Source organism: Papaver somniferum, chromosome 6 (genome assembly GCF_003573695.1).
Source record: "Papaver somniferum cultivar HN1 chromosome 6, ASM357369v1, whole genome shotgun sequence".
Classification (NCBI taxonomy): Eukaryota; Viridiplantae; Streptophyta; class Magnoliopsida; order Ranunculales; family Papaveraceae; genus Papaver; species Papaver somniferum.
Window position 1 is genome coordinate 68,188,500 of NC_039363.1, and position 72,089 is coordinate 68,260,588.

The window sequence follows — 72,089 nt, forward strand, 5'->3', positions numbered from 1 at the left end:
AGAGTCAACTTTATTTGGTTAGACTATAAAACATAAAAATAAAAATATAGAGACCTTCTCTTGTTACTCAAGAATAACTTGAAGACGTATCGACATAAAAAAGCACATCATCCTTCAGTTTGAGGTTAGTAAAAATGGACTTGACTTATTTCATTTTTATCTTGTTTTATTTTAGTAAGAAAAAGTCAATGTTTACTGAAAACATAGTATACGAAGTAAAGCTTGTTTACTTGTCTCTAGTATTGGTGACTTGGCCATTATACTATGATCAAAGTATCAATGAATGATATACTATACAGCTTGAGTATATGGATTGACGAAGTGTAAGTGTAGTTTATATATGAACTTCGTGAATCGATATTACACTAATTGATAGCTTTTTATTATTTAGTGTATTGAATTTACGGATGAATCCAACCCTTGGTGAAAACGTGGGGGTACAAAAATACACCACCAACTTTTTCGTAGGCAACATGTATTGACTAAACTCAAATACAATTCCGAGAGTTACAACTTAATGAATCTCAATCATGAATTATACGAATAATTTATATCTCTTTCTCCCACAATCAATAAGTAAACGGAAACAAGTCCTTGAACCTGATTATATCGTAAGAGTACTTGGACGATACCCAAGATCAATATCCAAGATCAATCAAGTCGTATCCAACAATTAAGATGGACGTATCTACTTTAATTGATTTTACGTAAAACTTGTGATGTTTTAATTATATGAATAAACAATATAATACGGAAAAGAAATAACACAGACACCAGAAACTTTGTTAACGAGGAAACCGCAAGTGTAGAAAAATCTCGGGACCTAGTCCAGACTTGAAAACCAAACTGTATTAAACCGCTACAGACTCTAGCCTACTATAAATACTTCAGAATAGAATTTAGTTAAGACCGAATCCAACGTCATGATGATTCATTTACATTCAGGATCCTTACGCTTCTTGTATCTCACAAGACTCTGCACAATTTATTCCCTTAGTTGAGTTCTTTTATAGCGTAAGAGTTTCTTCAACCTAAGTGAAGACTTTAAACCAATATGCCTCCCACAGAAAAGCCTATATGTGTTTTTCATTCTAATCGTTAGATCAAAGTGAGATAGGAAATCATTTGCAGTAGACTAGGTTTGGCAAACCTCAAAATCCGGAATTATGACTCCTGAAGAGCAGCCTAGATTATTATTCACTTCACAAGTAAAACCTACTCTGATTTCAACAAAGAACCGTTATAGAGGAATTAACTTCTATCAATCTTAACTGACCGGGATGAGACTCAAAAATCAGTAGCAAGATCAGGATACACGAACTATCAGGATAAAGATAGTCAGACCTAGATTCACGAATCCCTAAGCGAAGTCTTAGTCGCTAAACCTAAAAAGGTTTAAAGGAAAGGACGGCTCTACTTTACAACTAGGACACACAAGAAGAGTGTCAGGGATTCAAAAATATAAATTGCTTGAGCTTCTCTTTTGATAGACTTTCAAGATCGAAGGTTGGTTTAGATTTAAGCTAAGGTAGCTTTGGAATCAAGCAATCTTTTTCCGACGTTAGATGAAAAACCGACTTGAAATAAACACAAAAAATGATACACTCTGGCTAGGATGAATCGTAATCGAACCGTGTATAGTGACTTGTTCATGAATGGTTAGTCGAAACTAGCCAGATGATCCATAAGCTTAACCATTTTCACGTAACACTTTTAGACTTTAATCTTGAGTCACAACCATAGGTCATAATGTGATCAAATATATCTAGCGGTGTTTTTAGAGAGTTGTTCAAATGGTGATTATCTCATGAAATAATTCTGATGCATCTGAAAATATTCGACTTGGTAAGTACGTGTACTTACTTCCAGTTCGTGAGTTATTTTTGTCATAGTATGTATACCGGGTATATGTATCCTTAAGATAAAAACAGTTAAGGAAATTTTGGTATCCATACTACGTATGTGTACCTTCCTGAGTTCACGAGTCAACATAACATTTTGGTATCCATACCGGGTATGTGTACTAAAGGTCGTTGCCGAACTATAGCTACGTCGGTACGTGTACTACGGCTCCAGACCTAAAATAGTTACGCCAGTAAGTGAACTGGTGTGTGTATTGTCATGTTTCCAGATTTACTGTAGTTTTATATCTCTCTAGTAATCGATTTGAAACATTTCCAAATAACATCAATGACACATATCACTATTCCGGGCAATTTTCAAATGATTAACTTGAATCATAATTTAGGGAATAAACAATAAATTGTTTTTAACCAAATTCATCAAGTTTTGAATAAATGTTTTTAAGCTTAGTCATTCATATTTCGAGAATAATTAACAAGATAAACTTGACTTGAAATTTCTATTGTGCAATACTTTAAAGTCCACTTAGTCATGCGACTTAGTCCCATAGATAGAAAGGTGAAAACTTGAGTAATAGGTTGGTTCAGTCTTCACATAACTTTTATCGATGAAGTTCTCCAACTGTCTTCAGTTGATCTTCGCCTTCAAACGGTAGAACGCAGTGATGTCTGATACTCAACTACATACTTCTAATCCTAATCCAAGATTTGACTAAATGTACACTAGATATCAAGATATAGTTTTGATCAACTAAATTTGACAACAATCTTGAGATAGCAACACTTTTGAGTTCAACCGAGAAATACTCTAACACTTGGGATTATGTTTGAAAGCAGTCTCATAAACATATTTTAAGGAAGTAAACTTGCGAAACACGATTTCCTACGTAATTGAAAGAAAGTTCTCGGTCGATCCCTAAACCGATCATAGGAACGATCTTGACAGTTGAATCTATTTTATAAATTTTCGATACATTTGTTATCTTAGGGTTTCTGCAAACATCGATACATACACGGATTGAACTTAGTTAGTTAATAAGATATCGATATAGTAATTTGAACATGTGTTAAGTTCTTAAATCTTAATGTTCAAGTATTTTTCTTTGATACTCAAGACAAGATCCTAAAACCGAGATTTCAATATCTTTTAGATATTCAAAAATATATACTTACCATATCCCATAGGTTTGCATATCTCTAGTTACTATATCAGTAAAGTATATGAATATATGCTAGTTAATATTAGTTGTCAACTAAAGAGTGATTTCAGTTTATGAGTTGGAATACAATTGGTATTTGTTAATTTCAGAAATAATATTCTTTGCATATATTTGAGAATTTTCGGAATTGATAATACCTTGTCTCCTTCTCAAGCCTTAGTCATAACGCTATAAATAGTGGACCTTGTATTCTTATAAACTCATCCCTTGGCACACTTCCTAACCGTTTTTGTGGGAAGATTTTTTTTCTTCCTGCGATTTTAGGATTTTTCCAAAACCAAATCCTTTTTTTGTGTCTGAATTATCATCTCCTTCCAAGATGGTGAATCCAACTCATATCACCTGATAAACAAGATAAGACTAATGGCATGAATCAAGTTAACCCAAATTAAGTAAAATTTCTTGTGATTCCTTCATTTAAACTATTGATGTGATTTGTAGATAGTGGTAAAAACTGATTCGATTCTCGAACTTGTGAAGGATAACTTTAGACTTAAATTCAAAACTAAATAGAAAACTCACTAATAATTATAACAAACACTGGCAAAGTTGGTATCAATATTAAAAGAACACTGAGGCTAAGATTCCACTATTTTCCAAGTTCAAAGTGATTTGGTCCAAATATTTATATTCATGCAATTTTCTCGTTTAATTTGATTCTAAAATATTGCAACTAATAGATTTTCAAAAGTAATAATTGTAAATACCAAGTATGAAGCATCAAGAGTCTATAAACTAAGCATACTCTATCAAAATAGATCACAATCACTCAAATAAAAATCATATTCAATAATAGTTCAAGGCAAATAATCATAATAATGATTTCAATAAATTAAATAAAATAGATTGTACCGCTTTTTGTTGGAAAAATAGCTTCCTCTATCGCCTCAGCAATAGGGTTTAGCTCCTCATATTAATCATGATCTCAAAATAATTGTTTATGGCTCAAAAGATGATTAAAAAGAAGAGAAGGTAATAACACAGAGATTTGCAACGCCGTAAGTGTGTTACAAACGTCACTGTTACAGGATTTTAAGACTGTTAAACAACGATAATGATCTGCTGTAGTAATATAACGACTGTTATTGGGTGTAATATGTTCTTCGTGTTCTTCCTCTTCAGCAGCAGCAGCAGAATAAGGTATTTTCCTGCAAATCAATCTCTGGAGCTTTGTGGTGTTCTAAACTTCTCTGAAAGGCTTGATATCCTGTTTAGGTCCCATCATCCTATTTATATACACAACAACCAAAAATACCGATTAAATCTCTGGTTTTCTTTTCCAAAAAGGTCACGGATTTTCTTATTTTCTTTCTTCTTTACGCGCCAATCACAGAGTCTGAATTCTTCCAAACCCTTCTAAGGACATAGTGAAATATCAAGGAAGATATCCTGCCTGTTTTTACACATAACTTCCTCAAATAAAACCAACACAATCCGTGTATCTCTCCAAGACTCTGTTTTGTCTAAACTCGACGGAAACTCCTTCTTTTTCGAATCTGGCCGCCATACATTCCCTATTTTGGACTAACAGGATTATATCCATCATATTCCACGTCCAACTCCAACAAATTTGCTCCAAAGACACGATCTAAGTCGTGTTTATCTAAAACAGGGCCGACACCTTCTCCGAGAAGATATCTTCCATTTTTATCGGCCTGAAGCTCTACTCTGACGTGTATAAACACGTATTGATCCTCCCTTCAAGTTGGCATATCGAAGTCCCCCTTCTTATCCCATAAAACTCGGCTTCCAACTACTCAGATAATCTTCACGCGAAAAGAATTATTTTCCCGCCATTTCTGGTTTTTAAATGATGAAGAAAGGTTGCCCCTTATCCAGTACAGGAATGCGAATATCCATGAGGTGTAAATAGAAATTAGGGTACCCCTTAGTAATTGAGATGCCCCTTATCCAAACTGAGAGTCTGCATAGTAAGTATCCCCCGGGTGCTTTCTGACAACTTTTCGAGCCAATTTTTTCCAAAAATGTTTATTGGCCAAAATACCTACAAATAAATAAAATACCATAATAAGTACAGAAATGAGCCCTAACAATATATAGAATCGAGACAAATCGGACATAAAAATGTGTCTATCAAATACCCCCAAACCTATTATTTGCTAGTCCTCAAGCAAAAATAAAATAGAAATAAAATCCTAACTCACTGTCGCAGGCATCGTCGATTGCATTTAGCGTATGCAATAACCCTTTAAACCCCTAGGTGTCTCTAATGGCGGAGTATTGTCTCAGGAGGGCTTACCAGAGGTATACCCATAAAACCTTTATACTCCAGACCCTATTTATCTACACATAACCTTGGAAGTCACTAAAGAATCTCCTTGGTTGGCATACTTATTGACTACAGGAGGAAGTACCCTGATGCGAAATTCCAATTGTTGTACACGAGTTCGCACTCAAGCATACTAAAATTCATATAAAGAGACAGAGCTCTACTCAGATAGTCGCATCCAAACTTAGAATCAAACAAATCACTTGGATAGATTGAGAAGATGGATATAGAAAAACATAGATGGTTTTGATGTTGACTAAGGTGAACGGTGTTTCTCATATCTGTCTGAAGGCCACTGCCATAATGAACCTATCCTAATGGACTGAGATACCGGTCTGACTAATATCAACACACTGGCATATACAAGGGTACCAGTGGTCGATAATCCTAACTCTAGGTCAACAAAACTGGCATATACAAGGGTTCCAGTGGTCGACTTTATTGAATTTATTCCAATTGGTCTGATGGTCTGGTCTCAATTTTTCTTTTTTTTTTGGCCATCTCAATCACTCTATTTCACCCTAGTAATGGTAACAACTTGAATCGTGAGACCCACCTAATCACTTAGAGAAACATATTTTAAAAAGAAAAAAAATAGAAGTGAAAAGGACTCAATGAGATATGGTGAAACTACCATGTTATTTCTAACACCTGAGCTCTGTGCTTTTATGAATAGACTCTTTAGATGTTTCCATCTAATCAGATTGGTCCCTCAACTCCTACAACCAAAATGCTTCCACCCACTTAGATTGGGTTGTTCCATCCTTAATAAGGATAAATTTCTAGGCTCTGGAGTTTATTTATTGCAACGAAAAGGTAACAAAAAGTTCTACGCCACCCCCAAACTTCTAGATAAGTCCATATTAATTGTAATCAATTACGAGACCCGTACTTGTGGAATTCATATCTTGAAAGATAGATAACAAGTTTCATACTTTTCCGAATTCAGATTCGATTTTTTGGATACGACTAGATTGATCTTGGATATTGATTTTTGAGATCATCCAAGTAATTTTTTATACAATCAGGTTCACAGACTTTGTTTTCTTCACTTTATGATTGTGAAAAGAAAGAGATATAAATATATATACATATTATTCAAGGATCTTTAAGTAGGTTTTCTTGCTATCGTATTAGGTTTTGTCCATGCAGGTTGTCGAACGAAAAATTTGTAGGTGTACTTGGTATCCTCTTCATTTCAATTGGTATCAGAGCATGAAAACACCTTTAGACCTAACAAGCATACGTGTTTGTCGTAATCTGAATCTGTGGACAAGAATTAAATCTCTATTAATCACCATCCTTTAATTGCACAAATTACTTATGGTAGAAAACAACAATACGTTCTTCTTACAAATTAGTGATTTTCAAAGTTAGGTACGAGTGATCAAGGAATATGATCTGTCAACAGTTACTGAAAATAGTAGAACTTTTTTTAAGCATATAGATGATTACACCGCATTGAAATCAATGTTGTAAAATATAATTCTGATGGATTTAATGATATTATCCATGCAATTAGCCAAGATATTGAACATCATGTGTCTACGTGAACTATATAGAAGGATGTTTGAGATATCCTTAAGACCATATTCGAAGGGAATACCTCAGAAAAGGAGGCAAGGATTCAAACCTAACTTATGACCGGGAACACCTTCATATGGATGACGAAGATGCGTTTGAGGAATTCAACCACAAGTTATCTGAAATAGTGAATACCTCTTATTTTGTTAGGTAAGACTATTTCTGAAAAGGATATTATGATGAAAATTCTGGGATCTTTGCCAGCTCGATATGACTCAAAGAAACATGACATCACTGAAGGAAACGATCTTGTAAGTCTTTCCAGAAGCAGCCTTATTGGATAGTTAAAGATCTTTGATCATTAACAACACACTAAGGACAGAAAAGACATTCCCTTCAAAGCCTTAAAGAACACTGAAGTACTTGATAAAAGTGAAAATGTTAGTACTTTTGAGAAAAGTCATGTTGATGACTGTGAATTGACAAATAAAGATCTTGAAAATTTAATATCTCTATCACAAGACAGTTTAGAAATATTTTTATGAGCATAAATAAACGTTTCTCAATAAACGTTTCTCAAGGGAACTTGATCTAAATGATCAAGAAATATGGAAGTTGACAAATCCGTATAGGAATCTACTAGTGAGCTTACTGATGATCATCTCAACACAACCTGGTCCTATTAATTTGTATACGACTAGATTTACCTTGGATATTGATTTTTGAGATCGTCCAAGAACTCATCTACACAATCTAGTTCACGAAACCCTTTGGTCTATACATATTTATTGTGGAATATAAAAAGAGAAACTCCATATACAATCTTATTCAAGGGTCTTTGCTTTTCCTACTTGTGATTGTATTAGGTTTTTTCCATACATGTTGTTGAACAAAAAAGTTGATGGTGTACTTGATACCTTCTCCTTTTCAAAACTATCTAGTTGCTTCTTTTCGTAGTCTTGCTTAGATAGATCTTGTTCATTGAGATATATTATTTCCATAATCTCTTCCTTAATTTGATCTTTGACTAAATGAGTTTATATTATGTAACGGAAGAACCTTTTGAAAAAGACAGGGTACCAAGTAAACCACTTACTTTTTTGTTTGGCAACCTATATCGACAAAATCTAAGACATCACAAGTTGGTCAAGGAAAATATCTTTAAAGAAGATTTTATGTAGATTTTTTCTTATTCTCTTCCATATATATAGATATGTACGTGTACCTGATTGTGTAGAAGTGTTCTTGGATGGTTTGAAAAATAAATATCCAAGATCAATCTATTCATATCCGACTTAAAAGGATCCAAATTCTAACAAGTATGAAAGTTACAATTGAAAATGTCGGGGGTACAACAACCACACCCAACAATTTGTTTGGAAATCTGAGAGGACTTACTCCAATATACTTTCTAGAGAATCAACTAAACAGCAGACTAAATCAAGAGAAAAGTATATACAATAGTTTAATATCTCTATCTCTCAATTGAATCTGCAATAAGAAAATAGGAATTTGCGAGCCCGGTTGAATATAAGGGGAGTAAACTTGAACGGTACCAAAGACCAATGTTCAAGGATCAATCAATCTCAATCAACAACCAAAGATTGGATTTCCTAATTGATCGATACAACGCACAACCTGTGATATTTCAATTATATAACAAAATATAATGCCGAAAAGAAATAACACAGACACCAGAATTTTGTTAACGAGGAAAACCGCAAATGCAGAAAAACTCTGGGACCTAGTCCAGCTTTGAACACCACACAATATTAAGTCGCTACAGACACTAGCCTACTACCAATGAACTTCGCACTAGACTGTAGTTGAACCAAAATCAATCTCACACTGATTCAAGGTACAGTTGTGTTCCTTACGTCTCTGATCCCAGCAGGATACTACGCACTTGATTCTCTTAGCTGATGTCACCCACAACTAAGAGTTGCTACGACCCAAAGTCGAAGACTTGATAAACAAATCTGTCTCACACAGAAAAGTCTATAAAATGAATAAATATGTCACCCACAGAAATACCCAAGAGTTTTTGTTCCGTCTTTTGATAAAGCAAGGTGAACATGAACCAATTGATAAACCGGTCTTATATTCCCAAAGAATAACCTAGTATTATCAATAACCTCACAATAATCTTAATCGACTAGCGAAACAAAATATTGTGGAATCACAAACGATGAGACGAAGGTGTTTGTGATTACTTTTTATCTTGCCTATCGGAGATATTAATCTCGAGCCAATTATTTCAATTGTACTCAAGACGGTAGAAACAGCAAGATCCGATCACACAACTACAGAGAAAATTGTTGGGTCTGGATTCACAATCCCAATGAAGTCTTCAATTCGTTAACCTACAGGGTCTCGAGGAAAACCTAAGGTTAAAGGAGAATCGAATCTAGTTATGCAACTAGTAACACACAGAACTGTAAGGATTAGGTTTCCAAGTTGCTAGAGTTCTCCTTTATATTGTTTTCAAATCAGGGTTTGCAATCCAAGTGACCTTAGTAACAAAGTATTCCATATTCACCGTTAGATGAAAAACCTAATTCAACCAAGCTAATATCTTTCAACCGTTAAATCGAACTTAGCTTGTTGCACACGAATGAAATGTACCCTCATTTAGGTTTATGTAATCGTACCTAAACGTGTACACCATGTTGGCTCAACAATAGTTAACCGGAGTTATCCATATGATTACTCTCATATCAACCTTGTTCATCTTAACCATAACTAGTTCAAATGAATCAAATAAACTAGTTAAAGATTTGTTCAATTGCTATATTCTCATAGAATTATACAAGAACACAATTGAAGAAAAATCGGTTTGATTCACTCGAATCAATTCATGAACATTATAGCCATGGTTTTCAAAGATTGTATTCCTTATTATATAAATGTTTATGTTCATGAACATAACCGATTTTAGAACTTTAACCTTCAAGTATACAAACGGGTACACATACTTGAAATACCCGGACCAAGATTGGGTTTCACCAGTGCGCAAATGGGTACGCGTACTTCAAATCCCAGCAAAAATATTCGGACATGAACCTTATGCCAGTACGCGAACGGGTGCGCATACTTAGGTTCCCGGATTTCTCAAGCCAACAGGTATGCGTACGGGTACGCATACTATGGTTCCCGTACATGGATTACATATGTGCAAGAGTACACAACATGACATATCTAATAATGGTTAAGTGTTCTAAACTCTTATTTCAATCATTGAAAATTTCTTAGAGGATGACAATAGCCGTTTTCACACATTATTAGCATCAAAGCAATTTTCAAGTTATTGAAATAATGATAACGAAACATTCCAAGTCTCCGCCAAATGATTGTATCACACAAACCATGTAAGATGTTGCTCGGAAATTTTCACATGATCATCTTTTGACTTGCGTCAAGAATATAAGATGAGCTTGGTCGAAGCGAAATCTTTGCCAACACATATTCTGAGAAATATGTAAGCGAGTTAAACTCAGCTCGAAATCTCAAATGTGTATAATAGAAAACTATATCGTAATACGACTTATGTCTCAATATAGGAGATAAAGTAGAAATAGACTTTCCAAGTGATAGATGAGTTTCATTCTCCACATACCTTTTGTTGATGAAGTTCCACAAGCTCTCCTTAGTAGTTCTTCGTCTTCAAATGATGAACGTCGTGAAGTCTAAGGCTCAACTACACAATATATGTCCTAGTCCGAGACATTTATAAGTAGACTAGAAATCAAGAATTATAGTTTGGATCACTAACATTGACAAACATGCTTGAGATAACAACACATGCGAGTTCGACCGAGCAGTGCTCTAACAACAATCTATCTTTCAAAATATGAATTCGACAAGAACAAGTTTTGTTTTTGATCTCAGATAATAAAGACTTAAACTATCTAAATTAATTACACACTACATGTATTATTTTTATTATAATAGTAAACAATATAATATGAAAAGGGAAAAACACAAGACACCAGAAATTTTGTTGACGAGGAAAACTGCACCTGCATAAAAACCCCGAGACCTTGTCCAGCTTGAACAACACACTATATCAAACCACTACTGACACTAGCCTACTACCAGACTTCGTATTGGAATGTAGTTGAGACCGAAATAACCCTCCAATTAATACAGTTGCATTCGTGTTCCTTATGTATCTTGAACCTCACAAGATTCTACGCGCTTGATTCCCTTAGCTGACGTCCTTTACATCCTAAGAGTTATTTCAACCTAAGTGAATACTTTTGATACCTATAATCCTCTAACAAACAACCTATTTGGTTTTCATTTCGATATTTCAATCTAGGTTTGGATTATTTTTTTGCAGAAAAAGTCCAATAAACCACACGAATCCAGAACTCTTACACTTAGTTAGATGAGAAGCCTGGATTACTAACTACCTTTTAAGAACAATACAAACAAATATACGAAAATAGTTTATATATCTATCATGAGGAATCACAAGGTCTGAGACGAAGAGAACTTTATGATTTCTATCTATCTTGTTCATGAACTTCAATAACCAGTAGAATAAGATCCGGATACAAAAAATAACAGGTAAAAATATAGTCTTGTTGGGATTCACGAATTCCTAAGTGAAGTATTCAAAGTCATAATCTAGAATACAGTTATATGAAGAACCTAGGTTATGGAGGACGACTCTAGCTTCGCAACTAGGACACAAAAGCGCCAGGAATTAAGAAATATGCTTGCAAGGTTTATCTATTTATAGATTTTTCAAGGCTTTAAGTAGCTTTGAATTCAAGCTAAGATAGATTAGATCCAAGCAAACTCTTTTCCATTTTAGATAAATTTTTATTAGAGTTCATGTAAGCATGTGAAAAGTCTGTCTTGAAATTACAAAATAAAAATAAAAATATGCGTCATGGTTAGGGCTGCACATGGGTCGGGTTGGGTCGGGTTTGGCCTCACCCACCACCCGACCCACTGCTGGTGGGTAATTGAACTTTTCACCCGCAACCGACCCACCATAACAATGGGTCGCTTTTCACCCGACCCACAATAAGGCGGGTTGGGTCGGGTCGGGTGGTGGGTTACCCGTCATATTTTATATCTTGCGGGAAATTGAAATCAATTTCAAATGAATCCCTAGATTTATTTAGAAAGTCAAGAACAATCAATAATACATAGAGTTCAACTAGTTGGGAACAAGTTTTAAGTTGATTCATACCTTCAGTTCACTAATCAAGATTCAAGAACAACGAATTGACGAAGGAAGAAGAGTCTCCGTGACTTTGTCTCTGAGAAGGAGAGAAGAAGAGGCCGAAGTGATAGGTGTGGGCTGCGAGTGCGATGCTTAGTTAGGGTTAGGTATTTTATTTTTTCAATCCAATGGCTGAGATTCATTCTAGGATAGAAAATCTAAGGGGTAGCATGCTAGGGAATATTGGGCGGGTTGGTGGGTCGGGTCGGGTGAAGGAAGTTCCTACCCGCAACCGACCCAACATACGGTGGGTTTTCACATGCCTCACCCATAGTCGACCCATACCTAGGTGGGTCGGTTCGGGTACGGGTATTTTTCGACGGGTGTGGGTCGGGTCGGCGGGTCGAGTCGGTTATGTGCAGCCCTAGTCATGGTCTAGAGTTCTGGACCATGCACAATGATTCTTCAATTTCTCAATGTATGACTTATTCAGGTTAATCATTTGGCCAGGGCATTTACTAAAATTTTTAGGATATTTATGGCTTCCTCCTCATTTGCTTTGTGAAATACTATGCAATCATCAACAAATAAGAGGCGGCTCACATTAGGGCCCTTTTTCACAATTTTATACCATTTATCGGGTCTTCCTCTTCAGCTTTCATCAGAGTTCTAGAAATAACTTTCATGTAAAGGATGAAATATAGGGGGATAATGGGTCCCCTTACCTCAACCCCTTAGATGGTTTGACGAATCCACATCGGACTCCGTTTAGCTACGTTAATGGTACATATGCATTGAACTATCATTTTACACTACTTATCAGAGAATCTCATTCAACTCTATCAAAATCTTTTGACATGTCACTCATGAGACCCATCCAATCATGTTTTTCATTTCTGGTTCTCATGTTATGGATAGTCTGATAAGGTACCATGGTATTGTCATTTATCTGTCTATCTTGGATGAAAGTAGATTGATAAGGGGATAATGATCGATTCGAAAGTGGTTTGATTTTTTTTGGCTATAATTTTATAAATGACTTCATATGTGGTGTTTCAGAGGGATATAGGTCTGTTGTCCACACGAGAAGGAGTGAATTGAACTTTAGTAATGGGGGACATAAAAGTGGAGTTCTACCATAAGAATGTAGCTTGTTTCGAAGAACTTTTACACCATCTTTGTGAGATTAGGTTCTACACAATGTAGTTGGTTTCGTCTTTTTTGGCCGAGATATCGACGATTTTTCCAGTTTAGGCCATAGAGCAGGCGATATCGACAATCTCGCCAAGACAAGATTCCATAGGAAAACTTGCTGGAGTCAATCAATCTCGGCTGAAATTTCGGCCGGAATCTTGTTTTTGGCTTTTACTGTTTCATGGTTTATGAATCAATTGAATCACTTCAATTTTCACCGTCCACATGAATCCGTTTTTTTTATTATTATTAAAATTCAGATAATACTAATTCTTGAGAGACAGACAAAAAAAAGAGAAGAGAAAATACGCAAGTCAGTATCATCACTACCTAATAGATCAATCTCATTAGAGACAGACCACAATCGACGATCAAAAATGTCACATGCTTGATTCTCTTATTAGTGAAGAAAATTTCTTCTGATCCAGCACCATCATCACCCTGTTAATATTAAAAACCTCTCACCAATCTAGTTTCTATTTTATTGATCTCCCTTTTCCTCTTTTTACTTTCTCTGAACTAATTATCCATTAAAAATGTTGTAGTTCGGAAGATTTCGTTTCTAATTAAATTATTTTTGTTCTGTTGTGTTCCTTACGTCTCTGATCCCAGCAGGATACTACGCACTTGATTCTCTTAGATGATGTCACCCACAACTAAGAGTTGCTACGACCCAAAGTCGAAGACTTGATAAACAAATCTGTCTCACACAGAAAAGTCTATAAAATGAATAAATATGTCACCCACAGAAATACCCAAGAGTTTTTGTTCCGTCTTTTGATAAAGCAAGGTGAACATGAACCAATTGATAAACCGGTCTTATATTCCCAAAGAATAACCTAGTATTATCAATAACCTCACAATAATCTTAATCGACTAGCGAAACAAAATATTGTGGAATCACAAACGATGAGACGAAGGTGTTTGTGATTACTTTTTATCTTGCCTATCGGAGATATTAATCTCGAGCCAATTATTTCAATTGTACTCAAGACGGTAGAAACAGCAAGATCCGATCACACAACTACAGAGAAAATTGTTGGGTCTGGATTCACAATCCCAATGAAGTCTTCAATTCGTTAACCTACAGGGTCTCGAGGAAAACCTAAGGTTAAAGGAGAATCGAATCTAGTTATGCAACTAGTAACCCACAGAACTGTAAGGATTAGGTTTCCAAGTTGCTAGAGTTCTCCTTTATATTGTTTTCAAATCAGGGTTTGCAATCCAAGTGACCTTAGTAACAAAGTATTCCATATTCACCGTTAGATGAAAACCTAATTCAACCAAGCTAATATCTTTCAACCGTTAAATCGAACTTAGCTTGTTGCACACGAATGAAATGTACCCTCATTTAGGTTTATGTAATCGTACCTAAACGTGTACACCATGTTGGCTCAACAATAGTTAACCGGAGTTATCCATATGATTACTCTCATATCAACCTTGTTCATCTTAACCATAACTAGTTCAAATGAATCAAATAAACTAGTTAAAGATTTGTTCAATTGCTATATTCTCATAGAATTATACAAGAACACAATGAAGAAAAATCGGTTTGATTCACTCGAATCAATTCATGAACATTATAGCCATGGTTTTCAAAGATTGTATTCCTTATTATATAAATGTTTATGTTCATGAACATAACCGATTTTAGAACTTTAACCTTCAAGTATACAAACGGGTACACATACTTGAAATACCCGGACCAAGATTGGGTTTCACCAGTGCGCAAATGGGTACGCGTACTTCAAATCCCAGCAAAAATATTCGGACATGAACCTTATGCCAGTACGCGAACGGGTGCGCATACTTAGGTTCCCGGATTTCTCAAGCCAACAGGTATGCGTACGGGTACGCATACTATGGTTCCCGTACATGGATTACATATGTGCAAGAGTACACAACATGACATATCTAATAATGGTTAAGTGTTCTAAACTCTTATTTCAATCATTGAAAATTTCTTAGAGGATGACAATAGCCGTTTTCACACATTATTAGCATCAAAGCAATTTTCAAGTTATTGAAATAATGATAACGAAACATTCCAAGTCTCCGCCAAATGATTGTATCACACAAACCATGTAAGATGTTGCTCGGAAATTTTCACATGATCATCTTTTGACTTGCGTCAAGAATATAAGATGAGCTTGGTCGAAGCGAAATCTTTGCCAACACATATTCTGAGAAATATGTAAGCGAGTTAAACTCAGCTCGAAATCTCAATGTGTATAATAGAAAACTATATCGTAATACGACTTATGTCTCAATATAGGAGATAAAGTAGAAATAGACTTTCCAAGTGATAGATGAGTTTCATTCTCCACATACCTTTTGTTGATGAAGTTCCACAAGCTCTCCTTAGTAGTTCTTCGTCTTCAAATGATGAACGTCGTGAAGTCTAAGGCTCAACTACACAATATGTCCTAGTCCGAGACATTTATAAGTAGACTAGAATCAAGAATTATAGTTTGGATCACTAACATTGACAAACATGCTTGAGATAACAACACATGCGAGTTCGACCGAGCAGTGCTCTAACAACAATCTATCTTTCAAAATATGAATTCGACAAGAACAAGTTTTGTTTTTGATCTCAGATAATAAAGACTTAAACTATCTAAATTAATTACACACTACATGTATTATTTTTATTATAATAGTAAACAATATAATATGAAAAGGGAAAAACACAAGACACCAGAAATTTTGTTGACGAGGAAAACTGCACCTGCATAAAAACCCCGAGACCTTGTCCAGCTTGAACAACACACTATATCAAACCACTACTGACACTAGCCTACTACCAGACTTCGTATTGGAATGTAGTTGAGACCGAAATAACCCTCCAATTAATACAGTTGCATTCGTGTTCCTTATGTATCTTGAACCTCACAAGATTCTACGCGCTTGATTCCCTTAGCTGACGTCCTTTACATCCTAAGAGTTATTTCAACCTAAGTGAATACTTTTGATACCTATAATCCTCTAACAAACAACCTATTTGGTTTTCATTTCGATATTTCAATCTAGGTTTGGATTATTTTTTTTGCAGTAGAAAAAGTCCAATAAACCACACGAATCCAGAACTCTTACACTTAGTTAGATGAGAAGCCTGGATTACTAACTACCTTTTAAGAACAATACAAACAAATATACGAAAATAGTTTATATATCTATCATGAGGAATCACAAGGTCTGAGACGAAGAGAACTTTATGATTTCTATCTATCTTGTTCATGAACTTCAATAACCAGTAGAATAAGATCCGGATACAAAAAATAACAGGTAAAAATATAGTCTTGTTGGGATTCACGAATTCCTAAGTGAAGTATTCAAAGTCATAATCTAGAATACAGTTATATGAAGAACCTAGGTTATGGAGGACGACTCTAGCTTCGCAACTAGGACACAAAAGCGCCAGGAATTAAGAAATATGCTTGCAAGGTTTATCTATTTATAGATTTTTCAAGGCTTTAAGTAGCTTTGAATTCAAGCTAAGATAGATTAGATCCAAGCAAACTCTTTTCCATTTTAGATAAATTTTTATTAGAGTTCATGTAAGCATGTGAAAAGTCTGTCTTGAAATTACAAAATAAAAATAAAAATATGCGTCATGGTTAGGGCTGCACATGGGTCGGGTTGGGTCGGGTTTGGCCTCACCCACCACCCGACCCACTGCTGGTGGGTAATTGAACTTTTCACCCGCAACCGACCCACCATAACAATGGGTCGCTTTTCACCCGACCCACAATAAGGCGGGTTGGGTCGGGTCGGGTGGTGGGTTACCCGTCATATTTTATATCTTGCGGGAAATTGAAATCAATTTCAAATGAATCCCTAGATTTATTTAGAAAGTCAAGAACAATCAATAATACATAGAGTTCAACTAGTTGGGAACAAGTTTTAAGTTGATTCATACCTTCAGTTCACTAATCAAGATTCAAGAACAACGAATTGACGAAGGAAGAAGAGTCTCCGTGACTTTGTCTCTGAGAAGGAGAGAAGAAGAGGCCGAAGTGATAGGTGTGGGCTGCGAGTGCGATGCTTAGTTAGGGTTAGGTATTTTATTTTTTCAATCCAATGGCTGAGATTCATTCTAGGATAGAAAATCTAAGGGGTAGCATGCTAGGGAATATTGGGCGGGTTGGTGGGTCGGGTCGGGTGAAGGAAGTTCCTACCCGCAACCGACCCAACATACGGTGGGTTTTCACATGCCTCACCCATAGTCGACCCATACCTAGGTGGGTCGGTTCGGGTACGGGTATTTTTCGACGGGTGTGGGTCGGGTCGGCGGGTCGAGTCGGTTATGTGCAGCCCTAGTCATGGTCTAGAGTTCTGGACCATGCACAATGATTCTTCAATTTCTCAATGTATGACTTATTCAGGTTAATCATTTGGCCAGGGCATTTACTAAAATTTTTAGGATATTTATGGCTTCCTCCTCATTTGCTTTGTGAAATACTATGCAATCATCAACAAATAAGAGGCGGCTCACATTAGGGCCCTTTTTCACAATTTTATACCATTTATCGGGTCTTCCTCTTCAGCTTTCATCAGAGTTCTAGAAATAACTTTCATGTAAAGGATGAAAATATAGGGGGATAATGGGTCCCCTTACCTCAACCCCTTAGATGGTTTGACGAATCCACATCGGACTCCGTTTAGCTACGTTAATGGTACATATGCATTGAACTATCATTTTACACTACTTATCAGAGAATCTCATTCAACTCTATCAAAATCTTTTGACATGTCACTCATGAGACCCATCCAATCATGTTTTTCATTTCTGGTTCTCATGTTATGGATAGTCTGATAAGGTACCATGGTATTGTCATTTATCTGTCTATCTTGGATGAAAGTAGATTGATAAGGGGATAATGATCGATTCGAAAGTGGTTTGATTTTTTTTGGCTATAATTTTATAAATGACTTCATATGTGGTGTTTCAGAGGGATATAGGTCTGTTGTCCACACGAGAAGGAGTGAATTGAACTTTAGTAATGGGGGACATAAAAGTGGAGTTCTACCATAAGAATGTAGCTTGTTTCGAAGAACTTTTACACCATCTTTGTGAGATTAGGTTCTACACAATGTAGTTGGTTTCGTCTTTTTTGGCCGAGATATCGACGATTTTTCCAGTTTAGGCCATAGAGCAGGCGATATCGACAATCTCGCCAAGACAAGATTCCATAGGAAAACTTGCTGGAGTCAATCAATCTCGGCTGAAATTTCGGCCGGAATCTTGTTTTTGGCTTTTACTGTTTCATGGTTTATGAATCAATTGAATCACTTCAATTTTCACCGTCCACATGAATCCGTTTTTTTTATTATTATTAAAATTCAGATAATACTAATTCTTGAGAGACAGACAAAAAAAAGAGAAGAGAAAATACGCAAGTCAGTATCATCACTACCTAATAGATCAATCTCATTAGAGACAGACCACAATCGACGATCAAAAATGTCACATGCTTGATTCTCTTATTAGTGAAGAAAATTTCTTCTGATCCAGCACCATCATCACCCTGTTAATATTAAAAACCTCTCACCAATCTAGTTTCTATTTTATTGATCTCCCTTTTCCTCTTTTTACTTTCTCTGAACTAATTATCCATTAAAAATGTTGTAGTTCGGAAGATTTCGTTTCTAATTAAATTATTTTTGTTCTGTTATGTGAGAGTTTGAGTTTGATAGAAAAAAAAAATTCAAATCTTCATAGTAAGAAAACATAAGAGAGTAATTCCCCAGAGGCTATACAGGTGTAACAGTACATGAGAGTTAAGTCCACAAGCTTGACACATGTAATTATACATGTATTCATATAACATTTACAAGTATAAAATATGTTAATGCATATGCGACTCTTGAAACTGGAGGTTTGTTAGCCTTCCCTGACAAGCAGTTGTAGAACTCAAAAGTGCCACTTAAGGTCTCATTCATGGTTTGGACTTTGTGTTTTAGTTGTGCATCTACTTTCGATTATTTATATAATGCAGAGCTGGTACAAGATCCTCAATGTGTTTTCTGTGGTGAATGCTTAGAGGCGAATGAGCGTCTCTTTTTGCATTGTAAATTTGTTTTTAAGATGTGGTCTTATTTCCTTGATAGTTTTGGAATCAACTGGCTGTTAGCTAAAAATGTTAGAACTAGCTTATGGGAGTGCGGTGATAAGAGAAACAGGAAGAAGAAAATTTGGAGTATTCTATCTTTTGCCATTTGGTGGTGTGTTTGGAATGAAAGAAATGCAAGAGTTCATAACAATGTGAGCAAGGATTTGGATCAGCTAGTTACAATTGTCAAGTGTCTGATGTTCAATTAGGGTTTGAAATCTGATTTATTCTCATGTTATACTTTGTCAACTTTGTTATATAATTGGAATGTAATGATGCATACATCCATGTAACTTCTGTTATCTTGTATCTTTTATAGTGATACAATGACATTTTTTATAAAATTTGTCCTTTTAGGTAAAAAGAAATAAAATGTGTTAAATGCTACCTCGATATTCCACCAATTATCTCAGCGAGATAGTTTTATCTTGGTGATACGACATTGATCACATTGGTCCTACGGTTTCCCAATAGATTAGGATACACAAATTATTACAAGAAGTGTGGTGTCAACTGTGAAATTTTGAATAATGTAATTTATTTGGAAAAGGCAATTGTTGAACTGGAATTCAGTTAAGGGCAACATGGTTCATAACCGAATTACAAAAAAAATTCCACTTAAAACACCTTGGCTCTCCAAATTTGTTGGTAATTTAGAGGAGGAGAATGAATCTGACCAAGTCTTCTCTAAATTTAACAATTTCTTCAAACAATCTCAAATGGAATTCTGCTTTGTTCTTCTCCACTTCCCAATCACCCACTCTGTTGCCGTGTTTTGTTACGCGGCCACAGCCACGGGTGTTCATTAGTTGGAGAAAGAAAACCAATTTACAGTGTCATCAAGACCCTACCTCTTTAGCTCTTCTTCACAAATCTCCAGCCATCTTCATCATCATCTCCATTAAAACTTCGAAACCCTCTAGAAAAGAAAAAGCAAGAAAGAAAAAAGAACCTTCAATGTCTGAAACTTAAAAAAAAAAATCAACAATGAGAGCCAAAAACTTAATGGGATGGCAAGCCTTGTTTATTGTCGTGCTTCTATCAGTCATATATCATTTCACCTTAACCGAAGGGCAGGATTATGATTTTGATGCTGATAAGAAAAAAGCCGCAGCTCCACCGCCTGAAGAAAACAACTGTAATGGGATCTTTCTATCATATGTTTTCATTTCAAGAGAGAAAGAATTTCCTCATCTTAAGAATGCCACGGCACAAGCTTGGGCATTTAAATCTGTTGCGACAATATTGAATGCAGGAGAGAAAGATCTCAAGGCATGGAAAATGTACATAGGGTTTCAACATAAAGAGATTTTAGTTTCAGCGGGTGGAGCAGTGATAATGGATGGTGATGATTTACCAGCTTTTGTTGGGAATGGGACGTACTTATCTGGTTATCCTCAGGCAGACTTAAAAACAGCGATTGAAACAGCAGGAGATTTAACCCAAATTCAGGCAGAGATTCAGCTGGAAGGAACACAGTTTGGACTAAAACCTCCAGCTGTTCCAATGCCTAAAACAATTCGTTTGGTTAACGATGGATTTAAGTGTCCTGCAGCAACCCGCAAAGGTCAGTACAATTTGCACATTCATTTGATTTATATTATCTTATTAGGTTAATAAAAGATAATTAATCTCTAACGAAACGGCATATACACGCATAAGGAAGGGGAAAAAAACAAATAAAAACATATATGCATATCCAAATGCTTCGTCACTATTCAAAAGGGAGAGACAGAATATCAAATTTGGTTCCCATACAAATAAGCATCCGAGAAAGAGCTAGAGCAACTTGATTTGAAAGATCAAAGAAGTGCTAAGTTTTTTGATTTGTTATGTTTATACTTCTGCCTGGTCTCTATGGACTTGGTGAAGGCAGCTAATTAAGCTTGTTCTTGGATTTTGCTTTCGCAGGAAGCTCAATGTATGTATGTTGTGTTACGGACCCGAAATTTAAAGCCAACATCACGAAAACAAAGTACATGCCTCGTCAGAACGGCGATCTTACAATAGTTTATGATGTTCTTCAAGCTTTTGAAGGGAATTATCTTGCTCAAGTTACAATGGATAACAATCACCCACTTGGAAGACTTGATCATTGGAACTTAACATGGGAATGGATGAATGGTGAATTCATATATTCAATGAGAGGAGCCTATACCCATAAAAGAGACTACTCGGAATGTATTTACGGTCCTGCTGGAAAATACTACAAAGATATGGATTTCACTCCTGTTATGAACTGCGAGAAGAAACCTGTCATAGCCGACCTCCCTCCGGATAGAAAAGATGACGAGAAAGTTGGGAAATTACCTTACTGTTGCAAAAATGGCACTCTGGTACCAACCACCATGGATCCAAGCAAAGCAAGAGCAATATTCCAGTTACAAGTTTTTAAGACACCACCTAACATGAACCGCACTGCCTTTTTCCCTCCTCAAAAATGGAAAATCAATGGTGTTCTTAATCCAGATTATAAATGTGCACCTCCAATTAGGGTAATGCCAACAGAATTTCCAGATACGACTGGTCTTGCTGCATATTCTACAGCGGTAGCCAGTTGGCAAGTTGTCTGCAACATTACCCGGCCAAAGGAAAAAGCTTCAAGGTGTTGTGTTTCTTTCTCAGCCTTCTATAATGACTCTGTCATTCCTTGCAATACTTGTGCTTGTGGTTGTAAAGACACAGATACTTGCAATCAGAATGCTTCTCCGTTACTTCTTCCTCCAGAGGCTCTTCTTGTTCCTTTCATTAACCGTGAAGAAAAAGCAAAAGCGTGGGCAAAGATGAAGCACCGCACTTCACCCAAAGTGTTACCTTGTGGCGATAACTGTGGTGTTAGCATGAACTGGCACATAAACTCTGATTATAGAAAAGGATGGACGGCTAGAGTCACTCTATTCAATTGGGAAGATATCAACTTTGAAGATTGGTTTGCTGCAATTGAAATGAAAGTAGCCTATCCTGGTTATGAGAATATTTACTCATTCAATGCAACGAAGCTTCCGCAAGTTAAAAACACCATCTTCTTCCAAGGGTTAGAAGGTTTGGCTTACTTAATGGGAGAGGTAAATGGAACAAACCCACTAACTGATCCACGAGTGCCCGGTAAGCAACAATCAGTGATCTCATTTCGAAAGAAGCACACACCAGGAATAAACATAGTGAAAGGAGATGGGTTCCCATCAAAGGTGTATTTCAACGGTGAAGAATGTTCACTTCCTAAAGTTTTCCCCACGGGAGCTGCTCACAAATCTCATATTAATCTTCTTCCCGTAATTTTCCTCACTATTATCACTTTTGTGCTGATGACGGATCATTTAAGCTGATGATGATGATGATGATGATGATCATTTCAGGACATTTATTATTACTTTGATGACTACGACTTTTGGCTCTGCCCATATGGTTTCAATTTTATTTGCAAACTTAGATTACTCCTCATGACTTTGTAGGGATAATAGCTTTTGCACTTATATTTTTATAGTTTGGATACAAGTTCATACTTCATACCACCTGACAAATCTTAACTTCATTTTAATGGATAGTTTTGTTTTATATTCAGAAATTGCAGACAATCTTGTCTTTTAAGGCTTTGTGGGTAGAGAGGATGGCCATAACCAAGTTCCAGAGGTGCATATGTTTTGCAACGGCTTGTTAAGAAATATCTCCACCAAGGGATGTTTTTTTTAGCCTTTCTTCCACTTGCTAGGTTCATAAATTGGTCTTGTATATTGACATCTATGTCTTGGGAAGTCAGCCCATATTCAGAATGGTTGCCGTCCAGAAACTGACTTTTATGCTCAACAGTAATCCAAATGCCCATCAAACTAACTCAAACACATTGATTTCTTCTCCCTCAGAGTCAAAAAAAAATTGTTTCGGAAGAACGATCTTATTCCAATCCTATAGATTCGGTTTACTACCATAAGAAACAGTTCTGATAAAAAAAAATAGCGCAGCCAGTCGACTATCACCTTAAGTACTATACTTTCATCAGTGCAAAGTACAAGGATTATCATGAGGAAAGGCTTCAAAATATGCTGTGGTCTAAGTTTACTTTTGGTGATAATTGTTTTGGTTGTTCTTATTATCGTTTTCTTTACTGTTTTGAAGCCTAAACAACCAGAAGTGTTTGCTCATCCGGCCCACCTCACTCACATAAAGGTTGGATTTTTTCCTGCCTTTGAACTTAACGCGACATTAGCTCTTATAGTTACGATTAACAATCGCAATTATGGTAGTTTCAAGTATAACAATGGTACAGCCTATGTCTACTACCGTGGAATCGAAATAGCTGAAACAGCAATTGATGCAGATAATATTCCTGCGCGTTCAAAACACAATATTAGTACGAACGTTGATGTTACCGCCGACAAAATGGTATTTGTTCCAAGTTTTTGGGACGATGTTGGTGCTGGATTGTTTAACTTCTCATCATCAACGACCTTGCACGGAAAAGCTAGCTTGTTAAAGATATTCAAGATAAAAGCAGTTGCTGAAACCAATTGCAATATATCTATCTTATTCCTACAACAGAGAATTGATTCAAATTGTTATTCCAAATTCAAGTTATGATTACTAGATACTACCACATGAGTATGTGCTCGCTTGTCTATGTGGTAGACATCCAGTGCTGCGCTATACCAGCAGAAGATTCATTTGTGTTTTACTTACAAATAAAGAACTGAGCTTTCCTGTTTGTTCCCTCGGTTTGAAGCAAATTTGATTAAAATAATTAAATTAACAAAATGCACTGATCATTACTGTTCTTAGATCATTCTGAAAGAACGTGTACTAATTATTCCAAACCTGAAACAAAAAAAAGTTCTCTTCCTAGAAATTTATCATAACTAACTAGAAATAGATAGCTTCAAAAATAATTTTACTCAAAACTTATCACTTAAGCTAAGTCAATATCCAATTTTGAAAAAATAAAAAATAAAATTATGTTATCATACTGTACCATTTCATCCGAAAGAAAATGAATATGGGGTTATGTAACCTAAGACAAAAGAGAAAAGATATTCTGAATATGATGAAGGAAAGTATATTAGCATTATCAAAGAAAAGTTAAGAAAGGGATCAAAAAGTAGAGGCAAACAGAAGAATTACAATGCAGAACAACTAAGCTGTTTCTTTTATGCTTTGGACTAGAAGTTAAGGAAAGAAGAATAACAGAAAGACGCAAAAGCTTGATAAGTATGCTTCATTCTAAAAGTTGATGAATAGAATGCCTACAAAAGCAATAGCTCATCATCACTTTCATTAAAACCTGACTGCTTATTCCTCTATCTCTATCTCTCTCTTTAGCCCTGTTTGCAATGGCCAAACCCTTTTCAAGATCACTAGAGCTTCAAAGAAATAATGTTACGAAGAACTTAATGCAAGGTTTAATAGTATTTAGTGTTGTTTTGTTGGTAATGGTTCAAAATTCAGCTGTGGGTGCAATTGAGTTCAAGGTTGGAGGAGAAAAGGGATGGAGTTTGCCAAGTGAGAATCCTAAGGCACTTACTTACAACCAATGGGCAGAGATGAATCGGTTTCAAGTTGGAGATTCTTTATGTAAGTTAACCCAAACTAGCATTGGTGGTTTCAGTGTTCTCTTGGTTTAATAATGCATGAATCGAATTTATAGTTCAGACGAAAATGCCTTCAATTCATATTCTGATTCCATTACTCTCTGTTTTTGTTGTAGTATTTGTTTACCAGCCAGATAATGATTTGGTGATGCATGTAAACAATGTGGACTACACAAATTGCAATACAGCGACACCCATTGTAACTTACAGTGATGGAAACTCTGTGTTTACGTTCAACCAGTCTGGACCTTTTCATTTCATAAGTGGGATTAGAGAGAACTGCCTCAAGAATGAAAAATTGATTGTCGTAGTCATGTCTGATAGAAGCGGTGACCATTCTTCGAACTCGAACCAGACAATCTCAGATTCTCCTTCTCCTGCACCTTCAGATAGTTCTACTTCCCCTCCTCCTCCTGGCGAAATTGAAATCGTTCCAGCTCCTGATGGAATGGAGTCTCCTTCTTCGCCACCAACAGACTCAATTGTTATTAGCCCTACTTCAGCTCCTCCAGGACTAGAATCTCCTCGGTATTCTTCATCTCCATCTCCAGTTAAGTTTGCCAGCTTCATAGTTTCGGTTGGAGCTTTTGTTGGTTTCTCGGTTCTCCTAGACTTGTAAGTGACCAAGTTCATGCATTTGCTCACACCATTTCTCCTTTTGCTTAATGCTTCTTTCTATTCATTTGGTGCGCCTTCCTATCCACTTAATTGCATTTGTTTGTAAAATTCGAGAATCAAGCATTATGAGCTCTACTTACAAGATGTTGTATCCTAATATAAATGCTCAGGCTATTCATTAAGAACTTTGTATGTAAAAATTGTCTGCAAAAATATAGCCCTGGCTACTTGTCCGTTGTGCTAGTTCGACATTGTTTTATCAATCACCAAATAATGTAAAAATTTATCTTCTTCCCTAAACCATTGCTGGGATGAAAGTAAAACTGCAGTATTTTTCTACCATACTCGAAGCCAAGAACATGGCAAGATAGTCAGATATGACATTAGGAAGGTATTCTAGTTATCTTGCCTGTTAATATACAAGTTTCTTAAAATATTGGTGCCAGTCCTTCGTGATTAACAAGATGAACACATTAGGCACGCCAATATGTAAACATAGGTTTAATGGAGGTCTCCCAAATCACACCATGTAACCCGGAAGGACTTAATGGTCACCCAGTCACATGGTTGAGATTGGATCAACCTACTTGAGCACTGAAAACTCGGAGGGTTTCAGAGCCTGATGCTGTTGCTTCTTTGTCAAATGATTCCTACGTTTCGAATTTGAAGACTTCTAAATCATTTACTATACTACCAACTGAGCATATATTACAGTTAATACTTGTTCTGCTTTAGTGGTTCATCTCCTATAAGGAAATGGAATACTGCATTTCCTTAGAAAAATCTCCAGACTTTATAAGGTCCGGTAGAAAAAACGAATTAAGGTTTTTATTGTCGCAGTAAAAGTTATCATATTCTATCAAAAATTCTTGCCTAACTCAACTTTCTTCACCAATCTCATCGTGGTATGCAACATAGAGTCCAATATCCCGGCAACCTGAAAATCCAAGGAAAAGTACTCAAGACTCACAAATTCATAAACAGATATATGCAGGAACAAGAGAGAGAATATGTCTAACCGTGAAAACACCCCCAATAATAGCGCAGCCGTTTGTTATGAAGTGAGAAAATGACTTTGAGTTTTCTGTTATTAAGACCTGATATAATAAGAAAAGAATATATGAGATTGGGTGAGAAGACAAAATGCAATTCAATGGCTTCCACAGATTAGATGCTCAACAAACCTGCATAGGAGACAACTCGAAGTGGAATTTTGCAACAGGGATGTGTCTATTCTGTGCTAGACTACTGTGGGCAGTGTACTCATATTCCTCAACTAATTTGTGTTCCCAGGAAGTTCTTCTGGATATAACTTCTGTCTTTACTACTTGAAGGTAATGCTCAATCTGCAAATTCATGTCACAGAAAGCGTTAAAATTACTTCGAATGGAGTACTATTTTCTCTAACTTAGAATCTGGAGGCTTCGGAAACCTTTCAATGGAAATCGGCTTTGTCAATACTGAGTCAATTACAATGCTACAAGTTTATTTAAGTTCTTACATGTCAATAACAGCTTCTTCTTTTTTCCTTAAAGAGGACAGATAACAGCAAAAAGGGAAAAGATAGTCGCACTAACTTACAGTAACATTTGCATCTCCATCACCTTGGTGAGTAATGTATTGTCGACCATTTAATCGGTTAATGTTTCGACCAAGATAAGGTGACAACCGCTTGAACTCAGACATCAATCTTGGAGTGATCTTCTTACCAAATGAAAGATTGTAGATGACATGCGACATGTTCATTTGAGAAGCATCAAAGGAGTGAGATCCTGAACGGGCTGATATGACAAGATTACCTGGGACCTGCAAATTAGCAACGCAATCACTAACCTTAAAGTACAACATATTTCAACTAGGATACAACTGCTACTAGATTACGAAATTACTCGACGGGAAATTAAGTGTTTCTTCTATTCATATCAACTACACTAGTATCACAGACCTACCTTCTTAACCCGTATAAAACCCTCTACTCTACAACCTCCGGCTGTAGGGGCTGGCCTTTTCATAGAGGCTGTTGCATTCTCAGATTTGTCCTCTAATGCAAGCTTACGGGCCTCCAAATGGATAGGAGCGACCAAAGCTTCCATTGCCTGCAAAAAAATCCAAATCAAGCACTACCAACTAGGGGTTTTCTTTTTAATCTGAAGAGATTATTATAAGCCATAGTTTGAACTTTTCTGCCGGATAACAATGACCAACATCATGTAAGCATACCTGGACTAGACTCTCCGTATCGCGCTCTCCATAGTAAGATTCGTGATCGTGGTGTCCATGCTCATCTCTATCTCATTACAGAAATGCATCAAGAGCGTGTTAATCTCATAAGTCATTTCAAAGCTTATGAACAAAGCCTACAACATCATGTTTTAATTCTACCCATAACAAAAAGAAGAAGCATTCTTGAAAGTGAGAATTCTGATTAGGAGATGACTTGCTCCCTGTTACTTTTGTGGTTGGTACAAACAGATGTGTTTACTTTCCAAAGAAAGAGAATGATGTCATAGCCTTCGCAACGACCTAAATTTCCACAACTACACGAGGTCTCAATCTCTTATTCATGTAAAGACTAATAGTACCGCAATTTACCTTATATCACTTCCTTTACGAAAAATTCGAACAGATGGATACCCCTGGATATGATTCCTATACAGCCATCAAAAAAATTATGTTAAAGAGTAGTTCAATTAAAAACCAAGCAGTCAGATATGAAACACTCGACTTGGAGAATACCTCCGGCATAAATCACCTTCTTCAGTGCAATCAACACTCGCCAAGAGAATACGTCCGTCCAAGTCTGCATCATATCTGAAAACATAGGAAACACACACAATAAATTAAAAGAGAAATCCACCAAATACAGCAAGGGTAATGCATTTTTTGTAATGGAGACGATGACTATTTACAAAATAGAGGCTACGCACCTCTCTTTTATTATTTTAGCTGTCTTCTCCCATGAGGGTTTCTGAAATGAAGAACTAAAAATGAGGGAGGAGAATAACAGACATCGTTCTAGCATGTAAGCAGTAAAGATTTAATAAGATTTTCCACCCAATGAAGTAATGAGTTATTTAACCGAGTAATTTTCTATCAAGTAAAGACTTAAAAAGAGCTTCCAATCAAAAATGAACTAAGTTAATTATGGACCAAATTATCGGAATCGCAATTGAGCAAATGAGCAAAAATCATAAGAAAAGTCCGAATCAATGGAAGCACAAGGTGATTATTAGCAAGGCTGTATTGCATCATCAAACAAATTCAGGATCGAAGTGAACAAAGGTTATTGAAGTAGTACTATGAGAAGAAATACTTACCAAGCGATTACTCCAGTAGCACCAGGGAGCATAAAAGTTGACAACCAAAATCGGATATCTGTAAACAAGAAATAAATATTTGAGTGACGGATAGAACTACCCAAACAGAAATAAATCTGAAAATGTGTCAAATAAGTTGGCACCAACTTACTGATGTGTATATCTGTCAAAAGTTGCGGAAGTTAGTGCAACAGAGCCTTCACCATATTCTCCATCAGCTTCATCTCCATGCTTAGTAACAGTTGGGATAGGTCCTGGGTGAAACTCGGAACCAGTAGGATTTAAGTTGGGATCTATTGAGAACTTTCTGATTGTTTTTGTTATATTCAATCTGTTCTGCAAACAAAATCACTTAGACTCAGGTTTCTTTTCAGAAACATAATGCATTAAGAATAGCAAATGAGGTAAGAAAGCATAGGACAAATGCAATTGGAGATAGTCAAAGAACTGATGGATATAACAAGAGCTTTGGTTTCTAAACCTTATATAAGTCTTTCAATTGAATAAATAAGGAGCTCACAAACTAGAAAAATACAAAACAGATAAATGTTTTCTAGACCTGTTGACCAGAATTACAATTACTAGACTTACTAGCCTTGCCGAATAAACAAATAACGAAAAAGGCTGAGGTAAGAGACTTACTGTGCCTAACACGTCACTCACGTCAACTGAAGCAAATTCACATGAGAGTGCTGGGAAACTACAAGAAGAAATTGACAAACTAAAAGTGGGAGAACAGAAACAGCAAGAAAATAAGAATAAAGAATAGTTGTAGAATATGCCGAGCATAAACATAAAGAAAATTTATGAGTGTGAATCAAGTGTCATTATGTCAGACATACAATTCCATGGTTCAAAACTTATCATTTATGCAAGTTAGCTAGTGAAAAAATCCAATTTGTACAGGATATTAGCCAGTAACAAAAGAAAACATTAACTTTAGCTCAAAAGTGAAAAGAACATGTAAAGACCCCGAATACTAGAAAACACTCAAAATCTAAAAATGAGCCCTACATACCTCATATTTAATTCAATTCGCAAAAATTCCCCATCTGAACTGTTATCAACAACAACAGAGGTAGACGTATTCACTGTCATATAATCACTCAGTTCCTGGAAAATGAAAATCATGGAACATTTATTCAGCAAATATACTGGTCATGAGAACCAGAAGTCACCAACTGTACAAGAAAAGAGAATAAACGTAATTCTATAAATGTAACTAACGAAGAAAGGGGATGAATACCAACATCAAGAAAATATATAGACAGAAATGAGTAAAACTTAATATAATAAAACCTACATGTCAAGTGCAAAACCTACCATTCCAAATAACAACATCATGGACAGGGCAGCCATGATAGATAAGCCTGCACCAGATAGCGACGCCTCGGTTAAATCTCTGGGAATTTTCCTGTGAAAGGAAAAAGAAAGGAAAAATAGAAAGAAAAAAAATCAGATACCAATACTACATTCCAGATAAAAAAATAAAAACACAGTACCATATAAAAAGTAAAAACATAATACTTAACAAATAATATATTGTGTAAGAAAAATCTGTACTGGTAGTGGCCTCATGCAGATGAACTGATATTTCGTTAGGATGATCTCCTGGCTATGTAGATTATTCTTACATCACACCAAAACACTTAACCCATGAAGCTCTTGTTGAACCTCTATGCCTTTTCATACAGCTTAGTGTACATTTAGGTAGTTAAAACCAGATGTCATGCGCACAGTTATTAGAGCTATGGGTCTCCAACAAGTAAGGTTTGCAGTATCTTACTGAAGAATTAAGACAGATGCATAAAGAGAATTCTCAGATTGACCAGTTACTGAAGTCCTATGTATTGTGTGGTAGAACTAACCTTGGTCAGGTTCAAGGTTCTTAACATTGTATTTAGCTACTATAAGTGTTATCACAGAGCAGCTCATCAATCAAATCCTACTCTTAATTTCTGGCACAATGCCAATTAAACCGACCTAATTAGCCAGCATTTCGGGATAATGAGGGAGACTTACTAGAGAAACTAGAATCAGAATACCAATTATTACATATTACCCAAATGACAAACACAATATCTGGTTAAGTTTCATAACTTAGTTCTGTTACGTTGAAAGTTGAAACCCTAAGTCCTCACTAAGGACTTAGAATACTAAAGAAATTTCCATGTTTCATGATATAATTGTAACAGTCATCAATGTCAAATATATTCAAAATTAACTGAAAAAACATGACATTACCAGATACAAAACTAACAGCCAGACAAAAATACAATACCAACCAAAATTCAAAGTTCTAAAAGATAAAATCATAGCAGATATGAACTAATAAAAAAAGTGGAGGGATCTAACCTGTAGAAATCAACAGATTTGATCTTACTACTGGACAACATTTTGACAGATCCAAACAGGAACAATCAAAATGTTTTGCTGAAGTTAAGCCCTAGAAATGTGATCAGCGCAAAACAAGATCAAACTTATTAGACAAAGAGAAATGAGATTTCTCTTTTATTATGGTTGCTAGGGTATCATCACAGGAACGAAATGAATCTAGATATGTGTGGTTTTGTCACGAATCTCGAATCGTTTTTTCCGTTAATTGTGGTCATTAATATCAGATCGGTGTTTATTACGATATATATTACCATCGTATCCACATATTACTACCGCAGTACCAATGTAGTCGATCTCGGATTCCGGTTTGTCTCGGTCCCGAGCGAGACACTGGTACAACGTTGTCTCGGTGAGATTCCGTTTCCAAATCTCGGTGTAATCTCGGTTCCAACTTTTATATATATAATTTCTACATATATTATGATATAATGAAATACGATCAATCCAACAAAAAAAAACACAAAAATGGAAACAATTCAAACTTAACTAATTAATCCAGAACATATCTAAAATGTTACTTAAAAGAGAAATTAGTACAACTTCAGTTCATGGTCTAAAATGTTACTTAAACAACAACATTACAGTGCTAATCAACATAATTTGAATAATCATAGATATCATCATCTTGAGTAACTCCGTCATTCTCAGCAACAACGAGTAGCCCTTTTTCAGTGTCCAACATCAATTCATCGGTATCATATCCATCATACTCCGAGTCGGTTGGAAAAGTAGACTTGCTTCGAGAACTAGAAGCACCTCCACTACCAACTGTCTCACGTTCTTCACCCACTGTCTCTTGCAAATCATTGAAACTTACATTATCACCTAGCACATCCAAGTCATTCAAATTTCGTAAGTCCAACCATTCATCATTGTCATCACGCTCCTCCAGGAAAATAGGATCATTTGCTTTATCATCGTCGTTATATTGTTGGATTTCTATATAACGACGCTGCAATTTCTTATTATATTGGATAAAGACACTATCATTCAACTTCTGTTGTTTTATGCGATTTCGTTTTTTCGAGTGCAACTGAAATACAAAAGATAGTTGTCATAAGAACATAGGGGTCTGCAAGCATGTTATGTTTCCTAGTTCAATCATATCTCCAGTTGTTATGCATATTCAGAATATTACAAATCATTGCAAAAGATTAGAATACTTACATTTTGAAATGTGCTCCAGATTCGCTCACATGGGGAAGCAGAACAAGTAAGACTCAATACTCTGATTGCAAATTTTTGCAGGTTAGGCACATCGATTCCTCCAAATGTAATCCACCAATCATCTGTTATAAATACAAAGAAAATAGTTATAAAAGATATGTAACAGAAATGTAATTTAACTTTAAACTCACAGAACAAATAAGCTTACGAGGTTGATCCTTGGTTCTTCTTCTTTTGCAAGATGGACTTCCCAAGATCCCAACAGCATCAGCATACTTTCTCAATTCACTTGTAGCTTGATCAAGCTAATCTTCATTGGGTATAAGCCTTTTCATTGTTGTATGAAGTCCCCTTTTGATTTCTATGTACTTTTCATTACTATCCATTTCATAAGTTTCAATATTGTAGAATATGGATGGATTCAAATAATATGCAGCACAATGTAGAGCATGATTGAAGTTTTTCTTCCATCTTTTCTCAAAGCAAGCATTAATTACAGCCCAAGTATCATAATCTTCGCTAAAATTCTTCTCTAATTGATCCCTTGCTATTCTCATTACATCATAAAAACAAGGCATCGTAGGTTTGCGCTCGATATCCACTAGTCTTACAACCTTAACTAAAGGCTTCAACACACTACAAGAGTAATCAACATCTTCCCAAAATGTACTACTTGTAACAATTTTAAGTGCATTAATTCCAACATTTTCTTTTACAAATCTACTTTTTGCCCACCTATCATTCACAAACATCATTTGTAAAGGATTTTTATACTTTTGAAGACTTTCTAGTGTGTAATACTGAGTTGCAAATCTAGTCTTTGTAGACCTATGTAAGTCTCCACCTGTCATCTTCCTCATCAAGAACAATACTTTAAAATGAGCATAAATGTATGTAACAAGTCTTTTACCTAGAATGACGGATGTCTTGATTCGTGTAAGCTTGTCACCAAGTTCTTCTAGCATCAACTGGACACAATGAGCACCACAAGGAGTCCAAAATAGATTTGGGTATTCAAGCATTAAATCCTTCCCAGCCTTTTTAAAGTTTGAACCATTATCGGTAATGAACTGAACCACATTTTCTTTCCCAACATCATTAATTACCTCCTTTACAAGCTCACGTATGAAATCAACATCATTGGTTCTATCTGACGCGTCCACAGACTTCAAGAAAACTGACCCTTTCGGACAATTCACCAAGAAGTTGATAAGATGTCGCTTTTTCCCATCTGTCCAACCATCGGACATAATAGAACATCCATACCTCTTCCAATGTACCCTAAATGTATCAACAAACTTCTTCATTTCAGATCGGTGTTTATTACGATATTTCCGGTGTTTATGGTTGCTAGGGTATCATCACAGGAACGAAATGAATCTAGATATGTGTGGTTTTTTCACGAATATCGAATCGTTTTTTCCGTTAATTGTGGTCATTAATATCAGATCGGTGTTTATTACGATATATATTACCATCGTATCCACATATTACTACCGCAGTACCATGTTTATCACTACCCTTTACGGGTTTTGTACTAAACCCCGTTTTCCTTACGTTATACTCACAAGTTAAAGGACCTATGAAACTTTGAACTCTTATAATACTCGAAAGTTAGCTCTAATATTGAGGGTTTGAACCAACGTTTGAAAAACGGTTTACGGCTCAGGTCACGGTCATTGGGTTGTGACCGTTACAATGCGTTTTGACGGGTGTGAATGTATTTCGGGCGAAAAATGTGTTATTTAGGGGGGGAAATGTGTTTTTATATGTTATTTTAAAATAACGAGCGTTATAACGGTTAAAGAAAAACAAAATTATGATCTAAAATTCTTATCTAACGGTTATAACGTGCGTGAAAACAGTTATAACGGGTCTAATAACGTTGTTACAACGTTTTCAATATACTGTTACTCTTTTATTTTTAAAGTTTTAATTGTAATCTTTAATTTAAAAAATAAAGAATTGTAAGAAAATATTTTTATAATCTTTTTTCTAGAAAACACGGTTATAACAAGCATGAAAACGAGAAAATTGGTAAAAAAAAAACTCGCGTTAAAATGTTGTTTAAAAGCATAAAACAATTATAGTTTCATATCGTGGGCATTTATTAATTAGTAGTACATAAATCATACAAAGCTAGCGGTTGGCAACCTAGGAACAAGTTGGGCACCAACCCCTCTTTGGATAGCAATGCCTAACATATGGAAAATAAAACTACCAAAACCACTACTAGTGTCATTATTAACAAGACAGTTCTTAAGACGTTTAAAGAAACATAAAGTATCTTCACCGAGTTCCCCCAAAGTAGAGAAAGCCAGGACTCCCAGACCATAACCAAGTGAAGTACACTTGTCTAAATATTTAGCACGCTTTTTTGAAACCGCCTTAGAAATAGCTTTCCCTGGGAAAAAAGAACGTATACCATCACCAGTAAAGGGCGAGACCCCAGTGACATCCACACAAACATCTTGACCGTTTTCCCAGTTGAGAACAAGAATATCGGCAGGCCTCAAGTCTTTATCCTCATCCGAAAGAATACCAAGAGAAACTTCCTTGCGAGCAGGTACACTAGCTTTGTAACAAATATCAACAACAATATCACGGACAAGATCATGTTGAAACTTACTTCCAACATCTTTAGCACAATGAAGCGCATGGTCACCAAAGATATCCATAGATTTGTTACAACTAGTGCATAAGACATTCTCAACAAATAGTGGGATACCAAAACGAGAACAAAGTACGGCCCAGAACTGTCTAGGCCCGATACACTGATTAAGCCCATTGATTGGTACAGCTAATAAATAATCCTGAGCGTGCTTGATACGGTTACACTGCCACAAAATAGAATCTCTTGCAGACATAGAGAATTAGTCTGGGATTTGCTTCTTAACAGCATCAAAATAAGTGACCGCCAGGGAGTGCATGGAAGGGGGGCAGTATCATCGACACGGTAAGAAGGAGGTAATCCACATACCTGGATAAAGTTCTGAAGAGCCAACTGATAAGCAGAGCCTTTGTTTGTTGAGAATAAACTACCCAGAATTGCTTTCTGTACTGAAGCAGTCTGATTCTGAGAGGCAAGGAAACAGTAGGTATGAGTGTCCACCATGGTGTAGATGCTAAGGCCACCATCTTTGATAGGCAAAGTATCCAATCTCTGTTGTAAATGACCAAACCCAGCACCATCTCTAGTGTAAGAGTCGCAAATACTTAAGTAGATGATCGTCAAAAAGATCAGTGGCAGGTTGCAAGGCTGCTGGATTGGTAGTACGCAATGCAAAATATAAACGAGACACACCAGTGCAATTGCGAAGTAATAACATTTCACTCTGAGGGTCCCTGAGTTTTTTGATTGCATCCATCAGTTGAACAGTCTTATTCACCCTGGTCAACATCATATCACTAATGAAGTTCGGATCCAAACTCACAGGTCCGCCCAAAAGCTTAACGTCATTAGAAGGCCTACCAATGTCAGAGGGGAATACACCATCAAGTGTACTTCTGGGATCAAGAGATGGCCAAAAGACTTCGGTTTTTCGAACATTAAGGTGTAACCCCCTGCTAGGTCCTTCAGCTTCTATTATACTCAAGGCCTTGGCCACCTCCATAGTATCCCCAATAATGGTACCGTCATCAAGGTACCAAGCGTGTAAATCAAGTGTGCAGTTGTTGATGGTGGTTTTTAGCTTAGGGTCAAAATCGTAAAACTGTACATCTGACATGACGTCACTATGACCATAGCACATTTATTGAATCAATCATCATGCCTACGTAAGAATTACAGGGGTACCCTTTTTTTTTACATGGGTCATGTTCCACGGAAAAACCCTTAACACTGACTGACATCATCTATGCTAAACCCTAATTCTCATGCTACCGCGCCAAGGCATGCCAGCCGCACCACTGTGCCAATGGCAGACCATGCCAGCCACGTCACCGCGCCAAGGCATGCCAACCATGCCATCCAAACCACTGTGCCAATGGCATACCATGCCATCCACATCTCCGCGCCAAGGCATGCCAACCATGCCAGTTGCGCCAATGGCATGTCATGCCAGCCGCACCTCCGCGCCAAGGCATGCCAACCATGCCAGCCGCACCTCCGCTCCAAGGCATGCCAACCATGCCAGCCGCACCACATGTGCCAACGGCATGTCAACCACCTTGCTGCGCCATACCATGCCGGCCTTCCCTATGCGGCTACCAAAACGAAGGCGTGCGATGATCAACGAACACCCTTCCATCTTAGATACAAATCATAGACGTCCAAGGTCGCCAAACAACGCATGGTAACCTTTGGCCCAAACCCTAGTTTTGTCCACGCCAAACCGCGCCAAGGCATGCCATGCCACATGTGCCAATGACATGCCAACCACCTTGCCGCGCCATACCATGCCGGCCTTCCCTATGCGGCTACCAAAACGAAGGCGTGCTATGATAAACGGCCACCCTTCTACCTTAGATGCAAATCATAGCCGTCCAAGGTCGCCAAACAACGCATGGTAACCTTTGGCGCAAACCCTAGTTTTGGCGACGCCAAACCGCGCCAAGGCATGTCATGCCACATGTGCCAATGGCATGCCAACCACCTTGCCGCGCCATACCATGCCGACCTTCCCTATGCGGCTACCAAAATGAATGCGTGCGATGATCAACGGTCACCCTTACATCTTAGATGCAAATCTTAGCCGTCCAAGGTCACCAAACAACGTATGGTAACCTTTGGCCGAATGCCAAAACCCTAGTTTGGCCACACCTAAACCACGCCAAGGCATGCCGACCATGCCACATATGCCAATGGAATGCCGCGGCATCCACCTTTCCGCGCCTAACCCATGCCATGCCGGCCTTCCCTTCACGGCTGCCAAAACGAAGGCGTGCAACAAACAACGGCCACCCTTCCATCTTAGATGCAAATCTCAGCAGTCCAAGGTCACCAACCAACGCATGGTAACCTTTGACCCAACGCCAAAACCCTATTTTGTCCGCGCCTAAACCACGCCAAGGCATGCCGACCATGCCACATGTGCCAATGGCATGCCGCGCCATCCACCTTGCCGCGCCTAAGCCATGCCATGCCGGCCTTCCCTTCACGGATACCAAAATGAAGTCGTGCGATGATCAACGACCACCCTTCCATCTTACATGCAAATCTTAGCCGTCCAAGGTCCAACCAACGCATGTTAACCTTTGGACCAACGCCAAAACCCTGGTTTGGTCGCGCCTAAACCACGCCAAGGCATGCCGACCATGCCACATGTGCCAATGGCATGCCGCGCCATCCACCTTTCCGCACCTAAGCCATGCCATGCTGGTATTCCCTTCACGGCTGCCAAAACGAAGGCGTGTGACAATCAACGGCCACCCTTCCGTCTTAGATGCAAATCTTAGCCGTCCAAGGTCACCAACCAACACATGGTAACCTTTGGCCAAATGCCAAAACCCTAGTTTTAGTCACGCCCAAGCCGCGCCAAGGCATGCCGACAATGCCACATGTGCCAATGGCATGCCAGCCACCTTGCCACGCCATACCATGCCGGCCTTCCCTATGTGGTTACCAAAACAAAGGCTTGCGACTATCAACAGACATCCTTCCATCTAAGATGCAAATCTTAGCCGTCCAGGGTCGCCAACCAACGTATGGTAACCTTTGGCCCAACACCAAAACCTTTGTTTTGGCCACGCCCAAACCTCGCTAAGGCATTCCAGCCATGCCACATGTGCCAATGGCATGCCAACCACCTTGTCGCGCCATACCATGCCGGCCTTCCCTATGCGGCTACCAAAACAAAGGCTTGCGAAGATCAACGACCACTTTTCCATCTAAGATGCAGATCTTAGCCGTCCAAGGTTACCAGCTAACGCATGGCAACCTTTGGCCCGATGCCAATCCCTAGTTTGATCGCGCCCAAACAAAGCCAAAACCCTAACTTTTGGCCGCGCCTAAACTAGGCCATATTAAAGCCGTACCGGCCATACTTTCATGCCACTGGCTACCAAACGAAGGGTTGCAATAATCAACGGCTACCCTCCCTCTCAAGATGCAAAATCTCGACCGTCGAAGGTCACCACCGAGCCGTCAAGTCTCCCAAGCTCAATTTGCCGAAGAACAACATGCTGCATGTTTTCCACGAAAACACTCGAGACATCAACACATGTCACAAACTGGGGGATGCTCATTGGGTATTGGTTTGGCGGTTTACAGCGTACGGCGTACACTAGGCCCGTTATAAGACATTGTCATAAGGATGAGGCGGTTAGTAAATACATGGAGTAATGGTGAAACGCTTTCTTTTATGGAACATCAATTCCAGGCGTTACCGGTTACCACCTCCTCCCATTTACTCATCTGTTTTCCATTTCTTACGAGACCAGAGTACGTTTCACTTCGATTTTTATAAATAGGTCTTACCTATTTCCACCGAACAACAAGTTCAGTTCAGGAGGTTACAACACTCATAAAATATTTGCTAGCTTTCCATCTGTTAGCTTCCCACTTTCTGATACAAGTCGTGAAACAACTACTCTTCCAGAATCAACTATTCTGGTCTCAACACTCTCTTCGCTTCCCTCCCCAAAACCAACCCTTCTCCTTCACTTTGTGACTGAAGCAAGTCTGGAACGGCCATTTCTTGGTTTAGGCCGGATTTGTACATATTGATCTTTCGAATCTAAAGTACTCCCTTGCAGTACATTGTTTAGGGTTTAAACTCGTTTCTCACCCACACACCCGAAATTACCAAAATCAGCAGAAATTGTTTCCACCCTCAAATAATTGGCGACTATAGTGGGAGGTTGATCTTTCGGTCACAATGTCAATTTTTAATCCTAGATCTCATACCTCGACCCAGACATCAGGACAGTAAAATCAAACGATACGTTCAGGAATCGACGACTCAGCTACTAGGCGGCTCGATTACCAGTCGTGACACGACAAGGGACGACTGGGGACTTCCGAGGGGTTAGAATCAAATGATCCTCCCATGGATCGGCAACACGACAAGGAATGACTGGGGACTTTTCACAGTCACGGCGATGTTTCCCACAAAACTCGGTCTTACATCCGGGAGATTCCTTTTTCACAAGAAGATCCAAAAACCGAGTAAGTCTTGCCTAGACAAAATAAGTGGTTTACTACTTCAGGTTTTCACGGGAATTGTGAAACCAATAGCCATGTTATGTTTCATTTCATGCTCTCTGTCGACAAGCAATGCTCATGATTCAGTGACTTTCCTGGGATGTTTGCACCATTCACAAGCGTAACCAAAAAGTATCGTTATTCTAAAAACAGTTCGTTCCTAATAATAATCCAAAACCCTCAAGGTAACATTTGTCTATCAAACCAAAAATCCAGGAAATCAAAACCGTAAACTAGGCGTTTCATTTTCCTTTCAAAAAAAAAAAACTAAAATAAGAAGTTCAGAAGACAGAAATGCGTTCAAGGAAAGTTTTTCAACAATGGCTTGCTCTTCTTGGCAAAAGCCTCTTTCGTGCTTTGGAGAGCCGCCCTCTTCAACTTCAGCTTCCTGGACAACTTTTCGAATTCCACTTCCTGCTTCTTCCCTATATCCGCAGAAGGATCTTCGACTGTTTCGGCCAATAACTTTTCAACCTTCAACGAACCAAGGAACATTGAACTCGAAGTTTAGACACGTGTCACGATGGAACCTCCAGCTCGAGACTACATCCTCAAAAAAAGTATTATCAGTCACATTGCACATGTCGTCAATCGAAGACAAAGCTTCCTCCACACGCTTAACCAACGCAAATTGACTAGTAATTTTCTTGGTCGTGGCGATATGCCCGTAGCTTTCCTATATCCTGGTGTATAGCTTCGCGTGTTTGGCTAGCACGATAAATCCCCCGATCAACACATGATCCGGATGAGGAACCAGATATGGAGGGTTGAAAGTGGCGCCCGCGACTGCATCAGCAACCGACAAGGGATTCCTAACGACAATTGCTCCTGCGGCCACTGGAGTACTCTCTATTGTCTGAGTCACAACGACGTTTTCATCTCGATCAACATCCATTTCAAGGTCGCCCGATGCGGCTGTCACAATTGGAGACAAATCTGTATCTACGCAAGTCTCCGTCTCAGGGCCATCTTCAGAAACGGCTTCCCCCTATGATATCACGGATTAGATATTTTCTAAAGAGAAAGGAAGAGAGGAAAGAAGAAAAAACATGCGGGAGAGTTACTGATTCGCTTTCAGACCGACTAGAGAAAGATTCAACACTGCTGTCGGAAGAAATACTCTCACCATCACTGGACTCTAAACTTCCATCCTTCTCGGGTTCCCCATCACCATGGATAGGCTCAGCACCGCCACCCTCCGTCTCGAGAAACGATGTCTTCTGACTACTTGCAAGTTTGGTAAAGGTGTTCACGCTGCTGAGATCCTGGGAAAGATACAAAGACGGATATTCAGAAGAAAAAAAAACAAGGATATACACGATCCAACTAAAATCAAGAGGAAAAGCATATGTACCCGCATATTAGACGAATTGAAAGTCAGTAGGGATGTCGAATCTGACTGGGAACCGTCTGCACAGCTTTTAGACCTTCTCTCCTTCACTTGGGGACTATCTACATTCGGGTTAACGGATTTTCGCTTGGTCGAAGAAGGATCCCTCAGCAGTGGGTGCTCCGCTAAAACCGCAAGAGAAGGCTTACCGCGACGGTTTTCTACCACATCATTCACGAATCCATGGATAGCAAGAAACTCATCCTGCCAAAATATGTTATATTTGGAGGTTGTTGATGGATTTCGTTCCGTGAGCGGAAAAGGGAGACTTTTACCCGATACAAGAACACTAGCATCGAGAACAGTTGGCAACGAGTCTTCTGGAACAACCGGCTGACGAACGAGTGGGACCCCTTGGTCAAAACCCATATGCCGAGCCTCCGTATCGATATTGTAAGAAACTTCTTTGCAAGATCCTCGAAAGAAAGACGGCACATGATCGGGCGTGCAGCTTTGCATGAACACCATCTCTCTAACACTCATATCCTCTTTATCAGAAGACAAAGACATGCTCGGAGCAGGAGCAAAGGTATTGATCTGAGTTATGGATGCATGCACCGGAGCCCATGGACGGAAATTGACCGTTTGCGAGTTTTCAAGGAATCCAACCAGGTTCGAACCAATCTTTGGGCGCCTATTCGACCAGCGCAGTATCCTAGAACCTCCCCAAGACTCGGGAAGTACGGCCAACGGTTTTGGAGCATACCTTTCGAAATGCTCCCACAGCCACGCTTGGAGAAAGGCGGCATGAATATACGAATCCACTTTCATGTATCCATTTGAAGTGCACATGTCCGCGAACAGATGATCCAAGTGTGTGTACAGAGAACCAAGAAACAATCCGCCAATAGGGAGAACAACACCTTTTTCCAATTTTATGGCAAACTTGATAAGTTCCTGTCTTATCTCCTTCTTACCAGAGTCGTCATCGAAAATATCTCTGGGTAACCAAAGAGCCAATAACGCTGCGACGTGAAGTGTACTATTTTTCTGATTTGGCTCCAACTCATCAGGAAACCATTGAGACACCCACCAGCCATAGAAGCACCTCGTCTCGTTTTATTTCCGAACGAATCCTTTTGATTTCGTAACCAGAGCGGCGCGCATTTCTTCTTCATCTGCAGATAACTTGACATCGAGGTTTCCTATTACGAGAATGTTTAGCAAGACAACCACGCTCTCTAAAGAGATAGTCATTTCACCCCACCTGCATATGGCCGTGTGAGTGTCCGGACACCATCTGGAAATAAAATCAACCAAGCCTGGAATATCTTTCCTAATTTGAAGCACTGCGGAAGCCGCGACAGCATCAATAATATGCGCCTTGGTCAAACTGGCTTTTACACATTCCTGGCTCATCATGAATCACATCCATTTCTCAAAGGGACACAACGAACTCACATAGATTTTAAAGTCAATGGGAGAAGCAGAATACTCTTTCCTCTAAAGACAAAACCTTATTACACCTCCAGGCCGAACTGACCGGGCCTCTCCTTCACTTTCTGGACCAGTCAGAAGAATCGACACATACTTGGGATGATTTTTCCTGATTTTGGAGGATATTGTAAAGAACTCATCGTCTATGTTTGGCTTGGAATTGCCAATATCTTTCGGTACGGCAGAACTTTTCTCAAATGACATCCTAACGAAATTCTCTCATGCTACTTTCACCTTCGAAATAACTACAATGGAATAATACGAAGAGAAATTATTACGGAAAGTGCATGGAAATTATTTTATCAGACATAGGAAATCCATCCTGGACACAAACCAATTTGTTTCAAAGTCATAATGCGCATGAGCAATGAAATGGGGACTGACAGACCCTGCATCACCACCTCATGCCAAGCCCGTACCCTGGAGCAGGAAATTTGCGCCCGGACGAGGAGGCGCGCCCCACCATGGAAACAATACACACATCCACACCAGGAAAAGGGAGGAAACCCTAGGAGCTAGGTTTTCACGGGAAGGGAATGACAGTTACTAGCTCATGCATGCCTACTTTGCACAGTAATTGAGGCGACCAACATTACTAGTGTATTCACGCCTAAATGTTACTACAAGTTCACGCAAAGCATATTTACGTATATGATTCATACCAACACAAAAGAACAATATTTTTACAAGTTCATGAAAAGGTACGCCTACAGCTAGGGTTTGCACTAACATAAGAAAACAAGAAAAACAAGTTAAAGAGGAAGTGTTGGAAGACATACCTGGGATTCGCTCGTCCGCTTTACTGTTACCACACGACCAGAATAAAAAAAATATATAAAGGTGTGAAATAAAAGGAGAGGCCGGCCCCCTTTTATAGGCGTGGTACTTGGGAGTTTGAATAAGGAAAGGACTTCTTATTTGAGTCAAGTAAGGAAAAGAGGCAACCGGGCCCGCGAAGACAAATCACCATGCCAAGACGTCCGCGCATGCTTTGCCTCGCCAAACCGCGCCATTGCCTTGGCCCCACCATGCCAAGCCGCCCGCACCATGCCTTGGCCCCACCACGCCAAGCCGTCCACATGCTTTGACTCACCAAACCGCGCCTTGCCTTGGCCTCCACCATGCCAAGCCGTACGCGCCATTTCCTTGACCCCACCATGCCAAGCCGTCTGCGTCATGAATTGCCGCGCCAACACCAACAACTCGCCAAGCCAGCGTCATGATGTTCCCTAACCCAGCCAGGTGATACACGGCCAGACTAAGCCGACGATATTCATCTCACCACTTCACGGTCTACACCACAAATAGAATCTACGCAAGGCCGCCAAACATGAGGATCATGAACTCTCCTTAGCTCTCTAAAAAGGTTAGTCGGACTTTCCTGACCATCTTTTCACGACCTGTAATTTCGATTTTTGTCCTCGCCTGTCACCATCTTATGCTTACCTCGCAACAATGCTCCTATTCCGATCTAAGCAGGGGACTTAATGTTGATAGTGGCTTTTAGCTTAGGGTCAAAATCGTAAAACTGTACATCTGACATGACGTCACTATGACCATTAGCACATTTATTGAATAATTTAGCATGCCTACGTACGAATTACCGGGGTACCTTTTTTTTTTACATGGGTCATATTCCACGGCAGAACCCTTAACACTGACTGACATCATCTATGCCAAACCCTAATTCTCATGCTACCGCGCCAAGGCATGGCAACCATGCCATCCGCACCACTGTGCCAATGGCAGACCATGACAGCCACGTCACCGCGTCAAGGCATGCCAAACATGCCAGCCACACAACTGTGCCAATGGCATACCATGCCATCCACATCTCCGCGCCAAGGCATGCCAGCCGCACCTCCGCGCCAATGGCATGCCATGCCAGCCGCACCACATGTGCCAGTGGCATGCCAACCACCTTGTTGTGCCATACCATGCCGGCCTTCCCTATGCGGCTACCAAAACGAAGGCGTGCGATGATCAACGACCACCCTTCCATCTTAGATGAAAATCTTAGTCGTCCAAGGTCTCCAAACAACGCATGGTAACCTTTGTCCCAAACCCTAGTTTTGGCCACGCCAAACCGCGCCAAGGCATGCCATGCCACATGTGCCAATGGCATGCCAACCACCTTGCCGCGCCATACCATGTCATCCTTCCCTATGCGGCTACCAAAACAAAGGCGTGCGATGATCAACGGCCACCCTTCCACCTTAGATGCAAATCTTAGCCGTCCAAGGTCGCCAACCAACACATGGTAACCTTTGGCCCAAACCCTAGTTTTGGCCACGCCAAACCGCGCCAAGGCATGTCATGCCACATGTGCCAATGGCATGCCAACCACCTTGCCGCGCCATACCATGCGGGCCTTCCCCATGCGGCTACCAAAATGAAGGCGTGCGATGATCAATGGCCACCCTTCCATCTTAGATGCAAATCTTAGTCGTCCAAGGTCGCCAAACAACACACGGTAACCTTTGGCCCAACGACAAAACCCTAGTTTGGCCGCGCCTAAACCACGCCAAGGCATGTCGACCATGCCACATGTGTCAATGGCATGTCGCGCCTAAGCCATGCCATGTCGTCCTTCCCTTCATGGCTGCCAAAACGAAGGCGTACGACAATCAACGACCACCCTTCCATCTTAGATGCAAATCTCAGCCGTCCAAGGTAACCAACTAATGCATGGTAACCTTTGGACCAACGACAAAACCATAGTTTGGCCGCGCCTAAACCACACCAAGGCATGCCGACCATGCCACATGTGTCAATGGCATGCCGCGCCATCCACCTTGCCTCGCCTAACCCATGCCATACCGACCTTCCCTTCACGGCTGCCAAAACGAAGGCGTGCGAAAATCAACTCCCACCCTTCCATCTTAGATGCAAATCTCAGCCGTCCAAGGTCACCAACCAACGCATGGTAACCTTTGGCCCAACGCCAAAACCCTAGTTTGGCCGCGCCTAAACCACGCCAAGGCATGCCGACCATGCCACATGTGCCAATGGCATGCCGCGCCTAAGCCATGCCATGCGGGCCTTCCCTTCGCGACTACCAAAACGAAGGCGTGCGATGATCAGCGACCACCCTTCCATCTTAGATGCAAATCTTAGCCATCCAAGGTCGCCAACCAACGCATGGTAACCTTTGGCCCAACGCCAAAACCCTAGTTTGGCCGCGCCTAAACCATGCCAAGGCATGGCGACCATGCCACATGTGCCAATGGCATGCCGCTCCATCCACCTTGCCGCGCCTAAGCCATGCCATGCCTGCCTTCCCTTCACGGCTGCCAAAAAGAAGGCGTGCGACAATCAATGGCCACCCTTCTATCTTAGATGCAAATCTCAGCCGTCCAAGGTCACCAACCAACACATGGTAACCTTTGGCCCAACTCCAAAACCCTAGTTTTGGTCACGCCCAAACCGCGCCAAGGCATGCCGGCCATGCCACATATACCAATGGCATGCCAGCCACCTTGTTGCACCATACCATGCCAGCCTTCCCTATGCGGTTACCAAAACAAAGGCTTGCCACGATCAACGGCCATCCTTCCATCTAAGACGCAAATCTTAGCCGTCCAAGGTCGCCAACCAACGCATGGTAACCTTTGGCCCAACGCCAAAACCTTTATTTTGGCCACGCCCAAACCGCGCCAAGGCATGCCAGCCATGCCACATTTGTCAATGGCCTGCCAACCACCTTGCCGCGCTATACCATGTCGGCCTTCCCTATGCGGATACCAAAACAAAGGCTTGCGAAGATCAACGACCACTTTTCCATCTAAGATGCAGATCTTAGCCGTCCAAGGTTACCAGCTAATGCATGGCAATATTTGGCCCGACGCCATGCCCTAGTTTGGTCGCGCCCAAACAAAGCCAAAACCCTAACTTTTGGCCTCGCCTAAACTAGGCCATAATAAATCCGTACGGGCCATGCTTTCATACCACTGGATACCAAACGAAGAGTTGCAACAATCAACGGCTACCCTTCCTCACAAGATGCAAAATCTCGACCGTCGAAGGTCACCACCGAGCCGGAAAGTCTCCCAAACTCAACTTGCCGAACAACAACATGCTACATGTTTTCCACGAAAACACTCGAGACATCAACACATGTCACAAACTGGGGGATGCTCATTGGGTATTGGTTTGGCGGTTTACAGCGTGCGGCGTACACTACGCCCGTTATAAGACAGTATCATAAGGATGAGGTGGTTAGTAAATACAGGGAGTAATGGTGAAACGCTTTCTTTTATGGAACATCAATTCCAGGCGTTACCGGTTACCACCTCCTCCCATTTACTCTTTCGTTTTCCATTTCTTACGAGAGTAGAGTACGTTTCACTTCGACTTGTATAAATAGGTATTACCTATTTCCATCGAGCAACAAGTTCAGGTCAGGAGGATACAACACTCATAAAATATTTGCTAGCTTTCCATCTGTTAGCTTCCCACTTTCTGATACAAGTCGTGAAACAACTACTCTTCCAGAATCAACTATTCTGGTCTCAACACTCTCTTCGCTTCCCTCTCCAAAACCAACCCTTCTCCTTCACTTTGTGACCGAAGCAAGTCTGGAACGGTCATTTCTTGGTTTAGGCCGGATTTGTACAGATTGATCTCTCGAATCTAAAGTACTCCCTTGCAGTACATTGTTTAGGGTTTAAACTCGTTTCTCACCCACACACCCGAAATTACCAAAATCAGCAGAAATTGTTTTCACTCTCAAACAACAGCTAGAAGGAATAGTCTTCACAAGAGGATGAAGAGTCAATGCAAACAACAAGGAATGTCGGTGATATGAAATACTTGAAAACGGTTATAACGGGTCTAAATTATACAATTATTTCTTTTTATCGGTAATATATATACACGAATATCGGTGACCCTCACGGGCACACTACATAAGAGTGACGTTTTAATGGCCTTATCGAACTTTGGTTGAATAGTCGCAGGTTTGAACACTTGAAGATGTGGAGAGATAGTTAGATGGAAAATCAATCTTGACACATCATTTCTCAAAGATGATAAGTATATAGGTTATGGTTTAATAACGGTCGATGATATAGGAGCTCGATGTGGAGTCTGGAATATCCCTATGGTCAAAGTGGAAGAAGAACAGGTTGAGACTATGACAGCTTCTTCTGAGGCAATCAAATGGGCTAAAAGAAATGAAATCCAAGAGATGCATTTTGGGAGAGACTGTTTGTGTACGTAGTCAGTGTCATAATTGGTAGTGTAGGATCTCTTAGATGGAAAAATAACTCCATTATTATAGATTGTAGAGAGATAAAAAGACAAGAGAGTACCCAAATACACCATAATTTTTTAAATATCAACCTATAAATCTAGTATTTTAAGTGATCATCTATGGACAGAGTCGGGACAATACAACTTAAGTCATATACCTTATGTGAGTGTTTATGGACGAGGTCGAAATAATATGACAACAAGATATTTACTTGGCAATAGTTACGGTAATAACCGATTGACTATTGGGATCAATGTCAAGTAATTCGAAGTAACAATCGTGTGTAATTTACTTAATTATAACAACAATTATAACATGGAAAACAAAGTAAATGACACAACAAGATTTTGTTAACGAGGAAACCGCAAATGCAGAAAATCCACGGGACCTAGTCAAGTTTTGGAGACTCTGAAATTAAGCCGCTATACAAAATCTAATGCCAACTTCGTATAATTGAGACCAAGTAGACTACCCCTAGATACTTAGTTTCCTCAGTATCCCTGCGACTTCTAGAGTCACACACATCAATCACCAATCCTTTTGAATGTATTCCAAACAGTAAAGGATAAAGTTGTTTGGTAACCACTCTATTCAATCTTGGTAATAAGATATTACGAGTCGTTGACATAGGCTCTTCTATTTAAACTAATAAACTCCTTTGTCTGGTTAGATGAACCTAAACTTTGATTAACGAAATAACACAATTCTAGATTTGCAATCAATCAATATAGAAATCAAAGAGAAACTTAAGATGATGCAGATTTCACGCAACTATCCAATCAATTCTATCAAAGATAACCACAGTTCTAGTTGGATCCCAGGCGATCAAGATTTGTGCACACAATTCACAAGATACGAAAACTAATAAGAAAAACTCCGTCGCCTTCAAATCTTCGTTTGTCTTCAATAATAAACTGCACAACACAATTTGAATCCTCTTGTGATCAATTACACATAGAACGAAGTATGTTGACAATAGATTATCACAAGTTTATATCCGAAGATGGTTCTAAAGATCTCGTCAATACTTTGATCTAGTTTGAGTGAGCCTTATATCATAAGAGAAGGTTCTAAAGAATAAACAAACTAGGTGCAATCAAAGTTTCAACAACCGTAGTCAATCAAATCAATAACCGGAAACTAAAATAACAATGCAATTATATAGTTTCCCACCAACGGTACTCGTAGAGCTTCTTGATCCCACAGAAGTCTTTAAACGAGCGGTTGTAAGAGATTTCGCCTAATTAGGGTACTTTCCTCTCCGAATAGACGACTCCACCAGAAACAATAAGAATGAAGTTTGTCTGGCTCTTAGAATAGTTTACAAGAAATGCAAACTCAAGTATTTGTAGACCAATGTTTTTTGGACAACAAGGAAATTCCAAAACCAAAAATATTCTCCAGATATTAACATTAAAGTATTTAATTTCGCTTTTCCTATTTCCAATTAATTACCAAATCATATTTCTGAAAACTCCCTTAAAGAAATTTCATTATTAGTCTAGAAGATTAACTAATAATATTTTCCAGAGGATATGCCTTAGTTGCTGGTAATTAAAACATTATTATGAAAAGTATAATTAAATATTTTTCAAATTTTCGGTATGGGATCACCTTGAGTATCAAGGAATATCTTTGAACAATTAATGATAAGAGTTATGTACATGTTCAAATAATGTCGGCATATAGAAGTTTCTCAGCAAACTCTAATTCCAAGATTCACACAAAACATAAAGAGATATGTGAATTTTGGAAACTCGGTTTTGCTCATTTGGATCGGTTCTCCCTTGACTCACAATATATGTTGTGATTGGTTATACCATGTTTCCCAAACTAGGTAGTGACCGGTTACAACTTGTTTCCCAGAGGTAGCTTGTGATCGGTTACACTTTACTTCCCGAGTTAGCTTGTGATCGGTTACACCTTGGTTCCCAAAGTAACTTGTGACCGATTACAACTAACTTTCAAAATTAGCTTGTGACCGGTTACACCTTGCTTCCAAAAGGTAGCTTGTGACCGATTACAACTAACTTCCCTATGTAGCTTATAACCGGTTACACCATGCTTCACAAAGTAGCTTGTCACCGATTATAACATGCTACACAGTATAAGCTATGACCGGTTATACCTTAAATCTCAACAAGTTAAGATAGTTTCTACCTTATCTTTCTTTTATTGGTCATTCAAAAGATATTCAATAAAGAACCTGGCCAATCATGATTTTCTTTTGATTATGAAACAAGTTCATAAATGTACTTCCTATAAATAAATGTTATAAAACATTGTTTCCTAGGGTGAAATCATACCTATATCTTACACAAAATCAAGTAACTAAATACAAAGATTATGTTGATGTCGTATTTATGAAGTTCCAAAAGATAAGTGTTTATACTTCGTAATTCAATAAGTTCCTTGACACTTTGATCATAATGATATGACGAAGTCTGACCACTAGATTATTATATATACAGCTTCGTATGTTATGTTTTCAATATAATCCGACTTGAAAGATACTTAGGAATGGAAACAAGATCAAGTCAATATTACTAACCTCAAGTAGAAGGATGATGTCCTCGTTGTAGTCGTTACTTCTTTACATTCTTCAGGTCTACGGAGTAATACTTGTACGTCTTAACATTCCTAGACTTTCTAGTCTAACCTAAACGAAGTTGACTCTACTGTTTGATCAAGCGACTCTAGATGAGTTTTGATACTAAAATATGTCAACCAAACTTGACATACCGACGCTTGGTGGGTTCAACTGAGCTATGCTCTAACAAGAGAGATTTAGTAGTTACACTTATGTCCATGTGCCAAAAAACACAAATGACGTAGCCAATTTTTTGGCCAAAGAAGTTAGGCAGTTCTCCTATTTATTAGAGATCTTCATAGTGGTTTAAAAATCTCATTAGATTTTTTGCATCTTGTTGAATTTAATGAATTTTTTTCCTACTCAAAAAATATTTATTGTTTGTTATATTGGGATATCGGTGTTATATCAGTTTTTTCCAATATAGATACGATATTATAATATTGATTATACTAACTAAAACTAATAATTTCTTGATTTATGTCTAATTAAGGTGTTGTCATTTTCCATCATCTAGATTTGAATATATTAGATGTTTACGCACACTTTTATGCCACTACACCATTTTTGCACATTAGGAACTAAATTTAGGAGCGACTCTTAAGTTGTTCCGAAGTTGCAACTAAATTCACAACGGCTTAATATTTTGTAACGGTTTTAAGACGTTGCTAAAATTGCAACGGGAGACTAGCTTTCATGTGCAACCTGTTCATGTGCAAGGCAAGCCATCTGTTTTGGTTTGACTGGTCACGCTTTGCATTTTTTTTACACCCAAAATTTTGATTCGAGAATGGGAGGAAAGATCTTTCGCCCTTTCTTTTTTACAAAAACGAGATTTTTCCCTCTCAGTAGAACTGTACGATTGTTTCTCATCCACATATATCATATCCTTTCCTCTTTCTCTTTATTTTATACCCGAGTCTAAAACTATTTGAAGAAACTCATCAATACTCATCAACTGAAGCTGCGTGTGGCCTTGTTTGGTAAAATTTGTGATTAGCTATTTATGATTTTTTATAATCATAAATGAATAAATCATTTTAGTATAATCATTTTTATAATGAATTTTCACAAACACCTTTCTCAGATAATTGATTATCTTTGAAAACTGATCTCAAAAAGGAGAGGAAAAAACAATCATCTAGGATTTTTTTTTGTAAGTCCCCTGTTGTTTTTTTAGCTCTCTCTTGATAGTTTAGAGAAATAAGAGGAAAAGCCCAACTCAATTTTCCTAAAAAAATAATTCATTATAATAATTTTTAAAAACAATTTTTTTCTATTTCTGAAAATAATGGATTTTTTCAATTATGATTAAAATAATCAATTATTATATTGGTTACCAAACACACATATAATCCATTATGAGCTCTATAATGGATTGTGGGATGATAATCCATTATAATAATGGTTACCAAACAGCCCATGTAAGTAGAGGTCATTTATTTTTCGATCTGGCATTTAATTTGTTAGATTGACATTTAGGTTTAGTTTCATCTTCGTAGTTTTAATGGCATTCCCTTGTTTCACCTTTTCAGTTGGAAGCACAGATCTTTAATACTCTCCTGTGAGAAATTAGGTATAATTTCTTCTTTCTGTTTCACTATATCTCATGGTTTTTATTTCAGAAATTTTAAGTTTAATTTAGGGTCAGTTGAATTGTTGTGAGATGTGTTTGTTTATTAGGTTTGGCTTGTTCTGAGATTTGGGTGTTTGATGATTGTTTATTTTATAGGTGGTTTGATTTGATTTTATAAATTTTCACACTTCATTCTCTTTGAGTTGTTTTGAATTTTTGATTTCACTTTTACACTTGTATTAAATTAAGAAAATAAAAAACAACTTCCTACAATATGATAGCTTTAACTAATTTTATAAACTTAAACTTCAGTTCTATGTATGAATAACATAAAAAGAAGAATGGGTATTTAATAATTAAGTATAATAAATATTTGGCGTGTCTCCCTAACATAGGTATCTTCTATAGGAATCACCAGCGTAGAATAATGAAACATGCCAAGACATGGATGAGTTGTGCCGTAAATCTCCTCGTTACATATAAGGTGTATGGTCATTCTTAGGTTTTGTGAATAAATATGGTGGTGAGAATACAATATCTTCATGACCTTGTAAAAAATGCAAGAATGGTAAAGGTTTGCAGTCACTTAGTAATATTTCATTACATTTGCTAAAAAATGGTATTGATTTGACGTATACTACGTGGTGTTTTCATGGGGAAAGCTTAATAGTAGATGAGACTGTAGAAGATGTAGTTGAAACTGTAATAGGAAATGTAGCTGATGATGTAGCAGTTGTAGCTCATATTATAGAAGATGCAGCTTAAAATGTAGGACATGTAGCTTATGTTGTAGGAGTTGTAGCTGATACTGTAGGAGATATAGCCGATATTGGTCGTCCGATTGTTGAACCTTCTGTACAAGGTCTTGATGAGAATGCGAACTGCATAGTAGGGTTCACATTAATGCTGCAACTAGCCTCAGCGATAAACGTACGTTGTACATGATCGCGCAAGAGAATCTTTGTACAATAAATGTCCATTAGGAAAGACAACGTTGTCTTCTGCTATAAAACTGAATGACATTAAGACCCAATATGGATTTTCCGACAATGGCGTCACAACATTGTTAGAAATGATGAAGGAGTTGCTTCTGAAAGAAAACACACTGCCATCTAAGTACCCTGAATTAAATAAGATGATCTAAGAATTAGGGATGAATTACATAACTTATGATGCATGCATAAACGATTACATTATATAGTGGAAGGATAGAAGTACATTGGTTAACTGTCATGTTTGTAAAAAACCTAGATATAAGAAAGATTTCAATAAGGAGAGGCAACTTACTAAGGTTTCTCAAAAGACTCTTATACATTTTCCATCGATTCCAAGGTTGCAGAGGTTGTATAATGTGGAAAATGGATAACAAAAGAAATGATTCGGCATTCAATTGCTCAATCATGTATTAACATTATGCGCCATCAAGTGGATTCTTCTGCTTGGCGATCCGCAGATAAATTTTCGCTGGAGTTTGCTAAGGAACCACGTAATGTTATCCTTGGGATAGGAACAGATGGGTTCAACCCGAATGGGTATTTTGGGGGCAGTCTTGGCCAGTAATTGTACAACCTTAAAATTTCGCTCCTTCCACGTGTATGAAGCGACAGTTCTCAATTTTGTTATTGTTGATATCAGGCCCTAGAGTACCTGGTAAAGATATTTATGTCTATTTAGAACCTATGATAGAAAAGTTAATATTGTTATGGAATGAAGGTGTACTGACATACAACAGCTTTAGGAAATCTGAATTGGTTAAATTATGTTTGGAAGGCACATCCTGAGGTATATTTATGTCCAATACCACGTCTTGAAAATATATATACAAACATACCACGAGCTTTCCAATATACCCGAGCCGGATACTATCTAATTAGAAAATTCCGGATGTATCCCAAAAATTCTCGCACTGATCTCGTGTTTGGATGGGCCATATAAATAGGAAAAGTATACTCTATATACCATACCATTTCTCTCTCTTGAGATATGCCCTTCGTCGCCTTCAAACCCTAGTTCATTTGGTACAAAATATACCCACACTAGTGCTTTCGCCATCCGATTCATTAAACGTGAGATAAATTAAATCCCTACCTTTACCGTAACTCGAATGATTTCAATGAATTTGGGTGTTTTCCTAACTTTTACTTTTATTGTGTCCAGGGTTTTGGGCTTTCGGCACTGGTAAAAGCTTCATAACTGGTAAATTCTTCTTCATTAAACTTATTGATACTCAGTAAAGTTGTTCCATGGGTTTCAAATATTTATTTCAGTTCTGAAAATAATAAATTATTGCATAGTCATGTTGGTGATATGCAAAATAATATGCATCGTGCTTATACTCAATTATTTGTTTATTTTACACTTGGAGACACAATTAGGACATGTAATTAAGGTTTTATCGCTGAATTTAATTTGTCAAGACCATGGTTTAGTTCAACATCTTGAAAAAGAAAACTGTTTCTCCTTTCAGATACTGACCTTATAAAACCATATATCTTAAATACAGATTTTTAGTCCTTTGACACCTTTGGGATTAAGAATCTGTGGATGTAGAATTCTTTTCAAACTTAAGTATGTGTAGTTCTTCTTTCTCGAACCCACTGAAATTATGAACCTGATTTGTTATATATCGTTTAGAGAGTGAATTGCTGGGATGGTAAATTGATTGTTTGTCCATGGTATTAGGGAAAGATGTTTGTTACTATAGCGGGAGGTTCAGCGGATACTGATCTCCAAGATGATGTCAATTCCAAAGAATCTTTAGAGACGGATTTTGCATCTGTTGAATCGTTGGAATGTAATTCATCAGGAACCAAACCATAGTATGTTTGTTTCATTCGTTCTCAGAGAGTCTTTTCTTGCAGAGTATTGTTTACATATAAGATTTCAAGAGAGAAGATATGTTAGTTGGTAATATGTTCTCCTTATAGTGCTCTATGCTACTACCAAAGGCAACCGGTAATGAATTACCTAATAACACCACAATCTACCACTTGGTAAATTTTATAGATGGTGAGATTTGCCATTTGGAGATGCAGTAATTTTTAATAGTAATGTAGATGATTGTAAGATGAACATATTACCAAAAGTTAGTTTTAGTCTTTTAGATTCATTAGTATTTGCGTTTTATAACTACATTAGTGTTGAAATTGTTAGATGGTTTGAGAATAACCATGTCAAAGAATCCTTCTCCCTTCAAAATATTGTAGTTGCTGCATATCCCTGGAAGAAACTGACTTGAAGAATCTCATGCGTATAGGAAGTTTGATGGAGTGGTATAGCACGGTACAGCTCCATGGACGATGACTGGGATACAAATTCAACAGATAATAGCCAACATGGAAACCAAACTAGGGAAAGAAAAACAACCGGCAGAAACAAGTAAGAAATGCAAACGCAGAGATGTAGAGAACGATGAAGTGAATGAGGGATATGATGCAGAAGAATAGGTCCAGGACCACTCGTTGTTTTCTCGAAGATCTATCTACATGATTTACCAAATTGGGGTTCAAATGTCATCCGACATATTACATATGTTATGCAACAGAGAATAACATACATTGAGCATCTTATTGACCCAATAATGGGAAAAAGAAAGTCGAAAGATGGTCCTAGTACACGTCAAAATTTGGAAGAAATGGGTATTAAAAAGAAGTTTTGGTTCAAAGTGAATGATGTGACAGGTAAAACAACAATGTCTGACGGAACTTTCGCCATGATAAGAAAGGGGAAAATTGCTTTCTACAATTCTGAAGAACTTAAGGGTGCCGAGCAGTTTCTCTTCTAATCTGCAAAACTATGTCAGCATTAATCCTATGGATCTAAAGAACTTTAAGTCTCACGATTACCACGTCTTCATGAAGTATTTGCTGCCATTGTTGGTTAATACATATACTTCAATGGCTAAAGATCTGCTAGTTATTGTTCTCCGGATTGGTATATTTTTCAAGTTTCTTTGTGCAAAGGTTATCAATAGAGAACATCTTCTTACAGATAAAGATAGTCTGGTGGAAGCAATTTTTGTTCTATAAAAAAAATTTCCTCCTTCCTTTTTTGTTATAAGTATCCACCTGATGGTGCATTTATCCGATGAAGCTTTAATTTACGGCCGGATCATATTTCGATGGATGTATCCTTTTGAGAGGTAAAATTTACAACCGACTTTGTTTGTCAATGTATAAATTGAGAATTATACTGAGTTTTGAAATATTTTTTACTAATCTTTGTAGGATAATAAATGGTTTAAAGTAATGGTGTGCAACAAAAAATACATTGAGGGGTCCATTGCCAGAAATATATCATGCGAGAAGCTACGTTATATTGCTTAGAGGAGGTGTCATAAGATGGTTAAGGTACTCATATTCTCAACCAACCTTTTTATATGATGATGACCATAAATTTGCTGATGAGATGTCAATAAGTAAAACCAATGATATTAATTTAACCACGGTACAGTTTGAGGAAGTTCACAAAATATGTAGAATAGATGACCGGAAAAGGTAAAACTTCTTAGTTTTAGGGAGTTAAGTTGTTTGATTATTAGGCATAGGGATATTTACCGTTTGGTACCTAGTAAATGTCCAATACTTATCTTTGGTACCCATCATTTAGAAAATTAAGGGTTGATATCTTAACCACCGGTTGACTGTTAAAATTTTCAGTTGACCGATTTTTTATTTATTTTTATAAATTTAAATTAAACAGTTGACCACCGGTTGACTTTCCCTCTCCACGACAAAGATCATTAAACATATCAGTATCAACATTCTCAAATTCTTCTTTTAATTTTTCTCTAACAACAATTCAATATCACCCACAGACCCTGACAATAGTAGCTTCTTGGTTCAGTTGAGGTCGAGAAGAGCTGGTGGTTCAGGAAATTCTGCAAACACCTTTGTGTGCGTTTTCCCATCAACTTGCGCGCAGGAATTTCAAATATAAAACAAACCCATTTTGTTCACCAATTGATCTTGAACCAAATCAAAACTTCATATCCATTAATTCACTACCACCAGAAGCTTCTTAATTCTAAACAGAGATACCACCATGATGCCACCTACACCATCGTCATCAACTGAACTACCATGAAAAACAAAAACAGAAATACCCAAATGAAAACTTTACCTACAATCATCGTTTCTCCGCCGCCGTCACGCTGCTAATGTTTTGACAAACCCCATGATTCATCAATTAAGAATCTCTATATGAAGAAGAAGCATCTTGATTTGTGAAGGAAGTAATGGATCTAATAACCGTTGTTGTTAGAAGAAACCAAGAGCTTTAGAGCCTGTTTGGTATAGTTTTCAAAAACAGTTTTCTGTTTTTAAAAACAGAGAAAACAGAAAACATGAGAAAACGCGTTTGGTAGGGACATTTTCAGAAAATGTTTTCTATTTGTTTTCTGTTTTTGAAAACAAAAAAATGAAAACAACAAATTATTGTTTCCTGTGTTTTCTCTTTTTCTTTTCTTAGTTCTTTTTTTCTTTTTAGAACAAAGTAAGAGATCGAGGGAATGACTGCAAGTGAGTCATGGCTAATATCACTATCTCTTAGACGAATCTTTACATTTGATCCGATTTAGTTGATTTTCCTTGTTTTTTCAAAAATAATTTACCAAACAATTTTTAGAAAATAAAAACAAGGAAAAAAGGGTATGTTTTTAAAACAGTGGAAAACTATTTTTGAAAAATGTTTTTGAAAACTGTACCAAAAATGCTCTTATTTTAGGGCCTGTTTGGTACGGTTTTGAAAAACAGTTTTCAAAAATAGTTTTCCAACTGTTTTAAAAACATACCCTTTTTTCCTTATTTTCATTTTCTAAAAATTGTTTGGTAAACTGTTTTTGAAAACAAGGAAAACCAACTAAATTGGATCAAATGTAAAGATTCGTCTAAGAGATAGTGATATTAGCCATGACTCACTTGCAGTCATTCCCCCATCTCTTACTTTTTTCTGAAAAGAAGAAAAGAAAAAAGAAAAGAAAAAAAGAGAAAACACAGAAAACAATAATTTGTTGTTTTCATTTTTTTTGTTTTTAAAAACAGAAAACAGATAGAAAACATTTTCTGAAAATGTCCCTGCCAAACGCGTTTTCTCCTGTTTCCTGTTTTCTCTGTTTTTAAAAACAGAAAACTGTTTTTGAAAACTATACCAAACAGGACCTTAGCTTTGTTGAAGAAATCCATCTTTGTTCCTTTCTGAAGGATTACTGTGTATAACAAAACAATAGATGCAGGATACCGACAGTTGAAATAAGAAAATGGATGAAATTTGGGATCTCCGTAACTTTCCCCAAAACAGGAATCTCATATACCCATTTAGGGATAAATTTGGAAAGTTGATTAATAGTAAATAAAAAACGAAATTAGAAAATTAGAAACTAAAAACTGTCAAGTCCGACTTGGTATTTAACGGTCAACCGGTGGTCAAGATACCAACCCTTAATTATTCAAATGTTGGGTATCAAAGCTAGGTTTTTTTTACTCGGTCAATAAACGGTCTATTATGAGCAAAAAAACCTAACCAACCAGATTACAAAAAGGGACCAGAAGGCCCCAGACCCCCATAAACCAAAGGGGCGCAAGAAAAGTAAAAACTTCAGTGCAAGGGCAAAAGCCCAGAAAGCTAGAAAACAGAAAAATAAAACAAAAAAGTATCTAACATGGTCTTCTAGACAACACGGCTGACGCTTCATATGTTGATTCAAGAATGCTGCCAAACACCTTTCCGCCTTAGGCTTCAAAATCGATGCTTCCAGAACTTCAAAATATCTTCAAATCATACCAAACAAGACCTTGAAAAACAAGGCCATCTAGTTTAACATCGCGCCCGTAATATTGAATTGAGCTCTAAAGAACCCGATGCCATATACTTCAATTTGTACTTGCATATGCAAACTTTTATTGAGATCCATTGAAATCATAATAATCTTCAATGCGAAAATAGTTCTATAGCATAGAAAAACCCCGTAATCTTCAAAAAATCCCAACAGCAAGCAAAGCTCACTGTTCTCAGAGGCGTGAAGTAGCAAAACACCAAAGTATCCACATGCAGCATCTTCGATATGCTGCCATGCTTTGGCCAAAGTTTTGCCGCTTGAAAGCATTAACAACTTGTAAACTTCTATTGAGTTCGAGATCCAAGAACTCAAAATTGCATTGTCAATCTTGAAAACAGGCCATAAAGCAAAATTGTTTATAGCCACCAGTAGAAAAGCCCCAAAATCTTCAAAAAAAGACAAACAACAAGCAAAGCTCAATGCTCTCAGAGGAGTGAAGCAGCAAAACACCAAAGTGTCCACATGCAGCATCTTCAATATGCTGCCAGGCTTTGGTAAAAAAGTTCCGCTGCTTGCAAGGTGTGATGCAACAAAATAGAATTCCACTGCGCACAAGAATCAGTAAAGTACTACCACGGTTTTCACATGCAACAAAAGATGCCAGGCCATGAGAAAGAACCCCACTGCGGGTGTGGAAAAGCAAGAAAAACTCGCTAACCACGGAGAAAAGCAAGGTATAACCACAGATTCTATAGATGGGGACCTTACTAGTCGATAAGTTGAACTGATATATCTTCAAAAATTTGTAGCATATAGCTACAGCAAGCGAATCACCAAATAATATGTAACAAAAGCCCACAACTCCATGGAAAAAATAATAGACTCCACAGTAACCACATGCAACATCTTCAATTACTGCCAGGCTACGGACAAACCACCCCTTGATCACAAATAAGTGCATGGTTAACTTGAAATCTTCTCCAGAAAAGGCTACAGAAACTGTAGCTCGAAGTGACACATAGCTTGAGTTATCATCAGCTAAAAGCCATTCATATAATTTCTGAACAGGAAGCATCTTCAAATTCAGCAGAGAATCATACGATTCACTGTAAACAACAACCAAGATGTAAGCATTGCTGTGTATAGCAAAAATATTCAAAGCAACGAAACAAAATTCAAGCTTCATATTAATCTTCAAATAAGCACCGTCACCTTCAAAAATATAAAAACCATAGATAACCCATGATGTGATTACCATGCTATAAAAAAAAGAAACTTCGTTCACTAGTTTGCTGCAAAAAACAACATACTTTTGATAAGCTTGAGAAGCAAAACAAAAAAGCTTTTTTCCATCTTCTATGAAAGCTACATGATCAGTAACCCTAGAATTTGTAGCTTCAATCACGTAATCATAATAAACTTCAACTGTATAAGCTTGGTCATTAATGGAACTAAGCATCAGAAATTGCTTCAAAGAAACATCAAAGGTTTCAGACGAGAAAAACCTATGTGTACGTCTGATAATCTGAGTTGCATATGAACTAGCAACCCTGAAAGCTGTAACTTCAAATATAATCGCATCACCAGGAAAAACCCTAGTCTGACAAAGTATCCATGCAGCAACTTCGGACATGAACATGATATTCATGCATAGCTTCATGCAGCCTTCAAAAGAAGGAAATATAACAAACACAAACTTCGCAACTGTGTCCAGCTTGTTTGTATCTTCATCTCTGAACCATATCAAATTAACGCATATGGAATAAAACTCTAAGCTTCGGTTGAAAATTTTTAGGGTTACCGAAACCTTAAAAATCTGTAAGTTATTAATCCAAAAAACTGTAAAACCCTCTTTGACGAGATGATTATGCATAAAATTTACACACCCACCATTGAAATCCATGAATAAAACATCAATATCTGCGCTAGTTGTAGGAAAATTATTTTGATGCACAAACCCTAATATATAAACAGACGTCATTAGCAAAGAAGTCCACGAAATCAGATTTCCATCGTGCATAATCATACAAAGTTGATCACCAACGAAACCAGAAATATTATTAAGCTTGTCAGGAGGATCAGTTGCTGGATTCACCATCTTTAATCGTCTTAAAGATAACCAAAAGCGATGAAAACCAACAAGAGTTTTCCAAACCCTAGACCCGAGAAAACCGGAGCTCCAGGGGTTCTTGTTGAAAAACGTTTTTTTTTTGGTACCAAAGCTAGGTATTGGACATTTGTTGGGTACCAAACGTTAAATACCCCTTAGGTATATCAATATAAAAATTCTTATATTGTTGTGCCATTACAGGAAGTATGATGTATATGTTAGCAGTTGCAAGTCTCGTGGTCAGAAAAATCGTCCATCCCAGCCTCTCTCAGAGAGTTTTATGTTATGGTTATGGGACGAGGTAATTAACATGTGCACAACTAAATTGCTTTACAGTAAAATATGCTGATCGTTTTGGTTCTGAACCGACTCACACATGTTCACCTGTAGCTGTTAGAAGCCAATGATATTGATTCAACACTTTGGTGACTAGTGCAGGGACCTCTCTTCAAGGCACAGTTGTATAAGAAATACTAAGTCAATGGCTTTCTTTTTCCCACAAGATTATGATGACCGAATGGTAATACAAAACGTGGTGTGTCGATGAGAGCATTACCAGGCATAGAGAGAAGTCCACTGATAGAAATTTCATCGAAGTAGAAGTAGTATATTATGGAGTCATTAAGAAGATTATCAAGTTAAACTACATGAAATTTGAGGAAATAATATTTTATTGTAATTGGGTCAGAGTTGAAGATAAGGAAAATGGATGCATAGTTGATCCAACCTCATACTTGATAAAGGTTAACTTGTCTAAGCTGAAAAGTATTGATAGAATGCAGGATGAACCCTTTAACCTTGCATCTGAAGAAACCAAGTGTTCTACTCAAAGGATATTTCTATTGAGGGATGGTTCGTGGTCTTACATACTCCGCAATGATTAAATTCCTCAGTAGATGATATTGAATTTCCCTCTACTTAGCAGTCTGTGCTTATTGAGAATGAGAGTTTAGAAAAACTTATATGTGTCGATTAAGTAGTTTAAAATGATATGACTACCACCTTGTTTATTATGCAGTTTTATTATTGGCATAATACATTGTTTTTATTTAAGAAGATTCATTGTTATGTGTATGTGCATCGTGACAAGGTTATCATAGATTTTAAGAGAATCTCATATGATGTTGTTAGTTTGTAGGTTATTATGGCGGCATAAGTGAAGGTAAATGAAAATGAACTTCTCGTTTCCCGTAATGCATCAAAACTTGGCCAACGGAAGGGTGCCTTGATTCGTACCCATATACATGTTGCGTTCAAAACTTGGAAGCATGTGCATCAGAAGTACAAAGATGACGTTTCGATTGAACTAAAGGTTTAACATTTATCCTAACTATGATTTATGTGCACAATAATGTTGACTATGTTTTGAGGGAGTAACAGATGTATTAAGCATATGATTTACCTGAAACTTCTAAAAAAAATCTGGTAAAGTCGATGGCGGAAGCATGGAGGAGGTTTAAGCATTATGATATATATACACTACTCATGAAGACAATATTAGACACTCCCCAAAATGTAAAACCAGGAGACTGGGTAATATTTTGTGAGAATGAAAACAATGAAAAAACAACTTAAAGTAGAGTTGATCATCAGAAGAAAAGAGAATTGTATGATTACTCTCATACCTATGGTCGCAAACCTCATTCCTTGGTTAAAGATGAACTAGTAAGTATAGTTTAGTTTCAAAAATGATTCCCTTTAACCCTTATGGATAATGTTTGTTTCATATTCACCGACTCATTATATATGTGTATTAGGAGAGCAAGAATCCTGGTGTATAAGCCAGTTCCTATGATGTGTGGGTAAAAACTCATATACAAGAGGGTGGTAGAATCTTACCTAGTACGCAGCCATACTTCGTACGCCGGCTCTTTTGTCCATTTATAACACGTCTTCTTAAATTATACATATAGTAGTTATCGTGATTTATAACTTACAGAATGTTTACTCGAGACTACAAGATGAGCTTCAGAAGAAGCAACAAGATATTAAGGAGTTACAAGATGCGAATTCTCTGCCAAGAGGTATAAATGCATTGAATAAAGCATTTGGAACGGATTCCAGGGAACAGGTTCGCTCTGTTGGACCTGTTTCGCGTAGAAAAGTTGATAATTTTGCTTTTACGCGTCCTAAAGTATATGAACTGGAGTCTAAGAATGTAGTTCTTAAGCATAAGGTGGCTGAAATAGGTGGTAATATGGAGGTTCTGATAGACGAGTTTGGAACATTATGTAATATTTTGAAGAATATTCAAGCTGCAATTTCATCATTGTGTTGTACAATTCACATGTTTAGGGGTGTTCATCTGGTCATGGAGGTGGTTCACATGCTCACAATGGTGCAAACTTAAATTCAACTAGAGACAATATATCTCCAACTCGATCGACAACAACTTCTGGTATGTCGTAGTGTGTATTGTATAATATGGAGGATGAAGTCATCACGACTAGTAAACTTTGACTGGTGATTTAATAAAATGGCTCACGGCTCGCCTGTACCAGTTAATTTTGCAAAGGTGTTGTTAGATCACATCCCATTCCAACTAAATTGATAATAAAAGCTTACAAACTCGTGGCCACCTTTCAAGATGTTGGGATTGGAGGATTTTGGTTCATCCAATGATGTGCATCAAGTATGATTAGAAGGGTGGATGTTTTTTTTTTTTTGGAGATATGCTATGCTTCATGGATATCTCATCCGTCTTTTACAACGAATAAAAACGACTAACATAAATGGATTTTATCTTTTTTGCTTACGTTTTCACTTTTGTACTTAAGCTGAATATGCTGGTGTGTAAACTCTTATACAGCTGTGCATATGAAAGACTCTTATGTTATTGTGCTTAAAGGAGACTCTTATGCAATTGTGCATAAGTATTTAATTTTACCTGAAATTTAATAATATATATGAATATATTTTGCTTTTAATCCCCTTGTTTCTATTTGTATTATGAAAGTATGTTTGGTTTCTATTCTGTTACATGTAATTGCGCAGCTGACTCCAGTTAAGGCCAATTGAAGTACAAGTAGTCATACGGGGGAATATCAATCCCTGGTAAGTACTTCATCAGTTTATGCTTATCTTTTCCAGTTTACATGGTTGAATATTAACCTTCAACATACTTTTTTACGAGGTGTTATGCTTAATGATCACCATTGCTGGGTGAGAAGTGGATTGCATGGGGGTTTGGATCATCTTGTGCTTCAGTGTGTATCTTTCAGTTAATTTGAGCAGGTTAAGTTCTTTTCTATATCTCTGAAACCCTTTATCTGTCAAGATACATTTTTGTTTGATGATTATTGGTTGTTGTTTAGTTATTATTATTATGCTCTCAACTATTCTCATCCAAAACCGCATTTAATTCCTCACTCACACTTGAATTCTAGTGGATATACAGGTGTTAAGGGTTTCAATTGTATTGGTTGAATCATCACGACTACATTTTCGTCTTCACAATATCAATAATTTCTGATTTCATTACTTACTCCACTTGTGCGAGTTTGATGAATATGATACAAAGTCGGTAGCATACATATTGAGCGTTCACAAAAACTTGGAATTAGTTACATGATTGATACATGGGATACCACTTAATAACCTGTTTAATGGTCACACAATCTTGCATATTTGTTGTGTACAACTATATTATGAGACTTAGTGGAATGTAAAACAAGTCGTGACTTAGAGGAGTACTATCATGTTGCAAATAAAAAACTAGAAAGATTCATAAGTAACTGAAATTATAAATGTTGTTGTTGTATACAACTTATTTATTTCAGATGAATGTATGAAATACCATGAATTGCAAAGTACTTATATCTCTGCAGAGTACAATGATTGTTAAACTGGTGAATATATATTTCTGTTTTTTATGTTATAACAGAGTGCTTACACTATGGAAAATAAGAAACTCACACTCCCTGCTCACAGGTATGTGTTTACACTAGAATTTTCTTTCTTATGACTGGACTTACATTTTATAAAAAATTAACAACTTAGGAAGTATTTTCACGCTTTCGTTAGTTCTATCTGTGGTTTGTTCAAACTGGACTTAGAACTGAATTTCATAAATGTTTATATGCTTTCCTAAGTTCAAATGGAAAACTTGTTTGTTCAGTACCCAGTCAATGTCTCTCTATAAGTTGTGTTGATATGTTTTCTGTGATTTGGCCTGAAATATGCCTGAATCTGGGTAATCTTGCCTGAAAATGAATGACAGATATCTTTATTCAATACCTAGTTAATGTCTCTCATAGTAATTCAAGGTAAGTGTTGTCTGTGTTTTGGCCTGGAGTTGGCCTGAAATATGCCGGAAATTGTTGTAGGGAACTGGTTTGTGTTGGTCAATAGAAATTTACTTGACTTGACTTTTGTGTTGGTCAATAGAAATTGTTGCAGGGAACAGGTTTGTGTTGGTCATGATGTTCACATGACTTTGCTACTCTGCATTATCAGTATAGGGTTGTATCCATATGTACTAGCTATTACAGGTCCATAAGGCACTGATACGACATGTACTGTCAAATACAAATTTTAATTAATACCCGTGGATACAAATAAACTAAAGGTCTTGGATGGTTTGTGTTAGTCAATATAAATTGACTTGACTTGACTTTTGTGTTGGTCAATAGAAATTGTTGCAGGGAACTGGTTTGTGTTGGTCATGATGTTCACATGACTTTGCTACTCTGCATTATCAGTATATGGTTGTATCCATATATACTAGCTACTACAGGTCCATACGGCACTGATACGACGTGTACTGTCAAATACAAATTTTAACTAATACTCGAGGATACAAATAAACTAAAGGTCTTGAATGGTTGTCAATAGATTATCTAACATATGGCTATACTTCGTCTCCATATATCAATGAACAAGTAAAAGTTAGTTTTGGGTGAAATGGACAATGAAAGAGCTAGGCAATTATACCTTTCACCTTTATCTTCTTTTTTCCAATTATTGTTTTCTTTTTCCAGTTTGTAAAATAATTTCCAAAAATAAGAGTTATATAGTTTCCCTACTTAACTAATTATATTTTTGGTTACCGTAAGTATGTCTATTAATTATATATTCACTTTACTTTGAATTTTTCATCCAAAAAAATCGTTTAAATGGTGCTTTTTCGAACTACGATTTAACTAACATAGAAACCTTTTGTAAGCCGATGAGCTTAAACTATGAGTGGATTTACTATTTTTATTATATTCGAGAAGGATTAACATTGTAATTTGTCTCTGACCTAATCTTCTCAATCTAAGAAGGAAAAATCCGGGGAATCTATTAGTGGTACCCAAGTAACATTTTGGTTAGTCTTATTTAAGCTAAAAATAACTCTTAACAAACTACAAATTCGTCTCTTTTAGATCTATACATGCTAAGTACTAGAGCATGATTTGTGCCATAACAACACATGTTCAATGATAAATAATTTTTTATGTTAATTTTGACTTCATGACAAATATATAGGTGCCTCTTCAATTTTCATGCAATCTTTTATATTTGGCAGACTTTGTCTTAACTGCAAGAGGAGCTGATTAATTTGGATGTGATAACAATGTGGTTTATATGGAAAATAGATGTTTCCAAATCTTTGATGGGAAACTTCAATCTCTTAGGGTTGTTGTTCAGCAAATATATAAGTTTTTCCATGACACTATAAGATTTGCATTTATTTACATACTTTACATAAGAATAAAACTTGCATTCATTGACATCCTATCCATGTTTCTAATACATCAGTTTCTCGCATTTGCATTATAGATTATTGGCGTTCTCCTCCTTTTAATTGGTTAAAGACTAATGTTGATGCTTCTATTTTTCCTAATACTAATAAAGATGGTGTATTTTTTGTGGTTCGCAATCACTCATGAGAGTTCTTGGAAGCCATGGCCCGGACTTTAAGATCAAGGGGTGTGGATCAAGCAGAATTTGTAGCTCTTCTTACGGCTTTTCGGGTAAAGTCTAAGAATATCAGTCTAGTAATCCTAGAGGGTGACAATAAAACTATAATGTAAGTAGTGAACAAAGGTCAGCTGAAGTCTGTCAGGTTGGAGGATAACTATCTTTTGTCTGAGTATTTAAGTTTAACTCACAATTTGAATGAAGTTGAAGTTCTGTTTAGTCTTAGAATCTATAATCTGGTATCTGATTCCTTGGCTACATATGATAGCATAAATGAATGTCAGCATCACTTTACTGAGCCTCCTAGAGTCATCATACCTTTCATCTATAGAGATAAGTATGAAATGGTTGTTAAACAAGAGGAGGGGATGAATTCTGGTAGTTCTGATCATGGTAGTCTATAATGAAGTCTGTTTGTTTTACTAGTCTGTTGTAGTCTTTGGTATGTTGTTCAGTTGGTTATGTTGCTAGTCTGTAACGAAATCAGTCCATAGTTCATCTATTGTGGTTTACAATGGTTGTGTTGTGAGTTATGTATAAATAAATGTTTATATTTCTTTAAAAAAAGTATTTGGAAGACTTTATTTTGACATTACAGATGATCAGTCACGTTTATCATGACCACCGTTACTCACGAGCATTAACACCATAACAAACAACAACATATGACCACCACCTTCCACCACCACTAACTCCACCATCTCACCAACCATTCACCAACTCCACTATATTTACTTCTGACGTTCACAAATATAATTATTAACCTAATCATTATTAATATTTATTACCATAATTTATGAGGCATTTATCGTGGAAAATTAATAAAACATTTACTTGTAATTAGATGATAATAAATAAGACTTATATGAAATTGTTGTGTTCACGTGATATTTTATGAAATTGAAAACGAGGCTACCGAGCACACCAATTTCTTTTCCAGTAACCTTTATTATAAAAACCTTGTATAATCTTGTCGATCGTGTAATGATTGAAGATTACTTCAACAAGACTATCTTGGATATAATCTATCAATCTAATTAAGAATATATTACGAGGATTAAGCAAGATATTCGTTTATCGTACAAGTGCATTTACTTTAATTATAAAGCTAAACAAGATAGTGCATAAGGAGTGAGTCCGACTTTGTTCACCCGTGGGTACATATTCCTCCTACGCTCATTAGCTGAGATTTAACGGGGATGTTACAATTATTTTATTTTCATTTACGTATTTATATTTAGAAGAAAAAAAAAATCAAAGCAGTGTTTTTTTCTCCTCTTTCTTTTAATTTCTTCTTCATTTTCCATGTTTTCGTTTCTCTATCTTTTATTATGAACTTTCTTCCTTATCGAAGAACTGAAGATCATTACCGGTCAAAACAGAAATTTTATCAAATATAAAATGAACCTAAAACTACTATGACAAGTGTCATCACTAGGTTAATTTGTCCGTATGTTTTATCAGTTCTAAGATGGTTTACAAATGACTTTGGCTTATCTTAATCAAAACAATCATGACCACACTTGGGTTCTTCCTTGTTGTTAATCATTGTATTGGTTTCAAGCTTACTAAAGATAGGTGTGCATTGTGGTTACATAAGAAATTTCACGGGTAGATTTTGTATTAAACTTCCATGATTCTCTACTAAATTTCTACTAGATTTTGTATGATTTTGCTTGCGAAAATGGGTGAAAGTTTTCGTGATTTCCGGTATTTCTTTTTATTGTTGTTGGTTTGCAATCAAATTAATTCGTTAGTACTTTTGTGATCATCGCATGATTCTTAATTTCGGAACTGATATTTTTGAAGATCATTCAAAAGAAGGTGTATCAAGGTTAATGCAGTTTAATGGAATAATACATTACCGGGGATGATGGAGACATTAAGATTATGACTAGGAGTGGTAACAATTATCTCAAAAAATTCCGTCAAAGAAATGATGATGAGACTAATCATGGTAACATAACCTCTTATGATTTGCATCAGCAATTATCAACAATTTGTCCATAAATTCCAAAGTAAATTATTAGCTAGATAGAGCAATTAAAAATAAAAAAGAAGTTTCTTTAGCATATTGTTTCATGAAAGTGAAAATATGATTACATTGTGTTTGGATTTGTTGTTTGATCATAATATATTGGTGACATTCATCATTCGAAAAGTCAAATATTGTTGGATGCGTTCAAATTAACCACGAAAAAAAAGAGGGATGATAGGGAAAAAGATAGATTAAACAAAGAAGATGAGTCATAACTCATGAGAACCAGGACAAGAATATACGGATCGGGTAAGATAAGTCGTTCCAGGTAATACTGGTTCTAAATTTAGCAACGGCTTTTAGACGTTACAAATTTACAGTCGTTGCGCCAAAAGGTCAGCAACGGCTACGAGCCATTACTAATTTATTTTAGCAACGGTTGAAACCGTTGAGGAAGTCTGAAAAAAACACACTTTGCTCGCCTGAAAACCGTAGCAAAAAAACCGCAACACCGTGTTTCGCAATGGCTGGTTGCCGTTGCAAGTCTGGTTTGCAACTACAAAGAGCCGTTGCTAAAGGCAAAAAATGGTGTAGTGTGCACAATAGGTTAGTTGAAAATGTTGATCGAACTATTGATTCCGAAAAAATAATATAACTCTAATAAAATATTACATTACATTTAATTAAGCAAATATCATTGTCTCTACTGGTTAAATTATAATATTATAAATTATTAAAGTTTAAATTAGCTTATTCTTCAAAATTTGAATAACTAGCAGATAATTGACTTTGTTCTTCTAGCTGTTATCCCATTATAGAAGATATGATCTTCAAATGAACATTTTTCTATCACAATCATCAAGCATTGGATATTGAGACCGTATACCAAATTTTAATTAACCTCAATTCTGTAAAAGAGTTGACCACTGAATAACAACGAATGCATTTGCTAGCTTAAACTATCAAAGATGTAAAGTCTGTCGGAGATGTAAGAAGTCTTAATAGAATATAACCCAACGTGAATGTTAAAAACAATAAAACTCCTATTTTTCTTTTAATTTTTCAAATTATGTATTTGAATTTGTGCAGGCAACGACTTTGACATGACTTTGCTACTCTGCATTAGTCGGTATAGGGTTGTATCCATATATACTAGTTGTTACAGGTCCATACGACAATGATACGACATGTACTATAAAATACAAATTTTAAATAATATCCGTGGATACAGATAAACTAAAGGTCTTGGATCGTTGTCGATAGATTAAAATATGGCTATACTTTATCTCCATAGCTCAATGAACAAGTAAAAGTTAGTTTTGGGTGAAATGGACACTAAAAAAGCTAGACAATTATACCTTTCACCTTTTATCTCCTTTTTTCCAATTATTTTTTTCTTTTTCCAGTTTGTAAAATTATTGCCAAAAAGAAGAGTTATGTAGTTACCCATACTTAACTAATTATATTTTTGGTTACCGTAAGTATAAATTCACTTTACTTTGAATTTTCCATCCAAGAAAATCGTTCAAATGGTGATTTTTTGAACTACGATTTAACTAACATAGAAACTTTTTGTAAGCAGATGAGCTTAAACTATATGTGCATTTATTATTTATATTATATTAGAGAAGGATTAAAATTGTAATTTGTATCTGACCTAATCTTCTCAATCTAAGAAGGAAAAATCCAGGGAATTTATTAGTGGTACCGACCTAGCATTTTGGTTATAGTCTTATTTAAGCTAAAAATAACTTTAGGAAAACTAGAAATTCGTCTCTTTCCGATCTAGACATGCTAAGTACTAGAGAAAGATTTGTGCCGTAACAACACATGTTCAATGATAAATAATGTTTTATGTTAATTTTGACTCCATGATAAATGTATAGGTGCCTCTTCAATTGTCATGCAATATTTCGTATTTGGCAGACTTTGTCTCAACTGCAAGAGGGGAGCTGATTAATTTGGATGTGATAACAATGTGGTTTATATGGAAGAATAGATGTTTGCAAATATTTGATGGGAAACTTCAATCTCCTAGGGCTGTTGTTCATCAGATACATAAGTTTTTCCATGACACTATAAGATTTTCATTTACACGCGCATACTTTACATAAGGATAGAACTTGCACTCATTGACATCCTAGCCATGTTTCTATTACAACAGTTTCTCGCATTTGCATTATAGATTATTGGAATCCTCCTCCTTTTAATTGGTTAAAGATTAATGTTGATGCTTCCATTTTTCCCAATACTAATAAAGATGGTGTATCTTTTGTGGTTCGCAATCACTCACGAGAGTTCTTGGAAGCCATGGCCCGGACTTTAAGAGCAAGGGGTGATGATCAAGCAGAATTTGTAGCTCTGCTTACGGCTTCCCAATGAGTAAAGGCTAAGAATATCAGTCTAGTAATCCTGGAGGGTGACAATAAAACTATAATGGAAGTCGTGAACAAAGGTCAGCTGGAGTCTGTCAGCTTGGAGGATAACTATATTTTGTCTGAGTGTTTAAGTTTAATTCACAATATGAATGAAGTTGAAGTTATGTTTAGTCCAAGAGTCTATAACATAGTAGCGGATGCCTTGGATATAATGACTAGAACAAATGAATGTCAGCATCAGTTCACTAAGCCTCCTAAGGTCATCATACATACATTTCATCTATAGAAATAAGTATGAAATGGTTGTTAAACAAGAGGAGGATATCATTCCGGTAGTTCTGATCATGGTAGTCTGTAATGAAGTCTGTTTCTTTTACTGGTATGTTGTTCAGTTGGTTATGTTGCTAGCCTGTAGCGAAATCAGTTCATAGTTCCTCTGTTGTGGTTTAGAATGGTTGTGCTGTGAGTTACGTATAAATAAATCTTTATATTTAAAAAAAAAAACATTTGACAGACTTTATTTTGACATTAAAGATGATCAGTCACGTTTATCACGACCATCGTTACTCACGAGCATTACCACCACAACATACAACCACCATTTGTACCACCTTCCACCACCACTAACTCCACCATCTCACCAACCACTCACCAACTCCACTATATTTACTTCTAACGTTCACAAATGTAATTATTAGCCAAATCATTATTAATATTTATTACCATAATTGATGAGGCATTTATCATGGAAAATTAATCGGACATTTATTTGTAATTAGATGATAATAAATAAGACTTAAATGAAAATAGTTGGGTTCACGTGATATTTTATGAAATTGAAAATGAGGGTACCAAGTACACCAATTTCTCTTCCAGTATAAAAACCTTCTATAATCAGGTCGATATTATAATGATTAAAGATTACTTCAACAAAACTATCTTGGATATAATCTATCAATATGATTTTGGAATAAATTACGAAGATTAACTAAGATATTCGATTGTCATACTAGTGCATTTACTTTAATTATAAATCCAAACAAGATACTGTATAAGGAGTGAGTCCGACTTTCTGCACCCGTGGGTG

The 72,089-nt window shown here is 37.2% G+C and overlaps 5 protein-coding genes across 5 annotated transcripts; 3 read left to right on the forward strand and 2 right to left on the reverse strand.

The window, feature by feature from the left end:
• Positions 1-20,125: 20,125 nt before the first annotated feature.
• LOC113287873 (COBRA-like protein 10) lies at positions 20,126-22,829 on the forward strand. Its single transcript, XM_026536740.1, has 2 exons — positions 20,126-20,955; positions 21,300-22,829. The coding sequence occupies exons 1-2, from the start codon at positions 20,376-20,378 to the stop codon at positions 22,712-22,714; spliced, it is 1,995 nt and encodes a 664-aa protein (XP_026392525.1). The 5' UTR covers positions 20,126-20,375; the 3' UTR covers positions 22,715-22,829.
• Positions 22,830-23,092: 263 nt separating this feature from the next.
• On the forward strand, positions 23,093-24,152 carry LOC113287875. Its single transcript, XM_026536741.1, has one exon. The coding sequence runs from the start codon at positions 23,406-23,408 to the stop codon at positions 23,961-23,963; it is 558 nt and encodes a 185-aa protein (XP_026392526.1). The 5' UTR covers positions 23,093-23,405; the 3' UTR covers positions 23,964-24,152.
• Positions 24,153-24,629: 477 nt separating this feature from the next.
• Positions 24,630-25,785, forward strand: LOC113287877 (early nodulin-like protein 3). Its single transcript, XM_026536743.1, has 2 exons — positions 24,630-24,950; positions 25,084-25,785. Exons 1-2 carry the CDS (start codon positions 24,710-24,712, stop codon positions 25,584-25,586), a joined length of 744 nt encoding a protein of 247 aa, XP_026392528.1. The 5' UTR covers positions 24,630-24,709; the 3' UTR covers positions 25,587-25,785.
• A 455-nt stretch (positions 25,786-26,240) lies between these two features.
• On the reverse strand, positions 26,241-31,298 carry LOC113287876 (protein disulfide isomerase-like 5-4). The gene is made up of 15 exons (XM_026536742.1): positions 31,258-31,298; positions 30,226-30,316; positions 29,921-30,015; positions 29,545-29,602; positions 29,054-29,238; positions 28,903-28,960; positions 28,513-28,553; positions 28,322-28,396; positions 28,178-28,234; positions 27,806-27,872; positions 27,535-27,681; positions 27,167-27,391; positions 26,770-26,931; positions 26,605-26,682; positions 26,241-26,522 (listed from the first exon to the last, which is right to left on the reverse strand). The coding sequence occupies exons 1-15, from the start codon at positions 31,296-31,298 to the stop codon at positions 26,445-26,447; spliced, it is 1,458 nt and encodes a 485-aa protein (XP_026392527.1). The 3' UTR covers positions 26,241-26,444.
• A 587-nt stretch (positions 31,299-31,885) lies between these two features.
• On the reverse strand, positions 31,886-33,773 carry LOC113290888. Its single transcript, XM_026540476.1, has 3 exons — positions 32,846-33,773; positions 32,467-32,588; positions 31,886-32,332 (listed from the first exon to the last, which is right to left on the reverse strand). Exons 1-3 carry the CDS (start codon positions 33,771-33,773, stop codon positions 31,886-31,888), a joined length of 1,497 nt encoding a protein of 498 aa, XP_026396261.1.
• Between the last annotated feature and the right edge of the window lie 38,316 nt (positions 33,774-72,089).

Coding starts and splice junctions, on each gene's coding strand:
- LOC113287873 (XM_026536740.1), top strand. CDS start 20,376: ATGAGAGCCAAAAACTTAATGGGATGGCAAGCCTTGTTTATTGTCGTG. Junction 20,956..21,299: donor TCCTGCAGCAACCCGCAAAG/GTCAGTACAATT, acceptor TTGCTTTCGCAG/GAAGCTCAATGTATGTATGT.
- LOC113287875 (XM_026536741.1), top strand. CDS start 23,406: ATGAGGAAAGGCTTCAAAATATGCTGTGGTCTAAGTTTACTTTTGGTG.
- LOC113287877 (XM_026536743.1), top strand. CDS start 24,710: ATGGCCAAACCCTTTTCAAGATCACTAGAGCTTCAAAGAAATAATGTT. Junction 24,951..25,083: donor TCAAGTTGGAGATTCTTTAT/GTAAGTTAACCC, acceptor TTTTTGTTGTAG/TATTTGTTTACCAGCCAGAT.
- LOC113287876 (XM_026536742.1), bottom strand. CDS start 31,298: ATGTTGTCCAGTAGTAAGATCAAATCTGTTGATTTCTACAG. Junction 28,554..28,902: donor GCTACTGGAGTAATCGCTTG/GTAAGTATTTCT, acceptor TCTTCATTTCAG/AAACCCTCATGGGAGAAGAC. Junction 27,873..28,177: donor CGTAAAGGAAGTGATATAAG/GTAAATTGCGGT, acceptor GTAATGAGATAG/AGATGAGCATGGACACCACG.
- LOC113290888 (XM_026540476.1), bottom strand. CDS start 33,773: ATGAAGAAGTTTGTTGATACATTTAGGGTACATTGGAAGAGGTATGGA. Junction 32,589..32,845: donor TGAAACTTATGAAATGGATA/GTAATGAAAAGT, acceptor TATTTATAACAG/ATGATTGGTGGATTACATTT. Junction 32,333..32,466: donor TCTGGAGCACATTTCAAAAT/GTAAGTATTCTA, acceptor TTTGTATTTCAG/TTGCACTCGAAAAAACGAAA.